Below are 72089 nucleotides of genomic sequence, written 5' to 3'. Positions count from 1 at the left end.
CTTTGTCCGGGAGGCTTCCCCTCGGCCACCACTTACACAGGGAGAGTGCCCACTGGGGAGAGTGTAATGGATCTGCTCCTGCGGCTCCCTCGGCCATGGACCCTCCCCCAGCTCAGGGGCCCACATGCCTTTCCCTGGATTCTGAGGGAAATATCCATAAGTTTCTGGGAGAGAGATCTCAGAAGAGTTTCCATTTTCTTTAGCATCCATCCAGGATTAACAAGCGTGGAAATCCAGAACTACATTACAAATTAAAGTCCTTATTTGCAAAGTGGGCTTCCCAGGTGGGTCAGACGGTAAAGAATCTGCCTGCAACGCAGGAGATGCAGGTTCAATCCCTGGGCCAGGAAGATGCCCTAGGGGAGGAAATGCAACCCACTCCAGTATTCTTGCCTGGAGAACCCCATGGAGAGAGGAGTCTGGTGGGCTATAGTCCTTGGGGTTGCAAAGAGTTAGACACAACTGAGTGACTAACCCTTTACTTCACAATTACTGTCTGGTAGTCTAATCTTCACCCAACACACCTTAACAGGTTTCTAGTTTCCCTAAAGGATATGCTTAAATTGCCTTTTAAAATCAAACGCACAAGACACAAGGCATTTATTTGTATCATACTTTTTTTTCTTTATTAAAAGAGTGAGTTCAGAAGGCCAGGCTGGCTCTAGAGGGCAATAGAAGAAGGCCCCTGGATGGTGAGTTCTGGAAAAATAATTGAACAACGTGCAATTATTAAAGGAATAAAGAAGTTTCTGATGTTTTGTTATGGTGAATTTTTTGTAGAAATATTCCATTTAGAATGTTTTCCGCTTTGGATATTCCACACACATACACTCAGTTACCAGGCAGCTCTGAATCCCACCAGTGTGCCCTGAGGTGTTGAAATCTTTTACACTTGCAGGGAATAACAATAATAGTAGAATATCATTTATAGCAATTTGCCAGTGCCTGAGCTCATAAGGAAGGTGCAACTTGGAGCCAGACTCCAAAGTCCTGTGTGCTAGACCTGTCATTGCCCCCTCAGAAAGCCAATGGCTATAAACAAGTTACTGGAACTCTACCCCTCAACACCCCATCCGTGGGAATGAGATGCTGAGATCTGAGGTACTTATCTCAAAGGGACATCAATGAGATCATGGATGCCCAAGCTGAACAAGACACCAGACACTAAAAACGGCCTGGAAAGGATCTGTCTGACCCCGAAGGTCAGGCTGTCTGTGTGAAACCCCTCTCTCTAGGGCCCTGGGGACGAGGCGATGCACTTGATCACTTCACGGGCTTTGGGGGGTATCAGGAAGGCTCAGCAAGACCGCTGACTGCCAGTTACTAAAGAGCTCCTGCAGCCAGGCAGTGTGGAGGGACCGCGCAGCAGCCGGCGCACGTCTGCGGCGCATCTGCGGCTCTTCGGCTACCCGGCTTCGTGTTGCCCGGACCCGAGCCCACCGGTACCGGACCCGAGCCCGCCCGGGCCGCGCCCGAGACTCGCCATCCTGCGGCGCAACCGCGCAGCTTCCGCACGGCTCGCTCTGGGCAGAGCTGTTTATTTGATCTGAGTCTCTGCAGCCCCTTCCCCCCTTCACACATGCACATACAGAGCCGCTGGGGCCGAGTTTATTTTTCCAGGGGTGGGGACACTCGCGCGGGGTGGTGGTCGGCGCTATCAGGCGGCGGGGCGGCCGGCGCAGGAATGTTAATTGAAATGGAGCTGGAAGCGCGGCCGCAGATAAGAGGCTCAGAGTATCGCCGAGGCTCGGCCCCTGCCTGGAGCTCCCGAATCCTCACCTAAGCCTCCTGGGAGCGGAATGGCCCCGCAGAGTAGCCCCGGCGTGTCCCCATCCCCGCCCTCACCCCGCTCCCCGGCTCTAGGGAACGGTCATTTTTGCTCCCGAGCGGCCGGGAGGAAGCTGAGGGTCCCCGCGCTCTACAGCCGGTCGCCGGGCTTGGTGGGGTTGAGGGGGGCGTCAACCCCTCTTGCTGCACCAGAGGTCTGGCAGCAGGACTATAACTGTGTCCGACACCAAAAGGGGGTTGTGGAGAGATGACGAAGAGAAGTTGAAAAGCTACTTGCTTTTTAAACAATTGATAAATCACTTCCCCCATTCCACTTTTCACTCCACTAACCCTGCGATTTTTGTACATATTTTTCAGAGGTTCGCAGAGGGTGCCTCTGAAAGTCACCGCAGAGGAATCTTTAAATGGTCCCAAAACAGTTGATTGGAAAAAATAATATTAGATCCTCAACCCACACCATACACTGGAATGCACTCCAAGTACATTTAAAAATAAATAAGCAACTGGAACTACACAAATATTAGAAGAAAGCAGGGGTGATTAACCTGGGTGTAGGAGAAGCTTTTCTCACAACGACTCTAATCTAGAGATATTAAAAGAAAAGATTGGGACTTCTCGGTGGTCCAGTGTCTAGACTCCCTGCTCCCAATGCAGGGGACCCCAGGTTCGATCCTTGGTCAGGGAACTAAGATCCCCAATGTCACAAGGAAGGTTGAAGTTTCCCCAAGCTGCAACTAAGACCCAAGAACAGCCAAATAAACAAATATTTTTAAAAAGAAAAGATTAATACACATAACTACATTTTAAAATACCTGACAAAAAGGACTATAAAAGAAGTTAAAGATAACTGACAAACAGGAGGGAATATTTGTAACATTAGCACAGGTGGCCAAAATCATTAACATACATAGAAACTCTTAAAATTAGATAGAAAATGGAAGATGTAACTTAAATGTACGTATACTGGGACTTCCTTGGTGGGTCTGTGGTTAAGATTTCACCCTTCCAAATGAGGGCTGGGAGGTGCAGGTTCCACACCAGGTCAAGGAACTAGGATCCACATGCCCCCTGAGGGGTCAAATAAGCAACAAACATATAAATGTGTATTTGTTTATATACTGGTGTATTTTTATACATGTACATGCATACACACATACATACATATCCCATAAAAAGATGATCCATTTCACTCATAATTAGAGAAATGCACATTAGAACAATACCAAGATACCACTTCTCATTTATCAGATTAGTGAAAATTAAAAGGTATAACACATTCTTTGGACCAGGATACTACAGGGGAGACAGGCACTTTCATACATTGCTGGTGGAAAGCAAGCCTATACAATCATTCCAGACGGCCGCCTGGCAATTGAACATATATTATCTATTCATTTGCTTCTGACCCACAATCCCACTTCTAGAAATGCGCTCTGAAGAAACATCTCCAATGGAACAAAGCCACACGGCAGCAGTGTCACTCACTGCAACACTGTTACTACTTGCAAAATACTGGGAAATCCGAATTCATGCTCGGTCAACGGAGAGTAGTTGGACAAACCCTGTACATTCACACAGTGAAGTACTAGGCAACTGTAAAAAAGAATAAAGTAGGTATTTTTGAACCAATATATTGTTAAGTGAAAAAGAGTAACTTGTGAAAGAGTATCTATTAGTTGGAATGAGTACTGGGGGCAGCCCCAATTCTGGGGAGAGTCCTGTGCCAGCGAGAGGGCCTTAGGCATGTGACTGTAGGTGTGCCTACTCTGTGCAGTATAATAAAGCATGCACCAGTATTAACCACTCTGTTAAATACGGTAATCAGGTCCACATCATAGATGTTGATGATGAAAATATCATTGTAAATAAAAACATTTTCCTTCAGCAGTCAGGTGAAATTAGACACACTAATGCCAGTCTATCAGATAAAGATGTGCTGGTGACATTTACCATAAAAGTTCACCTGTCTTCTTTCTTACTGGATTGCCTACTCCTGGAGGATTCTTGAGAAGGTACTATTTATCTCTGTGTCCTGAGTATTTGCAAAGTACTACCTGGGCTTCCCCAATGGCTCAGCAGTAAAAGAATCCACCTAGAATGTGGGGGACCCGGGTTTGATCCCTGGGTCAGGTCCCTGGAACAGCTGTGGTTTATGCCTGAAATCCATCTAATGAATCCTTCCTTTTTAAGAGTCCTGCTTTAAATGATAGATTATGTGCTTACCTTCCCCATATGTAATGGGCACTCAAAAAATTCTACAGAATTGATTGGAATAATTTGGAAAATATTGGAGCAGTAGTTTCAGCGAAATTTAAAAATATGTAGTGAGTTTTTCTTAGAAACAAGTGTGCTAAGGGTACTGAGCGAAGAACTATGAAGAAACCTAAGAAAAGATGATAACTAAGCAATTATATTAGTCTTTGTGCTATAAAGGAAAGAGCGCCATCCTGAAAATGAGGAGACATAGGTGATTCAGAATAGGTTTTTTCTTTGTATTCTGTCTTGGTTTCTTCCTTTGCAAACTAGAAATAATAACTGCTTTACACAACTCACAGAATTATTTTGAGAATCCATAAATTGAGATGCAAATATGAATTTAAAATAAAAAAGAAAACTGTATAAAAGAGTCCAGTTCTTTTTGTCAAATTGTTCTCAGTTTTTCTTTTTCAAATCTTCCTTTCTTCTCCTGAGGAAATTAAAGTGGGCACAGAGGTGAAGGCTGATGTCTTTGTAACACTGGAATTTGGCAGAAAGGAAATCAGCATTTGTAGTGAGAAAACCTGAATTCTAATTTTCTTCTGGTAGCTGTTTGATTTTGGACCATCTGTGTTATTTATCTATAAAACAGAGACAATTAGGCTAAAAAGAAAACACGAGAAACCATCATTTAAAAGAAACCATTATTTTAAAGAAAAAAAAAGAGAAAACCCATTGAGTTGTTTTGAAAGGATTTACTTTAAAACTACAATAAGGCATTCTGTGAGAATGAGGCTACAAAGACATATGCAATTACAAATAGTGGGAGATGCCCAGTGTTCTGAGTATACTGCTGACATGGAATAGCTTATTTTCAGCAAAGGAGTATGTTAATCACTAAGTCGTGTCCAATGGACTGTAGCCCACCAGGCTCCTCTGTCCATGGAGTTCTCCAGGCAAGAATACTGGAGTGTGTTGCCATTTCCTTCTCCAGGGAAGCAAAGAAGAGGTAGGTAGAAAATGCATAGACATCGTAGATATCATTGTTGCAGCTGTGACATCCTGTGTTATGAAGCAGAGCCATCTACAAGTACCAATCAGAAGCACTGATTGATATTAACACAAAAATCTTAATAAAGGTCATTGCTTTGGAACAAGAAAGAGTCCCCATGTTATGCTACCTTGTCAACTCAGGAAGGAGGAGAAATAGAAAATACATAAATGTAGCTGCTCATTTGCACAAAACAGAGGACAGTGGGGAACCAATGAGATTGGGAGTATATAGGAACCAGGAAAGATAAATGGAATAGAAAGGATACAGGTGGGTGACCACTTCTTTTTGCATAGTTTTGACTTGTATAATTATGTTAATGTTTTGAGACTTCCCTGCCTGTTCCTGTTCAGTGGTTAAGAATTCACCTTCCAAAAAAAAAAAAAGAATTCACCTTCCAATGCAGGGGGTGTGGGTTCAATTCCTGGTCAGAAGCTAAGACCCCACATGCCTTGGGGCCAAAACACAGAAATAATATTGTAACACATTCAATAAAGACTTTAAAAATGGTCCACATAAAGACATTTTTAAGAATTATGTTAACATTTCACATATTCAAAAATAAGCTATTATAATATTTTTGTGCTGTGTGTCCAATTCTCTGTGACCCCATGGACTGTAATCCGCCAGGCTCACCAGTAATTGCCAGGATTCACCAGGCAAGAATACTGGAGTGGGCTGCTATTCCCTTCTCCAGGGGATTTTCCCGACCCAGGGACCAAACCCAGGTCTCCCGCATTGCAAGACGGGTCCTTTACTGTCTGAGCCACCAGGATAATATTTTTAAATGGCCAATATTCTATAATAACTACAACTAGAGTATAACTTTTAAAACTTAAAAATAACTGTGTTGTATACTTGAAACTTACATAACATTATACATCAGCAAAACCTCAGATAGATAAAGCCATCAGTACCACCACAACACTCCCCCCACCAAGAAAACCTCAATTTGCAGCAAAGTCTAAACTCTTACTGTTGAGTTTATATTTTCTAGGATTAATTTAGAATATAAAATATTTAAAAAAAATTTCTAAGACTGTGGGCTAAAGAACCCCATAAAAAACATGGCAAAGTAGAAAGGGCCAGTGTGGGGAGTGGCGATCAGTCTCCCCACTTGCTGCAGTCCAGAGACACCACTGAATCAGCCCTCAGGGTATCTGAGGGACTATCCCCAGGTAAACAAGGTAAGTTCCTTCGTAGAACAAATGTTAATTGAAGAGCTACTGTGCTGGTGACTGGCATGGGAATACAGCTGTGACCACAGACCCAGGGACCCAGTCCGGTCTCATGGGGACTCCCATCAAAGACCTTAGAGACCGTTGATTTCCTGGAAGCCCATGGGCCCCAGCGCCAGCCTGGAAAGTCGCCTGTTGGGTATCGAATTTTAAAGATGGCATCTCTTCATTTTGGGAAAGTCTGAAATAGGGGAACAAAAGAACTTTTGTTAACCACCAATGGGAAAAGTCTCAATAAATATTGTGCATGAATTCCATATGACTATGCCAGTCATCACGCTTTGTGGGAATGGTATAGGAGTTTGTCTCCCTTGAAGGGGACTTCCCAGGCGGCTCTGTGGTTAAGAATCCGTCTGCCAATGCAGGAAACGCAGGATCCATCCCTGTGTCGGGAAGATCCCCTGGAGGAGGCAATGACACTACAATATTCTTGCCTGGAAAATTCCATCGACAGAGGAGCCAGGCGGGCTACAGTCCGTGGGGTCGCAATGAGCCTACACGACTGAGCATGCAGACGTGCTCCCTTGCCAGAATGGGATAAAATTAAAGGGCGAAGACCCCTCATTTCCTCACTATGTTCAGAGCCTGGGCATAACCGGCGCAAGGCAGGCGCTCAAAACACGCCTGAGGACCTAGTACTGTTGGAGCGTTTACTGCGTGCGCGAGTGGAGGAAGGCAGATCCGCCCCGGTCACCACCACTCCCCGCCGCCCAGCACGGTCCGCTCTATCTTAAGTACAGAGATGGTGACAGCTCCACTCGGGCCCAAGGGACACACCACACACACACACACACACACACACACACACACACCACACACACACCACTCACACTCACACACACTGCACCTCCTAATCCACGCTGCTCTGAGTAACAGGCTGCGCGTAAGAGCCGGGACTCCAGGCTTTTCTGCCCACGCTGCGCCTGGTCCCTCCGCTCCCCTCCGGGACTCCCGCGCTCCTGCAAACAGTCGGTGCTCGAGCTCTCTTCCGGCCGCCGGCTGGTCTAGCGCGGCGGCAACAGGTTGACCGGGAAGGGACGAGATCCGCGCATCTGTTGCACTCTCCTGCGCGCGACTCTGAGCGCCCTGGCGCTGAATCCGGAAGAAAGGGTAGGGGTCGGGGAGGCTCGGCCGGTTTGCCGCGATGTCCCGGGAACCGGTGATCGAAGCCGCGGAGGTGACTCTGGAAGCCGAGCCCGGAGCGCTGAGATGCAGGTTCTCCGCCCGCTGCTCTCGCGGCCTCGGTGGCCCAGCGCGCTGTGGTCTCCTCTCTTCGGATTTGCCTGGGGCAGCCTGAGCCCTTTCGGTAAGGAAGGTTTGTGTTTGCACCGCTTGAGAGGGATTGGGAATCCTTCCCATGTCCCAGATCTCAGTTGATCCTTCGCAGCAAACCGGGGACCTGACAGCAGGATTTTAACTCATGGCTGCTGATGCCAATTTCTCTCAAGATGTTCTTTCTTCTATGACTTCCTTGAGGGCGGCAGTCCGCCGAGAGAACTCCACTCTAGAATAACGCGCTGGCAGGTTTGAGGCTTAAAGTTTTTAAACAGGATCCACTCCCAGCCAAGCTTGGAAGGCGAGGACTCAGCCAGACGTGGGAGAGAAGTAGGAGGAGCGCCCACCCCACGTGCTCTGAATGGGAAAGTTCTATCAAGAAATTCTCCATCTTTTGGGTGCCCTGGTGGTGGTTGTAAATATTCATCTACCTATCGCTTGTACCTCTGAAAGGAGGAGGATACCTTAATACTGTTTTTCTAGGAAGTCGTGGAATGTGTTTTAGAGCATCGTATTATTCGATTCATTGTTTATTCTACGTATTTATCCCGAGAAAATAATCCAAAATGTTGACAAGGATGTTCTCTGAAGAATTATTCACAGCGACAGAAAAACAAATCGCTATAATCTAAAATTATAAAGTTTCTTGTGGTTCATTCACTGTTGTTCAGTGGCTAAGTAGTGTCCGATTTTTTGCGACCCCATGAACTGCCTCACATGAGTCTGCTCTTTGAATCAGGTGGCCAGCCATAACATGGACTATTGCATTGCCGTTTAAAAATATAACTGTATAAACTCTATTGAAGCTAGACATGCTTATAATGTAAATTTAAAATATGTGTTTCATCTACCTTATGAGCTCATACCTGCAGAAATATATACTTAAGAGAGCTAAAATATCATCTCTATATGGAACTTATGCTCTTTTCAACTTTTCCTTAGTTTTTCCAAAGTGTGCATGACTTTTATAATCATAAAATAAAAACACTTAAATAAATTTATGGGTCATTGAAAGATTTTGACATCTCTGAGGGCAAAGCCATGTCTCAGGGAGGTGGGAGGATTTTGTTTTAGCAAAACAGAAATCCTGGCTCACCCTGCCATTGTGGAGTTGGGTCACCTCCTGAGTTGCTCAGCTTCTCTGATTTCAATTCCTCAATAAGAAAAGAAAAGAGAAACTGAAAACACTCGGGTCTGTCTTTATGCAAAGATCAAATGATACAGTATATAGAAATCATTTCTTAGAAGAACCATCAAATTTGCATTAATTTTTGCAAGAAATTTTGTGCCCACTAGACTGGGGAGATGTACACAGTTTATCCAGGTTTCAGGAAATAATCATGCCCAGTCAGATCTTAGAATATCCAATTCTCCAAAGAAGGTTTATTTAAGAAACATTTTATCTGAATTTCCAAAAGAAACTCTAATGAGGTCTCATTTGAATTTAAATTTTTTTTATATTTCTTAGATTCTGTGCTCTGACCGTTGACCTCAAATTATGTTTGACCAAACCATGTAGTGTAAGTAGTCACAATCCTTACAGTTTCATACACACACATAATCCCATTTAATCCTCGCAGTCATCCTATATTCTATTATGGGCTTATTCTTATCTCCTTTTTTTTTTTCCATTACGCCTGAGATTGGAAGAGTAAATACTTCGCCCAAAGCCTGCAGATGATACGTTCCAGGGCGAGTCCGGATCCGCGGACTGGACCTACGTGTTCCTAAAGACTACACACCAACGTGCGCGCTCAGTCGCTCAGTCGTGTCCGACTCTTTGCGACCCCACGGACTGTAGCCCACCAGGCTCCTCTGACCGTGGGATTACCAAGGCAAGAGTACTGGAGTTCGTTGCCATTTCCTTCACTGTACACACAGGCTCCCTTTATTCGACGCTGGCTGCGTCCAAGGAGCTTTTCTGAAGATCTGATGCTAGTCAAAACTTCCCACCCTTTCATGGGGCGCCGCGTTCCTACACGCATGCTCACACACTCAAGACAACTTTAGGGAGGGTAAATTAGGGGAGGAGAAAAAGGAACTTATAGTCGAGAAAGGTAAAGTGAGCCCCTGTCTGGCACCTACAGCGGGGAGAGGACGATTCCTTTCCTCCTCTCCACCCACCCGAGAGCCTGCAGAGGCCAGAATCTCCCTCGGCATAGCTCCTAAAGCCTTTCTTAGCTTCAGGGCTGAGAGGTCCCTCCTGGGAAGTGGCAGATCTTTGTTTCCCGCACCCGAGTCGGCTATAAATGAGCCAGTTCCACATCAGTCTTGGCCGTGGAGAGTCAAGACTCGCTCCTCCAGGGTCCAGCTTCTGCTCCCTGGAAGGAGCTCCCAGCCTCTTGGCTCCGACGGGGCGCGCCCTAAGACTCCGGCGTTCGGCTCCAGTCCTGCGCGTGCCCAGAGGTCTCGCTCTAGAGTTTTCCAGCCACGTCGGGAGGGACCGCCTCGGGTTGTAGAGCAAGGGTTCCACCCCCATCTCCGCACACTTTCTAGGAGAGTCCCGAGGGACCCATGGTTGACTTCGGAAGCTCTGGTTTGTAGTGTATTCACATTACATGCGAGCCGCGCGCACTCTCTCTCCCCTTTTCCTTGCTTTTGAGAACCCAAACCTTCCGGAAAGTGGCTGGGGGTTGGTGAGAAATTAGGAGGGCAAGAGAAGAAAGGACTGCGGCGGGTGGGCGGCTGGCGGGCGGGGAAGATGCTAAGTTAACACGTGGATTCCGCAGGAACCAATGGGATTCCGCGGTTTTGTCACTCGGCTCTCAGGGTCAATCGTCTGGCAGGGATGGTCCAGAGGAAGGCGCGATCCGGGACTCTGGGCGTCTGTCGCAGATCTTGGGTCTGCGGGGCCTGCAGCGACAAAACGGAAAGCTCTGGGCGCTCCGCTCTGTGGGGACCAGGGACGCCCCAGCCCCGCCCCCGCCGCCTTTGGGATGTTACTGAACCCCGTCACCTCCACTCCCTTTTCGGTCAATGACATCCTGAGCCTGGAGCGTGAGCATCTCGGTCCGGATGCCTTGCAACTCCAGAGGACACGGGGGAGCCCGGAAAACTTTCAGTACCTGCGAGCCGTCCCAGAACAGCGAGGCTCCAAGGTCCCCAGCATCCGGAGCGCAGACAGCGAAGACAGGAGGCAGGAGGGGTCGGAGCCTTCCGGAGGTCCCTGTGAGTTAGTCACAGAGATGGACGCTGAATCGGTGGGTAAGCCAGGTGAGTACGAGCTGGGGCCTTAGATCCTACAGGGAGACCAAGGAGTGGGGTTGGATCATTACCAATTGGCGTTTTCGGGGGACACTCATCTCCTGGTCTTCCCGGCTCCTAGGGCTAGCCCCATTTTTTTTCACTCGAAGAGTCAGAAGGACTGGACTCTCAGCCCCCTCTACCATCCCCTCCAGACCTCCTAACGAAAATAAGGTCCTGAATCTTGGGGTTTCACGATTTCCACAACCTGTCCTACATGATTCCCAGAAACACATCTCCCCTACTCACTGAGGCAGTTTCCAGAAACTCCAGTTTCTCTTCCTTTTTTAAAATTGATTTTTAATTGGAGGATTATTACTTTACAAGGTTGTGTTGATTTCTGCCATACAACAACAGTGAATCAGTCATAAGTACACATATATCCCCTCTCTCTTGAACTTCCCTCACATCCTACCCCTCTAGGTCATCACAGAGCATAGCTTCTTTCTTACAGCAAAATCCTCTGCAGTATCTTAGCTGTGCTTCATCACCACCAGCTTTCCCTGCCATCTCCTAGTCTCTCTCTACCCTAGACCATCTGCCAAAAGTGTAGCCATGAAAGCAGCGGGGCGCTTTGGGAGAGGAAGCTCTGTTAGACTCTGGGATCAGTCCCAGCCCAGTCTTTTCTTGGGGCTTGCTGAGTGGCCAGCCCAGTCGTTCCTCTGACTGCAGCTCAGTAAGGGCAGCTCAAGTTTTAGCTGCTCTGGGAGACAGACGATTCCAGCAGAGTCATAGCATCTGGTCTCCGAAGGCAAACCTGTACGTTGGCAGACAGACTCAGGGATCTGTGTCCAGCTGCAGGAAGGGAAGAGGTGGACAGGGCTTGTGATGTGTTGGCTCCTGCCATCTGGGAAGCTTTGGCAGGGGAGACTTGACAGTCTGAGGGATGAAAAGTCCACTCTTCCTCTTGCCAAACTCTGCGTCTCAGTTCACAGCCTTCATGCAGGTCTGGGGGCTTCAGGAGGACCCTCACAGGCCCGGTCTCCTCAGCCAGGCTGTCCCACAGCCACTCTCTTTGAGCCTCAAACTGGCCACATGAAGAAAATAAAGATGCTCGTTTGGAGTTAGAAGACTCGAGAGCCCCTTGGACTGCAAGGAGATCAAATCAGTCAATCCTAAAGGAAATCAACCCTGGATATTCATTGGAAGGATTGATGCTGAAGCCGAAATTCCAACACTCTGGCCACCTGATGTGAAGTGTCAACTCATTGGAAAACACCCTGATGCTGGGAAAGATTGAGGGCAGGAGGAGAAGGGGACGACAGAGGATGAGACAGTTGGATGGCATCATGGGTTCAGTGGAGTTGGAGCAAACTCTGAGAGATACTGAAGGACAGAGAAGCCTGGAGTGCTGCAGCCCATGGGGTCGCAAAGAGTGTGACTGAACACAATCCAGCAGCAGCCAGGAGCCTGGAGAACGGTACACTTGGCTGTGTTCTTAAAGAAACCTGTGAGTTTTCTGCAGCTGACTCTAAGCCCTAACCTCCCCCAGTGCTGCTCAGCCAACTGACCTTTGATTTCGGCTTTGCCAAAGAAGGGTCACACTCCCCTGACCATTGCTGTCACCTCGCAGCTGAAGACACTGAAGCGCACTCTCTGCTGCTGTTGGGCCTGGGGCAGTGACAATGAGAAGGGGCCGGGCTCCAGGATCTCAGCCCAGGGCCACGGCAGCCACTGATCACTCGCAGAAGGAACATTCTTGGGGAACTCTGTGCTCCTCCTCCATCCCCACCTTGCTTTCAGGGACACAGGGTGACAGGGACTCCAAACTGTGACTGGGAGGGATTGGGGTGGCCTGAAGCCCCTCAGCCTGAGTGGTCAGCAACTCCCAAGTGGGGTCTCGCTGGCTCCACAGAGTCACTGAAGGCCAGCGGTTACATTTTGATTTGCTAAGAAGACAAACCCTTGTCAATATTTTTCCTCTTTGCTGGGAGAGATGTTCTCAGGTTGTCTGAACACAGGCTTCGCTGGAGGAAGGTCTTGTTTCCTCAATCTGAAATGCCATCCCACAGGAGACTGTGCCAGCTGGCTGTGGATTTGAGTCAGTTCCGAAAGCACTGGGTCTAATTAGAAGCATCCTGCTCTACCTCACCACACACATGCATCACTCCACATTCCGGTTTTCTCCTCTCATGAATTTCATGAAAATTTAGCACTGCCTCCCTGCTTGTTCTTGCTCTGTGACTCAGTTGTGTCTGACTCTTTTCAACCCCATGGACTGTCAGCTGCCAGGCTCCTCTGTCCATGAAATTCTCCAGGCAAGAATACCGGAGTGGTTTGCCATTTCCTTCTCCAGGGGAATCTTCCTGACCCAGGGATAGAAACTGAGTCTCTTTTGTCTCTTGCACTGGCTAGCAATGCAGGCAGATTTTTTACGACTGAGCCACCTGGGAAGCCTTCCTTCTTATCCTTGGGTAAAAATAGAGCTTTGCCAAAATAGGAGAGATGTAGGATAAAAGCAAAGGAAGCTTGCATTTTGGCAGGCTGGGCACAGCTGCCCTGGGGTGACCTTTGGGAGCTCTGCCTCTTCCAAACAAGAAGTCAGGGAGGAGCCAATGCCACCTTCTTGCCAGGGAGGTCCCAAAGAGGAAAAAGCCCACTTAAAAAAAAAAAACAAAGCCAAATGTGGATCTCAAATTTATATACCTGCAAAGACAACCTTAGTTTCTGAGCCAAGAATCAGGAGCCAGAAATTATTTTGTTTTCTTAATTTGGATTACAAAGCATCATGTTCCAGAAACATGGGGTGGGCCCTTGATGACAAAAGAAGCAAGGATGCCAGTAAAGGTGGGTAGCACTGGAGCCCCCGGCACTTGCGTTAGAAGCGGGGACCACAATGGATAACCAGGCTCTCTCTCCTTCTCCACCAAGAGCAATCTAAAGTTAGTCTCTAGCGAATAGACTGGCAGCAAATGTTTCCCCAAACTTACCCACATCTGAGAATTGCAGTCAAAGTGAACAGCCCAGATACAGACAACTAACAAGAAAATGAAGCTTAGAGTCTTGACCAAGAGTCTACCTTTGGGGAAACGGCTGTACACTGAGAAACACAGAGAGTCACAACTTGCATTACGCTTCCGTGGTGGCTCAGTCGGTAAAGAATCCGCCTGCAATGCAGGAGACCTGAATTCAATCCCTGGATCCAGAAGATTCCCTGGAGAAGGAAGTGGCAATCCACTCCAGTATTCTTGCCTGGACGAATCCCATGGACAGAAGAGCTTGATGGGCTACAGTCCATGGGATCCCAAGAGTCAGACACGACTTAGGGACTAAACCACTAGCAGCAATCATCACCACAGGTACAAAAGAGACAACTTGGGGGGAAGGAAGGTTTAGGGCGACCTGGGACGGGGTGAGGGGGTGAGCAGAAGGAGGAGACGACGCGCAAGGTGAAGGCTACCAGGGAGGAGGGGCGTCCTTGGGAAAATCGCTCCGGTGAGCCTTAGGCTGGCGCTGACGGTGTTCCCTCCTGTGCTTTTAGAGCCCGTCCTCAGCGCGGCCTCGTTCCCCGGCGGCGGGACCCGGGTGCCTGAGCGCCGCGTGGGGGACAGCGGCGGCGGCGCGCGCGGGGACGGCGCGGAGCGTCCCGCCGCGCGGCCCCGGCGGAAGCCGCGCGTGCTGTTCTCGCAGGCGCAGGTGCTGGCGCTGGAGCGGCGTTTCAAGCAGCAACGGTACCTGTCGGCCCCGGAACGCGAGCATCTGGCCAGCGCGCTGCAGCTCACGTCGACGCAGGTCAAGATCTGGTTCCAGAACCGACGTTACAAGTGCAAGAGACAGCGCCAGGAGAAGTCCCTGGAACTGGCGGGCCACCCGCTAGCGCCGCGCCGGGTGGCGGTGCCCGTGCTGGTGCGCGACGGCAAGCCCTGCCTGGGACCCAGCGCGCCCGCTTTCCCCGGCCCCTACGGGGCGGCGGCGGCGCCCTATTCCTGCTACGGCCCCTACGCGGGCGCTCCCTACTGTGCGGGCTACGGCGGCGGCTACGCGGGCGCGCCCCCGGGTCCCGCGCCCCCAGTCCCGCAGGCCGGTTCGGGCTTCGGCGCGGGCGGGCCGAGCGCCAGTCCGCAGAGCCCTCTGCCCGCCCCGCTGCAGGGTGTCAGGGCCTGGTGAGGCGTCTTGTCTCGGATGTCACCCTGACCAGAGGCTCAGTCCCGCCTCCCCGCTGTCCGGTCGCGGCCGGGATGAGGGACCGCCGCCGAGGAGGAAGCAGGCGACCCGATGGCACTTCTCTCCCGAGCGGTGCCTGGGACTGCGAATCGCCCCCGAGCAGCCCTCCAGCTGAAGGCCCTGGGGGCGGTCTCCTCCCAAAAGACACAGTGCCAGGTCTCCGCCAGCCGCCCACCCAGCGACACAGGGAAGGGGAGAAGCAGAGCGTGGCTGGCAGTTTCGGGGGTCAGAGTAGTACTAAGGCAGGAGACTTTTCAGGCCTCAAACCCAGGGGCTGCGAGGCTTTTTTATTTGTGTGCGGCAGCCCCAGAGGATGGCGAGATGACGGGGTTGCTGACCCCTCAATTAAAGCAACAGGCGGGGAAAGAGGGAGAAAATGAGATGAGCTGGGGGAGAGGGATGAAGAGCCTGGAAGAGGACAATCGATCGGGGAGCAAAGACATGGGCGAGACACGCTCCTGTGGGCGCTAGTCTGCGCCGCCCACCCGCTTCCAGGGCTCACTCCCTGGGACTCGGTGTTACTCTAGGCCAGCGCTTTTTCCCGGAGCCAGTTGTTCTCTACAAGGTATCCACCACTCTCTAGTTCTTCCCTCACTGTAAGTGCATCTTTTCTCCCGTTTTCAGCTCAGCATAAATGTGTGTGTGTGTGTGTGTGTGTGTGGGTGGGTGTGTGTGTTGCGTATATGCCATTAGAATTTATCCGCTCCTCGATTCTGCTGAAGAGCTTAGAATTAAAGTAAAAATGAAACCCAGAAGTTCTAGTCTTCAGTACACAGCGAATTCCCTAGAGAAACAAAACTTGCATTCAGCTCTTGGACGGGTTACCTCTCTCCACCCGCTTCCCAGCCTGCTCCTCTAGATGTTCTTTCAGAAGGTAGCAGGCTTCTATATTTCCCATCAGGTAAGGAGCTTCCAGTTGTCCTGACATATGGGCAGGAAACCCGAACTTTAGGGGAAAGTATAAGTCCCCCAGGCACAAGTATGTTTGAAACCATGCTCACTGAAGACGGAAAACAAACTCATTTTATTAAAGGGGACACGGGTATCAAATAAGTTGTCTTTAGTAGGTATTAATAGGAAAATCAGACTCATTTCTTGTTTTCTTGGATATCTTTTTTTTTTCCCCTAAGACAATGAAAAAGTATGCATTTTCATCCCCTGGACCACTAACTTGTCAAAAGTTAACTTCTATTATTTAATAAATTCTAATATTTAAATTGTACCAGCCCTGCATTTTCTCATTTCTGAATTTGCCCTAGCTTTTGTGTGTGTTTGTGTGTGTGTTTTACCAATGTGGAAAACGAGGACTGCTTAGTCCTATGTAAACTATGCCTGACTATTGACAGCTTGTATCTCTTAAAGTTTATGTGTAAGTTAAAAACAAGTGTAATTACTCATATTTCTGTTTACTAGAATTTCCTTACATTCTCTTCTTTTTGCTTCCATCCCTTTTCTCTTTTATTTCTCCATAAAAATCTGTTAATAAAAGTGTGTTTAGAAATCACCCTGTGGTGTCTTCCAATTATAGTCAGTCTTATATGCCTGGGATTAAAAAGTATGGTCTGTGTATTTTAAATTAGGAACTCTCAGTAAGTACTCCTTGGTCAATTAAGCTAAGACTAGGAGAGAGACTACAATTAAAATCACCATTATGAGAAATCTGTCAGGGTGTTGTCATTCTTCTTTCACTTTGGGGGCAGGAGTTATTCCTTACAGGAGGAAAAGTTACTCTTGGACACTGGCCTTAGATTTATGACAGTTGAGTTAAATTCAGTATTGCCACTGAGCACCCATCTCTCTAGCCTTCAGTTGTTCAACAAGTTGTATTAAATTTCCCTGAGATCAGATTCTAGACTACTATATGTTAATTTTTAAGACTCTTTTGTTGTTCTTCTTTGGTTCTTCTAAGTTCTTACCTAGAAATATAAGTCATCCTTGTATGGATCTAGCAAAGTACTTAGTACAGAGTAGAAAATTAATAAATGCTATTCTCTTCACCCTCCACTCTCTTGCAACCCAAGGAGTGGTTACCAACCACAAAGTGGTTGTCCTTTTCATTTCTTTCTTTTTTGGAATACAGTTGATGTATTAGGTTGACCAAAAAGTGTGTAAGAGTGTTTGGGAATTTTTGGCCAACCCAATACAATGTTGCATTAGTTTCCAGTGTACAACAGTGTTGTTCTGAATAGACCTTGCCTCCCCAGCTCCCTCCAGGCTTTGTGCCACATGGAAACGCCCAGAGGGAGAGCGATGGCTGTGGTCAGGTCTGCAAGTGAAGAGGACGGGAGCTTAGTTTAATCATTAGTATCTCACTCATCACTGAACATGGAACACAAGAGAAAATAAGACCTGGCTGCTGCCCTTAAGAAATTTATTATCTAATTGCATGCCAGAGACTAACATGAACAAGGCATCTAAAAATACAAGGTGGGATATGCTGCATGTCAAGGGCAGACAGACAGTAAGCTCTCTAGAAAGAATGAAAATTCCGTGTGAGCTGGGATGCCTAGAGAAGGTGCTTAGAGGAGGTGGATTTGCCTGGTGATTGGGGGAAAGACACTACTTACTGAGGAAGGTCTAGGACTTAGGGATGATGAAAAGTAAACGGGCACATGCCAAAACTTGACTCGTATTTTCTAGCAGTAGGAGATGCAGTTCAAGGCCAGCTTCTGGGACTTTGTAAACTGCATTCAGTTGGCTGAGGGAGTGCGGGAAGCAGGAGTGGGTCTTGTTTTCACAGACACCCAAGATATTCCATTGACCTGGGACATTTTCTGTTTTGCTGTCTGGATTGCTGTAGCAAGCATATTCACTGGCCCCCAAGCAAACAAGCAAAACCCATAACAAAACCTTGTCCATGTGCAACCCATGTGATTTTTCCCTTAAATAAGAGCTTGGAAATTTGAGATTCACAGGACACTAAGATTTCTTTCCAAAAGGAAAGGAGAGCAAAGGAAAACTCTCTGTTCCCATCTCCCCACTTTAAGTGATCCTGTCAGGATCACTTTAAAACACATCCGTCACTCAGCTCATCAAGCCCACCCCCATCAGCTGCCCATCTTCCATCCTGTAATCTCTCCTTCACACTGAAAGCTGCCTCTTTTTGTGTGTCTTGCCCGAGAGCAGCTTATCCAAGGCAGGCTTTCACCAGGGAGCCGCTCTGTAAGCTCTCATTCTCTTATCTGCATCGTTCAGTCCCGTCACTCCAGTCACGTCTTAATGTTCACAAGTTTCCCAAATGGGAAGTAATTGACCTCTAAACAAAACAAAAAAGCTCTCAGAGAGATAGCAGAGGTTCCTTTCCTGACTGTCCCAGGGCTAGGGTCTCACCTAGGCCAGGTGGGTAAGTCAATAAAATTGCAGACTTCCTGGCTCCCTGTCCTTCCTCCCCCACCCCCGACCCTGGCCCCTTGAAGCCAGCTTCATTTGATACTATCTGCAAATCCAATGGAGCATGAGTCAACTGTAGACCTCAGGGTGGCCAGAGATTTCTGGTACTTTTTTCCCATAATTTCGTCATTATGAAGATAAAACATGGAGAAGAGAAGTGAAGGCACTCAGTCGTGTCCGACTCTTTGTGACCCCATGGACTGCAGCCTGCCAGGCTCCTCCATCCATGGGATTTTCCAGGCAAGAGTACTGACTGGGTTGTCATTTCCTTCTCCAAAAACATGGAGGGGCATATTTAAAGCTTTAAAGATTACATTTGGAAGTGTTTATAATTACTCAGCCATAAAAAGGAATGAAACTGGGTCATTTGTAGAGATGTGGATGGAGCTAATTCTGTCACACAGAATGAATTAGGTCAGAAAGAAAAAAAACAAATATTGTATATTAACACATATATATGGAATCTAGAAAAGTGGTATAGATGATCCTATCTGGAAAGCAGAAATAGAGACACAGACATAAAGAACAAATGTATGGATGCCAAGGGGGAAGAGGGTGGGATGAACTGGGAGATTGGAATTGATATGTATACAGGATTGATTCTGCATATAAAATAGGTAACTAGTGAGAACCTACTCACAGCACAGGGAACTCTACTCAGTGCTGTGTGACCTCAGTGGGAAGGAAAAAACAAGAGGGGATAGAGAGAGAGAGGTGTGTAGCTGACTCAGGTTTATGTGCAGCAGAAACTAACACAGCCTTGTAAAGCAGCCATATCCCAAGACAAAATTTAATGTAAAAAAGGAATGTCCATACTTGTTTGAAAATGTTATTAAAATACTGATGCTTCTTACAACTACATATCTATATGAACACAGATTTTTTTCACATACTTATTAAAGCAATGTATTGCCACAGACCAAGTTCAGTTCAGTTCAGTTCAGTCACTCAGTTGTGTCCGACTCTTTGCGACCCCATGAATCGCAGCACGCCAGGCCTCCCTTGTCCATCACAAACTCCCGGAGTTTACTCAAACTCATGTCCATCGAGTCGGTGATGCCATTCAGCCATCTCATCCTCTGTCGTCCCCTTCTCCTCCTGCCCCCAATCCCTCCCAGCATCAGGGTCTTTTCCAATGAGTCAACTCTTCACATGAGGTGGCCAAAGTATTGGAGTTTCAGCTTCAGCATCAATCCTTCCAATCAACACCCAGGACTTATCTCCTTCAGGATGGACTGGTTGGATCTCCTTGCAGTCCAAGGGACTCTCAAGAGTCTTCTCCAACACCACAGTTCAAAAGCATCAATTTTTCGGCGCTCAGCTTTCTTCACAGTCCAACTCTCATACCCATACATGACCACAGGAAAAAACATAGCCTTGACCAGACGGACCTTTGTTGACAAAGTACTGTCTCTGCTTTTTAGTATGCTGTCTAGGTTGGTAATAACCTTCCTTCCAAGGGGTAAGCGTCTTTTAATTTCATGGCTGCAGTCACCATCTGCAGTGATTTTGGAGCCCCCAAAAATAAAGTCTGACACTATTTCCACTGTCTCCCCATCTATTTCCGATGAGGTGATGGGACCAGATGCCTTGATCTCAGTTTTCTGAACGTTGAGCTTTAAGCCAACTTTTCCACTCTCCTCTTTCACTTTCATCAAGAGGCTTTTTAGTTCTTCTTCACTTTCTGCCATAAGAGTGGTGTCATCTGCATATCTGAGGTTATTGATATTTCTCCCAGCAATCTTGATTCCAGCTTGTGCTTCTTCCAGACCAGCGTTTCTCATGATGTACTCTACATAGAAGTTAAATAAGCAGGGTGACAATATACAGCCTTGCCGCACTCCTTTTCCTATTTGGAACCAGTCTGTTGTTCCATGTCCAGTTCTAACTGTTGCTTCCTGACCTGCATACAGGTCTCTCAAGAGGCAGGTCAGGTGGTCTGGTATTCCCATCTCCTTCACAATTTTCCACAGTTTATTGTGATCCACACAGTCAAAGGCTTTGGCATAGTCAATAAAGCAGAAATAGATGTTTTTCTGGAACTCTCTTGCTTTTTCGATGATCCAGCGGATATTGGCAATTTGATCTCTGGTTCCTCTGCCTTTTCTAAAACCAGCTTGAACATCTGGAAGTTCTCGGTTCACATATTGCTGAAACCTGGCTTGGAGAATTTTGAGCATTACTTTACTAGAGTGTGAGATGAGTGCAATTGTGCAGTAGTTTGAGCATTCTTTGGGATTGCCTTTCTTAGGGATTGGAATGAAAACTGACCTTTTCCAGTCCTGTGGCCACTGCTGAGTTTTCCAAATTTGCTGGCATATTGAGTGCAGCATTTTCACAGCATCATCTTTCAGGATTTGAAATAGTTCAACTGGAATTCCATCACATCCACTAGCTTTGTTCGTAGTGATGCTTTCTAAGGTCCACTTGACTTCACATTCCAGGATGTCTGGCTCTAGGTGAGTGATCACACCATTGTGATTATCTGGGTCATGAAGACATTTTTTGTACAGTTCTTCTGTGTATTCACAGAGATATGAAAATCTAGCCATCTTCTATTAAACCAAATTTTGAAGAAATTTGCAAAAATGTGAAACAATGCCACTCTTAACTGTTTTGTTTGTTTGTTTGTTTGGGATAATATAATTATATTAGCATGTATTGTGTTTAACAGGTTTAAATTAATAAATAAATATGTTAATCCTTTAAAAGAGTGTTTGTACTCATCAGAGTTTATACTAGGTCTTCACCATATCAGTCCACTAACTTGCTCTTTTCCTTTTTCACAAAACAAGGGAACTAACTCCCAGGCATAATAGCTGTGCTCCCAAATCCCACCATCCAGAAAGTGACCTCTTCAGAGACGGAGGATGATGGAGGATCCGGGTAAGGAGTTGTTGGACTTCATTCTTCTGCAGTGTGACTAGGTGTGTCTTCTGCAGACCCGCTAGGTGAACTTGAGCAAGCCTTGTATCCTTTATGGGCTTCAGCCTCTTTACAAAATCAAGGAGGTAGACCTCTGAAGTTATTATTCTAATTTGTAGTGGTTCCTTATTGATTCAAATGCTTTTTATTGTTTTTTTAATTTGTAGGTTAGATCATATATCCAGAAGACTATATATAACATACACATACAATATAATTGTTGCAAAACAAACACAAGTGTAAACCTCCCAAGTCAAGAAATACGGGGTGCCAGCTCCCAGAAGCCCTTCTCACCAAAGCCCTCCAAGAATTCAGACTCTTCCCTCCTTCCTTCCCCAAAGCAGATACCAGCTATTCTGACTTCTGTGATAATAATTCACAGGCTTCTCTTTATGGATTTACTCATCTGGAAACATCCCTCAACAATATGGCTTAATTTTGCCTGGTTGTAGGTATTGCATAAATAGACTCATAATACATGTATTATTTCGTTTGACTGGGGCATTGTTGATTTACAGTGTTGTGTTGGCTTTTATATTCACTATAAAATATATTGGCTTATATATTTTATATTCTTTATATATCCACTATATAAGGAAGTGAATCAGCTATATGTATATATACATCCCATCCCTCTAGGGCCTCCATCCCACCCCTCCCAGTCATCACAGAGAATGGAGCTGAGGTCCCTGCACTATACTGCAGAGTCCCACTAGCTAGATGTTTTACACATGATATATACATCAATCCCAATCTCTCAATTCATCCTACCCTCCTCCACCCTCCCATTCACACATCCATTCCCTGCATCTGCATCTGTTTCTGCCCTGCAAATAGGTTCATCTGTACCATTTTTCTAAGACATACCTAGGTTTCCAGGTGGCGCTAGTGGTAAGGAACCCACCTGCCAATGCAGGAGATGAAAGAGACAGGATCAGGAAGATCCCCTGGAGAAGGGCATTGCAATCCACTCTGGTATTCTTGCCTGGAGAATCCCACGGACAGAGGAGCCTGGTGGGCTATGGTCCATAGGACTGTACAGAGTTGGACATGACTGAAAAGACTTAGCACATATGTACCATTTTTCTGGATTTCACCTATATGCGTTGATATATATTTATTTTCTCTTTCTGACTTACTTCACTCTGTGTGACAGACTCTAGGTCCATCCATTCCTTTTAATAGCATAGTAATATTCCATCATACATATGAACCACATCTTCTTTATCCATTCCTCTGTTGAAGGACATTCAGGTTGCTTCCATGTCCTGGCTATTGTAAATAGTGCTGCAATGAAACATTGGGTGCATGTCTTTTTGAATTATGGTTTTCTCAGTGTGTGTGCCCAGTAATGGGATTACCAGGTCATATAGTCGTTCTGTTTTTAGTTAGCATGGTTCTTCAGTGACTTGCTTCTTTTTTTCAACTTGATGTTTGTGAGATTTATCTGTGAGGTTGAGTGGAATTTAAGTGTGCTCATTCTCATTCCTACATTATATCCCCATTGAATGTATGTGCCTCAATATATTATTTACTGAAAATGCAACCAGTTGGTTGCTATAAACACAGGACACTGCTGGCAGTCTTTACTCACAGGTATAGCTGCTGTGTTCTCTAGTTGGAATTGGTCCTGGCTTCTAAGAACTATTATGCTTCACAAAGCAAGGATCCCTCTTCATACAGATTTGTGTGTGTGTGTGTGTGTGTGTGTGTGTTCAGTCGCTCAGTCGTGTCTGGCTCTTTCCAGCCCCATGGGCAGCCGCCCGCCAGTCCCTGCTGTTCATAGTATTTTTCAGGCAAGAACCCTGGAGCCAGTCGCCATTTCTCTCTCCAGGGGATCTTCCCAACCCGGGGACTGAAGTGGCATCTCTTGAGTCTCCTCCACTCCAGTGGATTCTTCACCACTGTGCCACCTGGGAAGCCCTTCTACCCAAATAACAACAGCCTTTTACCTTTTGCATGAGTTCACTGTGTACGCACCACCTCCATCCGAGGCAGATCATCTTGCTGTTCCCATTTGCAGAGAAAGAGTCTGAGGGTCAGAGAGATGACAGCCACCCTTCAAGTTAGTGAAAGAACTGGGACTAGACCCCAGACCCCTCCCCCGGTCCTGGGTTACTTTCACTGAGTACTCAACAAGGAGTTCACGTCCTCACCCAAATCAGGTGATGGTTTTAGGTGACACTGTTTTCTTTATTTCCTGAAAATAAATATGCTTAAAAGGGATGATTTGTAAAGCATCCAGAGGGGATAAATATGAAGTAAGAGAGGTGGGCTGTGGATGGAGAGACATAACTGCCTTTTTGGCACCTGTGAGCAAAAAGAATGCTGGCTTTCCAGGTGGTGCTAGTGGTAAAGACCCCACCTGCTGATTCAGGGGAGATAAGAGATGCAGGTTCAATTCCTAGGTCAGGAAGATCCCCTGGAGGAGGAAATAGCAACCCACTCCAATATTCTTGCCTGGGAAATCCCATTTTCCAAATCCCCTGTTTTCAAATCCTTCTGTAAACAGAGGAGCCTGGCGGGCTACAGTCCATGAGGGTCTCAAAGAATCGGACAAAACTGATGTGACTTGAGTACGCAAAAAAACACAAGATGCCAGAGAGGTGGGAGGTGGATGGACAGATATAACTGCCTTTTCAGGCACTTGTGAGCAGACAGCATATTTGAGTGCTCTGACTGTGCCACCCTTTGCCTGCATTTGTCTGCATTTTCCTCTGACTCTGTGCCCCCAGAGAGGCTGATCTGTGTTTTCAGTGGCCAGCTCCTGAGAACAGAGAGAATTCAGACCGAGCTGTTTCTCCTCATTCCCACCTCCCCCCACCTGGGGAGAGAAAGCTCCGTGGGAAGTCCCTCTGCCTTGCTTTTCCTCTGTTTAGACTCTGGCAAGCGCTCCGTACCCCCCACCCCAGTCATCCTGATAGAAGAATGCGGTCTTAGTGACACAGTCCAGATTCCACTGGAGGAAAAGCTGATATTCCCGCAGTCCGGCCACAGACCTCAGAGCGCTTTCTGACTTAGCCCCTCTGGGGCCGTCCTCATAAGCTGATCTCAGTCAGACCTGCTTCCCTCCCACGCAGACATCAGGAGCTTCTGCTGCCTCCTGTCACAGGCCCAGCTTAATTGCCTGAAACCCTAGGGCCCAGGAAGCTGGAATCCAAAATTAGGACTTCAGTGGGCCAAAGGTGAGTCTTTCTTTCTTTCTTTCTCCTTTTTTTTTTCTTTCATTTACTTTAATCAGAGGATAATCACTTTACAATATTGTGATAGTTTTCACCATACATCAACATGAATCAGCCATAGGCATACACATGCAGGGCAGCAAAGGAGACAGACACAAAGAACAGACTTTTGGACTCAGTGGGAGAAGGAGAGGGTGGGATGATTTGAGAGCCTTTCTTTTGGTGGCCTCTGCTTCCTACCCTTTGCTGGGCCCTCTGGCACCTACCCTGGACATGCTCTGTAGCTCAAGTCCCCCAGGACCTGCTCCTCGGGCATCCTGGACCTCCCCGTCATAATGCATTTACTCTCGGTCTCTTGTCCCGTCTAAACAATCAGCCCCGTGTCTGCCTCAGACCCTCGTGTGCTCCTAATACAGCCTGTGCCTATCACGGAGAAGGGGCTCAAAACTGTTTGTTGATTGAACAAATGAGGGAATGGTAGTTGTCTGGCTCCCTTGCATGGCCCCACAAAATCTGCATTAAAGAGTTGGGCTCTCTATGGCTGATTCATGTCAATGTATGACAAAACCCACTGAAATGTTGTGAAGTGATTGGCCTCCAACTAATAAAATAATATTAAAAAAAAAAAAAAAAAAAAAAGAGTTGGGCTCTGACCTGGCTCCTTGGGAGTGAGAACATTCTGGAAGAAAGTCCCCCTATATGTGGATAGAAATCTGACTCCTGGCAGGGATCATCTAATCTCTGACATCAGGGACCCTAAGAATTTCTGTCAGCCAGGGGATATGGTCATGGTGAAAAAGAATCCCTGTGTTTAATCCTAGCCACTCTCCTGTAGGTCAACATAATTTTAATTAATAAGTATTAAGGAGGATTAGGGGCTAATCTGGTGGCTCAGATAGTAAAGTATCTGCCAGCAATGTGCGAGATGCAGGTTCGATCACTGGGTAGGGAAGATCCCTTGAAGAAGGGAATGGCTACCCACTCCAGTATTCTTGCCTGGAGAATCCCATGGACAGAGGAACCTGGTGGCCTACAGTCCATGGGGTTGCAAAGAGTCAGACACAACCGAGCAACTAACTAACAAGGGAGATTAGGTTGAACACTGTAGGGGGACGTACAACCAGTGTCGTTTTTCAAAATACATACAAAATCAGAGGAATTCAAGGATGCAGAAAACAGAGTCCTTATCTTCAAGATTATAAAACTATGGGTAAGACAAGTACCTATTCAGCCAAATATACTATAGGAAAAACTAGAAAAGGTACATTATAAACATATAAATCATTCAATTCACTGAACATGCTGTAGAGGCTTCTAGATACCATCCAATATATGTTTCCTCCTTTGTTCTTTAGTAATAGAATCCCAGAGTTTAGTTAAGCACAAAACTTTTTAACTAAAGATTATATTTCCCAGGGTCCTCTAGCTAGGGGTTGCCAAGTAGCTAAGTTCCGGTTAAATGGATGTAGGTCTTGGTGGCTCAGCAGTGAAGAATCCACCTGCAACACAGGAGACTTGCTGGAGACAAACTCTCAATCCCTGGGTCATGAAGATCCCCTGAGTAGGAAATGGCAATCCACTCCAGTATTCTTGCCTGGGAAATCCCAAGGACAGAGGAGCCTGGTGGGCTGTGGTCCATGAGGTTGCAGAGAGCTGGACTTGACTGAGTAAGTAAACAACAACAAAAGAGAGATAAGCAGAAGTGATGTATGCAACATTTAAAGACATAGCCTTAAATGGAAGGGACCTTCCCTCCACTTCCTTTTCCTTCTGCCTCCTGGCTGGAATACAGATTAAATGGTAGGAGCAGTAGCAGCTATCTTAGAGTATGATAGAGCAACAAGATGGAAGAGGCCTAGGTCCCCAGCACTATGAAACCACCTTATCAGCTTGGATCTGCTTACACCCCATCTATTATATGAGAGAAAAACAAACATTTGTCTCATGTAAGCCACTGTTATTTTGACCTTTGTTATAGCAGCTGAATGTGTATCTTAACTGATAGAAGACACAAGGAGGTAATTAGAAGATTGGCTGATACTAATGCAGTAAATGTTTAGAGAAGAAATAAATCGAGGCAAAAGAAGGTACTGTCAAAGAGACAGAGCTTGAAACAAGCCCCACATTTGGAAGGCTGGAGGAAAAATATGGGAAATCTCTGTAGACAGATGCAGAGAGGACTATGGGTGCTAAAACGCATGAGAGTCAAGGATTCTGTGAGATGACATTGAAGGCTGGACGTGTCTATAGTCATGGTGTTTGGCTTGTCTGAAGGTTACCTACCATTTCTCCCAAATCCCACATCTACAGCTGCAGCCCCACCCTCCATCCTGAATTCCAGATCCAAATTATCCAGTACTCCCTCGACAGCTTCATTTGAACATTTCCCAGACAGCTCAATTGAAAACCAAACCCATCTCTCTCTACCTTTCTCCTGCCAAACCTCCTCCATTTTCCTGAGCGGGTTTAAGAAACTTACCCAAACCACCACAACGAAAGATAGAAGTAGAAGCTGAGCCTCCAGAGTTCATTTACTTTGCATTATATTCTGTTGCTGCTTCATACACGTTCAGTTCAGTTCAGTTCAGTTGCTCAGTCGTGTCCGACTCTTTGCAACCCATGAACTGCAGCACACTAGGCCTCCCTGTCCATCACCAACTCCCAGAGTTTACCCAAATTCATCTCCATTAAGTCGGTGATGCCATCCAACCACCTCATCCTTTGTCGTCCCCTCCTCCTCCTGCCCTCAATCTTTCCCAGCATCAGGATCTTTTCCAGTGAGTCAGCTCTTTGCATCATTGGAGTTTCAGCTTCAACATCAGTCCCTCCAATGAACACCCAGGACTGATCTCCTTTAGGATGGGCTGGTTAGATCTCCTTGCAGTCCAAGGGACTCTCAAGAGTCTTCTCTAACACCACAGTTCAAAAGCATCAATTCTTCAGCTTTTTTTATAGTCCAACTCTCACATCCATACATGACCACTGGAAAAACCATAGCCTTGACTAGATGGACGTTTGTTGACAAAATAATGCCTCAGCTTTCCAATATGCTGTCTAGGTTAGTCATAATTTTCCTTCCAAGGAGTAAGCATCTCTTAATTTCATGGCTGCAATCATCTTCTGCAGTGATTTTGGAGCCAAGAAAAATAAAGTCAGCCACTATTTCCACTGTTTCCCCATCCATTTCCCATGAAGTGATGGGACCAGATGCCATGGTGTTAGTTTTCTGTCGAGCTTTAAGCCAACTTTTTCACTTTCCTCTTTCACTTTCATCAAGAGGTTCTTTAGTTCTTCTTCACTTTCTGCCATAAGAGTGGTGTCATCTGCATATCTGAGGTTATTGATATTTCTCCCAGCAATCTTGATTCCAGCTTGTGCTTCTTCCAGACCAGCGTTTCTCATGATGTACTCTACATAGAAGTTAAATAAGCAGGGTGACAATATACAGCCTTGCCACACTCCTTTTCCTATTTGGAACCAGTCTGTTGTTCCATGTCCAGTTCTAACTGTTGCTTCCTGACCTGCATACAGGTTTCTCAAGAAGCAGGTCAGGTGGCCTGGTATTCCCATCTCTTTCAGAATTTTCTACAGTTTATTGTGATCCACACAGTCAAAGGCTTTGGCATAGTCAATAAAGCAGAAATAGATGTTTTTCAAGAACTCTTTTCCAACTAACAAAAATAAGTGAAAAAAAAAGTAAAGTAATTAGTCTCCAATTAATAAAAATAAATAAAACAAGTAAAGTAATAAGCCTCCAACTAATAAAAATAAATGAAAAAAAAGAACTCTCTTGCTTTTTTGATGATCCAACAGATGCTAGCAATTTGATTTCTGGTTCCTCTGCCTTTTCTAAAACCGGCTTGAACATCTGGAAGTTCATGGTTCACATATTGCTTAAGCCTGGTTTGGAGAATTTTGAGCATTACTTTACTAGCGTGTGAGATGAGTGCAATTGTGCTGTAGTTTGAGCATTCTTTGGCATTGCCTTTCTTTGGGATTGGAATGAAAACTGACCTTTTCCAGTCCTGTGGCCACTGCTGAGTTTTCCAAATTTGCTGGCATATTGAGTGCAGCACTTACACAGCATCATCTTTTAGGATTTGAATTAGCTCAACTGGAATTTCATCACCTCCACTAGCTTTGCTCATAGTGATGCTTCCTAAGGCCCACTTGACTTCACATTCCAGGATGTCTGGCTCTAGGTGAGTGATCACACCATCGTGATTATCTAGGTCATGAAGATCTCTTTTGTACAGTTCTTCTGTGTATTCTTGCCACCTCTTCTTAATATCTTCTGCTTCTGCTAGGTTCATAACATTTCTCTCCTTTATTGTACCCATCTTTGCATAAAATATTCCCTTGATATCTCCAATTTTCTTGAAGAGATCTCTAGTCTTTCCCATTCTGTTGTTTTCCTCTATTTCTTTGCAATGATCATTGAGGAAGGCTTTCTTATCTCTCCTTGCTATTCTTTGGAACTCTGCATTCAAATGGGAATATCTTTCCTTTTCGCTTCCCTTATTTTCACAGCTATTTGTAAGGCCTCCTCAGACAGTCATTTTGCTTTTTTGCATTTCTTTTTCTTGGGGATGTTTTTTATTCCTGTCTCCTTACAATATCACGAACCTCCATCCATAGTTCATCAGGTACTCTGTCTATCAGATCTAGTCCCTTAAATCTATTTCTCACTTCCACTGTATAATCATAAGGGTCATACCTTATGATTTAGGTCATACCTAAATCATACCAATCATTTAGGTCATGAATGGTCTAGTGGCTTTCCCCACTTTCTTCAATTTAAGCCTGAATTTTAAGTCAATTTTTACAGCTTTGTCTAACTCAATGAAACTAAGCCATGCCGTGTGGGGCCACCCAAGATGGTAATCCAAGTCATGGTGGAGAGTTCTGACAAAATGTGGTCCACTGGAGAAGGGAATGGCAAACCACTTCAGTATTCTTGCCTTGAGAACCCCATGAACAGTATGAAAAGGCAAAAAAATAGAACACTGAAAGATGAACTCCCCAGGTCAGTAGGTGCCCAATATGCTACTGGAGATCAGTGGAGAAATAACTCCAGAAAGAATGAAGTGATGGAGACAAAACAGAAACAACATCCAGTTGTGGATGGGACTGGTGATAGAAGCAAGGTCTAATACTGCAAAGAGCAATATTGCATAGGAACCTGGAATGTTAGGTCCATGAATCAAGGCAAATTAAAAGTGGTCAAATAGGAGATGCCAAGAGTGAACATCGACATTCTAGGAATCAGTGAACTAAGATGGACTGGAATGGGTGAATTTAACTCAGATGACCATTATATCTACTACTGTGGGCAAGAATCCCTTAGAAGAAATGGAGTAGCCATCATGGTCAACAAAAGAGTCTGAAATGCAGTACTTGGATTCAATCTCAAAAATAACAGAATGATCTCTGTTCGTTTCCAAGGCAAACCATTCAATATCACGGTAATCCAAGTCTATGCCCCAACCAGTAATGCTGAAGAAGTTGAAGTTGAACAGTTCCATGAAGACCTACAAGACCTTTTAGAACTAACACCCAAAAAAGATGTCCTTTTAATTCTAGTGGACTGGAATGCAAAAGTAGGAAGTCAAGAAACACCTGAAGTAACAGGCAAATTTGGCCTTGCATTACATAATGAAGCAGGGTAAAGGTTAATAGAGTTTTGCCAAGAGAACGCACTGGTCATAGCAAACACCTTCTTTCAAAACACAAGGGAAGACTCTACACAAGGACATCACCAGATGGACAACACCAAAATCAGATTGATTATTTTCTTTGCAGCCAAAGGTGGAGAAGCTCTATACAGTCAGCAAAAACAAGACTGGGAGCTGATTGTGGATGAGATCATGAACTCCTTATTGCCAAATTCAGATTTAAATTGAAGAAAGTGGGGAAAACCACTAGACCATTTCGTACATTTTACAGACTACTTACTGCTATTCGACTAGCTAAACATACAGTTGTGTTTGCTAGCGAATGAGCATGCAACACATGCTCTCTAACTGACTGTGATTCTTCTTTTTTAATCTTAAACTTTAAATTTTGTTTTGGGATATAGCCAATTAACAATGTTGTGATAGTTTCAGGTGAAAAGAGAAGGGGCTCAACCATACACATACACGTGTCCATTCTCCCCCAGATTCCTCCCCAACTGGGGCTGCTCTGTGGCCCTGCGCAACTGTGCTTCTTTCTGATCCTGATATTTGCATCCCAGCCTCAGGGAGAGTGCTGAGAGGGAGAAGGTCTGGCCTGAGGAGCCCATTCAGATGTTCGGGATGTAAGAGATCACAGATACTCCCACGGGGCACTGCTGTGTGCCAGGGACATCTGCATTTAGGATCAATCCTGCAGACATATTACAGAGAATATTGCATGTAACCCAGTGAAGGACAGGGAAGCCTGGCGCACTGCAACCCATGGGGTCACAAAGAGTCGGACGCAACCTAGTGACTGAACAACAACAAAAATCCAAGAACATGTGTGTGAGAGGTAACAGCATAAATTGGCTTCCTTGGTGGCTCAGATAGTAAAGAATCTGCCTGCATTGCGGGAGACCTGGGTTCGATCCTTGCATTGGGAAGATCCCTTGCAAGAGGGCATGGCAATTCATTCCAGTATTCTTGCCTGAAGAATCCCCATGGATGGAGCAGCCTGCTGGGCTATAGTCCATGGAGTCACAAAGAGTTGGACACAACTGAGGGAAACAATGGAAACACTGACAGACTTTATTTTCTGGGCTCCAAAATCACTGTAGATGGTGACTGCAGCCATGAAAAAAAAAGACACTTGCTCCTTGGAAGAAAAGCTATGACCAACCTAGACAGCATATTAAAAAGCAGAGACATTACTTTGCCAACAAAGGCCCGTCTAGTCAAAGCTATGGTTTTTCCAGTGGTCATGTATGGATGCGAGAGTTGGACTATAAAGAAAGCTGAGCGCCGAAGAATTGAAACTTTTGAACTGTGGTGTTGGAGAAGACCTTTGGGAGCTCGTTGAACTGCAAAGATATCCAACCAGTCCATCCTAAAGGAAATCAGTCCTGAATGTTCATTGGAAGGACTGATGCTGAAGCTGAAACTCCAATACTTTGGCCACCTGATGCGAAGAGCTGAGTCATTGGAAAAGACCCTGATGCTGGGAAAGATTGAAGGTGGGAGGAGAAGGGGACGACAGAGGATGAGATGATAGGATGGCATCACCGACTCGATGAACAGGAGTTTGAGTACGCTCTGGGAGTTGGTGATGGACAGGGAGGCCTGTCATGCTGCTGTTCGCGGGGTCGCAAAGAGTCAGACACGACTGAGGGACTGAACTGAACTGAACTGAGCGAGTAAGCGCCGCGCACAGTAGCACCGAGGAAGCAACCCTCGGCCTCCGGTTGCGGCGCTTAAACTGCCCACTAGGGGACACTCTTGCCTCCAGTTTCCCCGCTATGGGAGTGGGGAATGCGAATTCCCCAAATTCCTTGGGCCTCCATCTAAAGCCTTTGCTTCCAAGGCAGCGTTTCAGATTTCCTTTTCACGGCAACCCCTTTGTCTTCCGGTTTGGATGTTGACAGTTGGGAGTGGACAGAAGGAGACAGTGAATCAAGGATTAAGGGCTCCGTAGACACCAGCTGTTGGCCGTGGTTTCAATGTGACAAAGATGCCTAACATTATGATAGCATTATGATACTTGTGGCTGCAAGATCTGTGGGGTGCTTTCCAGGGCTCAGATGTCCTCCGTATAAACGGCCTCATTTATTAGTCATATGCGGAAGCATTATGCTCACATAAAGGAAACCAGGGAAAGTGAGGGAATTACCCAAGGTCATATAGTTTGTAATTTGAGTCTGAATATAAACCCACTGATTCTATTTACAACTGCCCAGGGAACTTGGGTATCTATAATAAAATACAACTGTCTGGGTGTGGAATACTAGCTCTGAAGGGCTGATAAAGCAAATATCACTAGATTAGCCTGCAACCTTGTCTTCCTTTTCACTTTTCTCCCCAGGCTCCAGACACCCTGGGAGGAATCTAGTCTGATTGGCTCTTTTCATATTGAACTGTTTTCTTGTTTTTAAACACAGAAAACACTTTGTATTGGGCTATAGCTCATTAACAGTGTTGTGGTAGTGAGCAGTAAAGGGACTCAGCCATTCATATACATCCAACAAAGTCCCAACGTGTAGCACAGGGAACTCTGCTCAACGTTACACACCAGGCTGAATGGGAGAGTGGTTTGGGGGGAGAACGGATACGTATATACACTGAACAGTTCTTGACTCACAGCAGAGTTTCCTGACTCCGAGTTGATGACTGCTTTAAGGATTCATGTCATTAAATCTACTGGATCTTTCTTGGCTTTGCCACTGATCCACTCAGCTAGGGAAGGCAAATTACTTGGTTACCTGATCTCTTTCTTCCAGCTTCAACTTCATCTTGGATGAAATGGAGTTAGTTAAAACGGTGGTGATCTGTGACTCTCTGGGTTGTAAGTGATAAGAACCCAACTCACACCAGCCTGAGCAAAAAAAAAAATATTCAAGACAATTTCTTGACCCCCAGAGTTGAGTGGCAGGAAGGCTTACAGTGAAACTGGCTAAAAGCAAGGATTGGAGTTCATCAGTCTTTCCTCAGCCACTTCTCATTTCCATTTCTCTCTACCTGGTCAATTTCATTATCTTGGACCGGCTGAAATTATGGCCAAGCACATGGCCCCTGGCAGCTCAGGTTCACATCCTCACAGCTGTATAGCCAGAGACAAAATGGCCTTTTCCTTCCAACTCCAGGTTGAAAGACCAAGCCAGCTCCTCTTCATCACAGGACATAGTGAGTACCAGGCAAGATAACAAATATGGGAGGGCATTGGGAGGTCTGCCTCAGCTGCAGAATCCCTTCTTCTTGAGGGCTATCCTGCCCCAGGGCAATTCACTTGCCTATAACCATCATTTCGATGGTTCCTTGTGAGAGCAGATCTTACAGGGGAAGGAGATGAGTGGCAGGGCAGCACATTTGGTGGGGTTGGGTTGGGCTGGGTTTACAGCCTTGGTGTAAGGAGGTGCTTCCACGTGTCTGTTGTTTTTCAGTCCCTAAGTCATGTCTGATTCATTATGACCCTGTGGACTGCAGCACACCAGGCTTCCCTGTCCTTCACCATCTCCCAGAGTTTGCTCAAACTCAGGTCCATTGAATCGATGATGCCATCCGGCCATCTCATCCTCTGTCGCTCCCTTCTCCTCCTAACCTCAATCTTTCCCAGCATCAGGGTCTTTTCCAATGAGTGGGCTCTTCACATCAGGTGGCCAAAGTATTGGAGCTTCAGTTTCAGCATTCGTCCTTCCAATGAATATTCAGGATTGATTTTCTTTAGGATTGATCTGGCTTGATCTTCTTGCTGCCTAAGAGACTTCCCATAAACCCAAAGAGAATGATCCAGATTCTCAGAATGACGTGAATGACTTTGCATCCTTTCAGTCTGTCTCTGGGGTTCACAATATCATCCGTGAAGCAACAAAGAGAAAACAGGGGACAGTGAAAACATCCTCGTGGCCAAAGACCTGCCACTAATGCCACCTTCATGTTCCTCCATCTCTCTGGGAAAAGTGGATTTTGTCTCTTATCAGCATCTTCCCCATCCTTGGGTCTTGTAACCTGCCATCCTCTCATGGAATCCTGGTAATCACAGCCCTTTAACAGCAGCATCCCTTATCTGAGAGGTGAAGAAATGAGGCAGTACAACTCTTGGGCCCTTCATATGCTCCTACCTAATAGTGTGAGATCCTCATGATGTAAAACTAGCCTGACTACAGAGAAGGCCCAAGGCTCCAGGGTGGGCCAGGCTGTGATGCTGCTATAAGCTTGCCCCTAGGCTGCAGGCAGTAGCAATAGGGCAGTGATGTAGAGGGACCATGAGGGGATCAGAAGAACGTGGCTCCTCCCAAGGATCAAAATTGTCTGAGGGTGATATGCATGAACAGCAGCATGGCTTACCGGCTTAAGCCATAACTCCCCCGGCTACAGTGTATACACACATCCACCGTCCCCAGGGTAACTGGACACACCCTGAGGCACCCACACCACCCTCTGGGTCTTCAGTGTTGTCTGCTGACTGTCTTAGTATTGATTTTGTACAAGTGGTGGTGAGGGAACACCTAGACCAGGACTTGGTCCATCTCCCCCACCTACAGAAGTCGACTAAAACACAAATCTGACAGTGTCACTTCTCTCTGCTCCAGACTCTCCAGGCCCCTAGTGGCTGTGGGTGTAAACTCAGCGTGGTGGTCGAGGTTGCTACCCTTCCCAGGCAGGCCCTTCCTCCTGTGCTCTACCTACTCCACTCTTCTTGATGTGCCTGCTCCTTAAAAGGCCCACCTCCTCCATGAAGCCTTCCATCCTGAAGCTGCCAGTCTCTGAGAGTCGGTTGAATAGGCCCCTGGTCGAGTGGTTTTCCAAGCAGCTTCTGAAACACCACGAGGGTTCCCGGGCCAGCCCTGGGACAGACAGATGGATCTGAGTGTGTCTGGAGGGGAGGGGTCACCGGCCTCTGCTCAGTGGCTCCAGGTTTGCCTTTATCTGTCATATATTTGGCATCCAAGTAAAATTTCATCTATTCAGGGACTTCCTGGTGGTCCAGTGGTTAAGAATCTGCCTTCCAATGCAGAGGACACGGGTTCGACTCTTGGTCTGGGAACTGAGATCCCAGGAGCCTCAGAGGACCTGAGCCCGTGCATCACAGCTAGAGAACTCTAAGCCACAATGAAAGGTCCAGAGTGCTGTAACTAAAACCCAATGCATCTAGGAATATATAAACAAATATTTTAAATAAAATAGTGTCTATTCAGAGGATTGTTGTGATGACTAATAAGAAAAATACAATACTTGGAGGGCTTCCCAGGTGGTAGAGAATCCACTCCATGCAGGAGACATAAGAGATGAGGGTTCAGTCCCTGGGTTGGGAATATCCCCTGGTGGAGGGCATGGCCACCCGCTGCAGTATTCTTGCCTGGAGAATTCCATGGACAGAGGAGCCTGGCGGGCTACAATTCATAGGTTGGCAAAGAGTCGGACACAACTGAAGCCATTTAGCATGCATGCACAGTACTTAGACCAGCACATTTTAAATGTCAGGTAACTTTTAGCTACTACTGTTTTAGTGCCAGGTCAATGATTTCTGTATCATTGAGTCTCCCTGGTCCAGAAAGCTCTTACATGCCATCTGCATGAAATGCTGGGTGGTCCTATCACAGCTAGACATTGGATGGGCCAATCTCCCCATTCAGTGCTGAGCCTTCATTGGAGGAGGTGGGTAAGTCTGTTCACCAAGACAAGCATCTTACCCGGCCTTCTTCTCCATCCTCAGCCACTCTCTCCGCACTTTTTCTCCTGCTCGGAACACGGATGGCACCAGTGGCTTCTGTCTGTGTTTGAGGGAGAGCACCATCAGGGACGCGCCGGGCCCACCATGCCCACAGGGCTTAGTTTCTGAGGGGCCTTGAGCCAAGCTCAGCAACAAGAGGTCAGCAGCCTCCACCCCCAGCCTCATCTCTCAGACCACCTGGTTAGCCTGGCCTTCTGCTGCTACCCCACTCTCCCACCCCAGCCCGCCCCCTCCCTCATCTCCCCAGGTGGAGTCCATCCAGAGTCTGCAGGAAGAAGCAATGTCATGCTTGAATTGACCCATCAGTTTTTCTACTTATCAATCAGCTACCTGCTTGCACTGCCAATAGGATCCATGAATAGTTGTTGTTTGTTTTTTTTTTTTAAAGGTCTTACCATCCATTGGTATGTCATAGAAATAAAATCCTGGCAAGGGGACTTTGGTTGTGTCTATAACTTTTTATTTCTCAAAAAAAAAAAAAAAAAAAAATGCCTGCCATAAGTTACATGATCGCAATTATCTCTGCATGTTTTGATCCCTTAAAACATCTTATAATAGAAATTACATGTTTTAAGAGATAGAAATAAAACTGACCCAAGATTGAGAGACATGGGTTAAAGTTTTCTGACTTTGTCGCTAACATGATTTTGCATGAGTCATTTTGATTCTCTGAACCTCAGTTTCCACTCTTATAAAATGACTCCTTGCGTCTCTCAACACCCAATTCTGTGAATTTTAAATAGGAATGCAACATTGACATGTATACACTACCACGTGGAAAATAGCTGGTGGTGAGCTTCTATATGGCGCAGGGAGCTCAGGTCGGTGCTCTGTGACGACCTAGAGGGGTGGGATGGGGGCGTGGGAGGGGGCTCCCGAGGGAGGGGACACATGTGTTCTTACGGCTGATTCATGTTGTTGTACAACAGGAACTAACGCAACATTGTAAAGCAATTACCCTCCAATCAAAGATAAATAGATAGGAATGCCAGATGCGTCCTGGTCCTGAACATTTCCCTCTAGCACGTCCTGCCTCCATGCCTTCCAGCTCATCTTCTGTCTCCTCTCTTTCCCCTCCCTGAGCCCCGTCAGAGGAAATGGAAACTTGGATAAATATATGCACAGGATGAAAGCCTTCGCCGATGCCTAAAGCATTTCCAGCATCAGGGCACCGCAGGGTGGTCTAGAAGTGCTTCCCCATCCTTCCCTCTGTGCCTGGGTGGTCATTTCCCTTATGAACTGTGAAAACAGCATGACCATCTTGCTTGTATTGGGCAAGACTTGTCTCAGGCCAAATACGAACCCCTGGCTGAGTGACTTTTTTCTTGATCAGTGGGTCTCTGGCTGTGTTGTCCTGAATGATTTTGAGAAAAACGTCTGTCAGAGCAGCCGCATGTGGTAGTTCTGGAAGAAGGGAGTTTTCGTTGTGGGCTAGTCGCCCGTGTCCCTGCACAGTCAAGGGGCTCAGCAGAACCCTCCGGAGAGCCAAGCACAGTCTTAGCCTCCAGTCCCTCACTCTAGGGGGGATGTGCACCCCACTGCACCCTCAGAAATTGGTTTTGCCCCTTCTCAGATGATGTGTGCATACATGCGTATGAAGTCGTGTCAGACTCTTTTGCAACCCCATGGACTGTAGCCCACCAGGCTTCACTGTCCATGGGATTCTCCAGGCAACAAAGCTGAAGCAGGTTGTCATTTCCTTCTCCAGGGAATCTTCCTGACCCAGGGATCAAACCCAAGTCTCCTGCATCTCCTGCATTGGCAGGTAGATTCTTTACCTCTGCATCTCCCATTGGACACCATCATTCTGATGCACCATCTATGATGGCCTGCCCATTTTATGGGGAAGGGGGTGCTGAGAGCTGGGAGTGGGAGAGAGTCAGTCTCAAATTGCCTCTGGCAGCCGGAGCGCTGTGAGAAGGTCACAGCCTCCTTCCCTAGACAAACAGCCCCCGGTGCCTGTCCCTGTTGGGGCCTTTGTTAAGCTGTCGAGCAGACCAAGTGCAGAGGGATGACGGCCACCCAGTTAGAGCCCGTGGAAGCTTCTGCAGACCCCCCTCCTCGCCTTGGGCTCCCCAGAAGCAAGCAGGCATGGAGGGGGCAGGGAGCAGGTGACCAGGGGCACCGTTAGCAAAATACTCTTGGGTTCCTATTGCCCAATAAATCCTCCCTACTGGCTTTTCTTGGTTGATCAGCACTCATGGGAGCAGAGCAAAGCTGAGTCACTCTCTGTTACCAAACTTTCCCTCAGACCCAAATCCTTTTTGCCATATACAGAGGTCTGCAAAGAAAGCTGGCAGAAATAGGTACAGAGCTGGAGGAACAGATCTTTTATTTTTCCCCTAAATTTGGCTGGCTTTGTCGAGTCTTAGTTGCCCCATGGCATGTGGGACCTTAGTTCCCTGGCCAGGGATCAAACCCGTGTCCTCTGCCTTAGAAGGCAGATTCTTGACCATTGGACCATCAGGAAGTACCAGCAGACCTTTTCAAAGGGTCTTGGGGTGGAGGGAGAGAGAGGTCTTCTGGCAAGTATGGCATCTGAAACATGAATGGGCTTCAAAGTGCAGAGACAGGGCACCAGCACGTGTCAGGTCAGAAGTTCCTGCGAAAGTGGCGGAGTGGATTCTGTGGGGCTACAGTGGCCTCCACGCCCTCTGCACCGCGTCATCTATGCCCCATACTGCTCCCGGAGCCCTCAGGTCCTCATTACTGGTGGCGGTGGGCAGGAGGCAGGTTCTTGGACTGGGAGCAGGTGCATCACTTGTTAGAGCTGTTAGAAATCAGACTCTCAGGGTCCACCCAGACCTAAATCAGAGTGCCTTTCAACAAGATACCTGTATAATCTCTCTACATCCTGAAAGTCCGAGAAGCACAGGTCCAGCCGCCCTGGGGGTACTATCCCCACCCCCACCGCCTCCAAGGCTGGTTTTTCTGGGCCCTGCACTGGCCTTCTTGCCGTCTGTTCTCATGCTACATCCTTCATATCCTGCAGTTATGCACTCTGCCAACCAACAAGTGGAAAACAAAAGTCTGATTAAATCATGCCTTTGGGTAACTGAGGGTAGCTTACACTGTCAGACTCACAGAGCATCTTCATATTTACACGTAAGAATCACCTCTCTCTTTGGTTTGTTTATTTGGCTGCACTGGGTCTTTGTCACTATGCACCGGCCTTCTCTAGTGCAGTGAGCAGGGGCTCCTCTTTATTGCGGTGCCCAGTTTTCTCATTTGGGCGGCTTCTTGTTGCAGAGCACCAGCTCTAGGCGTGCAAGCTCCGTAGTTGTGGCCCAAAAACTTAGTCTCTCCATGGTATGTGGGATTTTCCCAGACCAAGGATTGAAACTGTGTCTCCTGCATTGGTAGAAAGACTCTTAACCACTGGATCACCAGTGACATCCCCAGGAAAATAATTTTAACCTAAATGCCATAGGGGAAAAAAATGTACTACTGGAGTGATATCCATGGGATAGAAAATGCCTTTGAACCGCAGCGGGGCAGTGCCTCTGATCCAGGCTAACTATGTGGAGGGTGGTTTAATTCATCCTCTTGTCCCTCTTTCTGGTGGCGCTATCATGCTCCCATGGGAGAAGAGAGAAAGAAGCAAGGAGACAGGGCAGACAAAGCCAGGGACTCTGTAAGAAGCCATGGAAGACCCCACGGTGACCTGCACATAGACGTCTATGGATCGTGCTAGGTGCCTCTTGCTGTCATGGCAACCCCTTGGCCTGTAGCCCTCCGAGCTCCTCTGTCCATGGGATTCTCTCTGCAAGAATACTGGAATGGGGTACTAGCTCCTCTTCCAGTGGATCTTCCTGACCCAGGGATCGAACCCGCATTTCTTATGTGTCTTGCCATAGCAGGTGAATTCTTTTCCACTAGCGCCACTGGGAAGCTCGGCTCTGTGCCCATCGTGTGGCTTATGGGGAAGACATTGGCTTTGGAGCCTGAACAGCCTGGGCTAGCTGTGAGAACCTGAATGTGCTATCTTCAATTCTCTCAGCTTGTATCTACTAATTGGTCAAAAATGATCCCCAGTGGGTTGCAGGGCAAATGAAACATCCATAGTGAGCCAGTTCAGGGTGGGCACTCAAAGCGTGTGAATTCTCTCCCCTGTCCTTGCCGGGAGCAGCACAAGGAGAGCTGACAGACAGCCCCGACCTTCAGGAAGGCCAACCACACAATGGAGAAGCAGAAAATGATGAAATCCTCCAAGGCCCTGGAGGATCAAATGCGCCAATGAGCAGCAGAGCCAGCGATGGAGTCTGGAGAAGTCTCCAAAGTCTCTGGGTGGACGCGGAACTGGTGACGATGAACGAGAGACTGTAAGTGAACACACAGCGGGCACAGAGGCCTGGAGGGGGGACTGGGCGGGATGCCAGGGGAACCATGATGGAAGAGTCAGTCAAGGCAGGGACCACGTTGGCGAGGAAGGAACGGGGGAAGGAAGGCATGGAGGCTGAGGCCTGTGCGTGGGAGGCCTTGAAAAACCGAGATGAAGACTTGGGATATTGGGTTTTGTTTCGGCCTTTTTTTGCTTTGTTTTTTAACTGATGGATAATTGTTTTACAATATTGTTGGTTTCTGCCATACGTCAGCGTGAATCAGCCATAGTTTTTTTTTAAACAAAATTTCTGAAGTTTTGTTCCATTTAATTGGATCAATTTGTTTTAAACAATTTTATTTACTTATTTTTTTAAAAAAAGTTTATTTGGCTGTACCTGGACTTAGTTGTGGCATGAAGGATCTTTAGTTGTGGCATATGGGGTCTAGTTCCCCAACCGGCGATCGAATCCCAGCCCCCTGCATTGGGAATGTGGAGTCTTAGCCATTGGGCCACAAGGGGGATCCGGGAATACTGGGTTTTTATGATATAGACACCTCAAGAGTGTTTGTTTATTAATCATACTCTCCTCCCCAGTTTTACTAGGGGCTTCCCCGGTGGCTCAGACGGTAAAGAATCTGCCTGCAATGCAGGAGACCCAGGTTTGATTCCTGGGTCTGAAAGATCCCCTGCAGAAGGAAATGGCCACCCACTCCAGTAGTCTTGCCTGAAGAATCCCATGGATGGAGGAGCCTTGGGGTCACAAACAGTGACCGACCGACTGATGGACTAACACAGACACATCTAGATTCAGAGCTCCTGTTTGTCAGGAGTGTGCAGTGCGCCTGGAAAGAGCAGATTTGATTTACTGTAGGGACTTTCCTGGGGATCCAGTGGTTACGAATCGCCCTTGAGATGCAGAAGATGCAGGTTTGGTCCCTGGTCAGGGAACTGAGATCCCATATGCTGCAGAGCAACTAAGCCTATGGGCTGTAACTACTGAGCCCATGCACTCTGGAGCCTGCATGGAGCCCCGAGGAAGGATCCTACATGACACAAGGAAGAGTCCACGGGCTGCAACTAAGACCTGACTGATACAGCCAAATAAGTAAACAAGTGAATAAACAAAATAAAAGCTTAAAAAAATGGTTTACTGTGCAGATGGGTCTAGAACCTTACCCTACTGATAGAAACGACCCATTTCTGGGCACTCTCCACATATCAGCAGCTGAGGTTCTCTATTGTGAAAGGCCTCACCTTTCCTTTCAATAAACCCTGGGAAAGGGTTTATCTGTCAGTCTTGTCCAACTCTTTGTGACCCCATGGACTGTAGCCCCCAGGCTCCTCTGTCCATGGGATTTCCCAGGCAAGAATACTGGAGTGGGCTGCATTTCTTCCTCCAGGGGATCTTTTCAATCATGATCAAACCTGGGTCTCCTGCATTGAAGGCAGATTCCTTACTGTTTCAGCCACCAGGGAAGACAATTGTTTTTGTGCCTATTTTGCATGAGGAAACCGAGGCATGCTCAGAGAGGCTAAGTAACTTACCCCAGGTTGCACATCCAGAGCGCCTCTACTAGCCACTGTCCTCTTTTCAAAAAAGCAACTCTGCCTCTCACCTCCCGGAGGGCTTAGGGTTCTCAGACACACTGCTTCCAAACCATTCTTTTCCCACACGGGCTAGAAAATCTTTGGTTTTACTGAAGGGAGGACATGAAGGTGGGCAAACAAACTCCTGGCCTATTTCAGCCCACATTCCTTGGCTCACATACCCCCTGCCTTCCGTTGCAAAGTCAGCAAAGGCCAGTTGGGTTTTTCTCACTTCCCATCACTCTAACCTTGCTTCAGCGTCACCTCTCCTCCTTGACTCTGACTCTCTTCCCTCCTTCTTTCACTTATAAAAGCCCAGTGATCACAGGATCACAGATAATCCAGAATAATCTTCCCATCTCAAGGTTAGATGGCTAGCAACATGAATGCCATCTGCAACTTAACTCACCCGTGCCATTTGCAGGTGTTGCAATCAAGGCATCTTGGAAGGGGGGTGCTTCTTCTTCTCCAAAACTCCATTCCATCGAAAGAAGCCTGCAACAGCGCCTTGTGCCTTCCTAGGCCTGTCATTTTCACTCAGTTTAAGCTGCATCGACAGCAAGGAGGGGATTTCCCAGACCAGAATACTGGCGCGAGTAGCCGTTTCCTTCTCCAGGGGATCTTCCTGCCCCAGGGACTGAACTCACGTCTCCTGCATTGGCAGGCAGATTCTTTACCACTGCACCACCAGGGAAGTTCCTGCCTCCTTGTTGGGGAATCGAACCTCAGTCTCCTGGGGGACAGGCAGGGACACTCATCACTATACAAACAAGGAAAACATCTGAAATACTAAGCACCAAAGGGGCACATGTGAAGCGATGTAAAAGAAAGTGCTGGGGCTGTGTCCCCATCCTGAAGGGACACCTGATATCTGAGGAAGAGGTGATGGAAGAAAGGAGCCCAAGCTCAGTTCTGGCTCTCAGTTTTTAATTTTAAAAATTATTATCAGTACAAGGAAATGCACTCTGTTCTACTCCTCTTCTTCCAATCTGCTATCTCCATCTCACTGACCAGAGGAAACTGAAACTGCTTTATTGAGATATTTATACTCTTCCAGAATTTTCTGAATGTTAAAATGCTCAGATGTAAAACATTCTATGGATAACCGGTGACTTTTTTTTTTTTTTTTTTTTTACACAATGAGTTCAGTTTATAACTTTTTTTCGAGTTGAATCTCACACTGACCAAATTAAGGACACATTTCCAAGTCAGTATGTTGTGCATTTGTAGATTTTTAGGGTAAATCTTGGGCTTTCCTGGTGGCTCAGATAGTAAAGAATCTGCCTGCAGTGCAGGAGACCTGGGTTCCGTCTCTGTATTGGGAAGATCCCCTGGAGGAGAGCATGCCAACCTTCTCCAGTATTCTCGCCTGGAGAATCCCTGTGGACAGAGGAGCCTGGCGGGCTACAGTCTGTGGGGTTGCAAAGAGCTGGACATGACTGAGCGACTAAGCCCAGCCCCGCACAGCACAGGGTAAATCTCAAAGCATGAAATATCTGTGTCACAGGATACACCCAGTTTTAATTCTGACAGATTTTGCCAAGCTGATATCCAAATATACAAAGCTGACTTACTCTTCAACAGTATGGGAGCAACTCTTCCTCATATACCCACAAACACTAGACATCATCCATCTTTCTAATCTCTATTGATCTGATAGGTGGAAAGAAGGTATCTAAATGTGGTTTTGATTTGTATATCCAAAATGATGAGTGTGGTTAAACTATTTTTTTTCCTGTGCCTGTTTGTTTTAAATCTTTGAGCCATCTAGGGTTTATTTTGTTATAAGAATAGAACTTTATTTTTTCGAAGTGGCAGTACTGGTTATTAAATAATTTACATTTCCCCACACTGATTTGGAATGCCACCCCACTCTAAATTTTAAAAGTGGAAAGAGGCCACTCAACCTAAATATCATATCATATGCAAAAAATAAGTCAAATGAATCGTGAATTTAAAAGTAAAACCTAAAACTTCTAAACAATAACACAGGAGTGAATCTTTAGACTTAGGAATAAGCAAAGAGTTCTTAGGCTTTGTTCTTAGACTTACAATAAAAGTTCTTAGGCTTACAATAACAAAATTTGTAAAATAAAAATTCACCAAAATAAAGAACTTTTGTTCTATGAAATATCCTGTTGAAAAGGTGGAAAGATAAGCTACAGACTAGGAGAAAATAATTGTAATCATATATTCAACAAAGACATACAAAGAATACATTAAAAAAAAACTATCAAAAGTCAGCAACAACTCCCCCCAAATTTAATTACAACACGTGTAAGGAGTTGAACAGGTATTTCACCAAAGGGGAGATATGTAAGGCAAAGTACAAGAAAAGATTTTCAACATCACTAGCCATTTGGGAAATACAAATTAAAAATTAAAATCCCAATGGGTTATTACTACACACTTATTCAGTTCAGTTCAGTCCCTCAGTCAGGTCCAACTCTGCGACCCCATGGACTGCAGCACGCCAGGCCTCCCTATCACCAACCCCAGAGATGACTCAAACTCATGTCCATCAAGTCAGTGATGCCATCCAGCCACCTTATCTTCTGTCATCCCCTTCTGCCTTCAATCTTTCCCAGCATCAGATTCTTTTCTAATGAGTTAGTTCCTAGCATCAAGTGGCTAAAGTATTGGGCTTTCAGCTTCAGTATCAGTCCTTCCAATGAATAGTCAGTACTGATTTCCTTTAGCATTGTCCTGGTTTGATCTCCTTGCAGTCCAAGGGACTCTCAAGAGTCTTCTCCAACACCACATATCAAAAGCATCAATTCTTCGGTGCTCAGCTTTCTTTTTTATTAGAATGGCTAAAATAAGAAATAACAATAACACCAAATGTTGATGAGGATGTGGAGAAAGTGGAATTCATACATTGCTGGTGGAAATCAAAAAATGGTACAACCACTCTGAAAGATAGTTTGGCAGTTTTTACGAAACTAAACATGTAATTACCATATGGCCCAGCAATTGCATTCCTGAACATTTATCTGAGAGAAATGAAAAATCAGGTTTATACAAAAATCTGTACATGAATGTCTACACCACTTTCATTCAAAATAGCAAAACAGAGCAAAACAAAACAAAAAATACCCTGGACACAAATCATTTGTCTTTCAGTGAGTGGATGATTAACAAACTGGCAGATCCATACTGAATAGAACACTATTCAGCAATTTTAAAAAGCATTGACTATTAATACATGCAGGAGTCTGAGTGGCCTCAGAGGCATCATCCTCAGCAAAAAATCCCCAATTCCATAAGGTAACATGCTGTATGACATTTGATTCCACTTATAGAATATTCTCCTGGTAGTAAAATAATACAGAGTAGATTAGTGTTACCAGAGGTGCCTTATGGAGAGAAGGGGTTTGGGTACACAAAAGCAAAGAGATAGCACAGGGAGTACTTTTGTGGTGATGGAACAATTCTATATCTTTTTTTTTTTTTTTTACTTTTATCATGTACTTAAAGACAAACGCCATTTACAAAGTTGCACCATTTACAAAGATATGCAGATAATAAAGCCAAAATAGAATTTTGAGTATGACAGAAAAAGACAAAATGAATATTTAATGTAAAAGAGGATGTATAAGTAATAGTGTTGGTAAAATTCTAAATCTCAGTGGTTTTGTGTGCGTGTATGGTGGTGTTTTTTGGAAAAATACAATCTGTATCTTGGTTTTGGCTTTACAAGAATCTATTCATATGATAAAATTGCATAGAGCTACACACACACAGACACAAACACACACACCCATGAATGCAGGCTTTTTAAATGGTGAAAATAAAATAAGGTCTGTAGTCTAGTTAATGGTGTGTATCAGTGTCAATTTCCTGTTTTTTAATATTATACTACAGTTATATAATATGTCACCACTGGGGGAAGTTAGGAGTGCTAATTGTGAAGCTTCCTAGGAATTTATAACTATTTCAAAAGAAAACGTAACAGTTTTTTAAATGAAAAAATGAGAGAAGAAAACTCTTTGCCAAAGATTTGCCAAAGACCTTCCTATTGTAGAGTGTGGTTCTCTTTAGCAGTTGCTTTATCCACGATAACCTGCTTCCTTTCCCTCCTTCCCAGATACACAACATATGATCTTGAAAAGTTTTCAGTTGAATGAAAGGTGTCTTAGACTAGGACCCACAGAAAAGTTGCTTATATAAAAATAGTTCAAAAGAACATCGATATAGCCTTTCTCTGGATCCATCAATTAATATTTTTAAACCATTCACTTTATCATATAGAATTTATCTGTATCATTGGTTCCGAACCAATTGATGGTAAGTTACATACATTATGGGTCTTTGCCCCTACATACTTTAGTGATTATTTCCCAAAAATATTCTTTGATACAATCACAGTACTATTAGTAATTTCAGTAAATGTAACACTGATTCAGCACTTTAAGCCATTGGTCTTATTACCACTTTCATCGACTGTCCCAAAAAAGTGCAAGAGAGAATTCAGCCAGGGGTCAGGTCCTGCACTTAGCTGTCATGTCTCTTTGACAGCCTTAGATTTAGTAGATGTCTCCTTGTTGACCGGCACCCAGAATTCTCACCTGTAAGGTGGGATGAAGGAAACTGCCCCATCTACTTCTTTGTGAGTAAAGGCACCCTGGACTTCCCTGTTAGCTCAGCTGGTGAAGAATCCGCCAGCAATGCAGGACACTCCGGTTCGATTCCTGGGTGGGGAAGATTCCCTGGAGAAGGGATAGGCTACCCACTCCAGTATTCTTGGGCTTCCCTAGTGGCTCAGATGGTAAAGATTCCACCTGCGATGCGGGAGACCTGGGCTGCATCCCTGAGTTGAGAAGATTCCCTGGAAGAAGATATGGCAACCCACTCCAGTATTCCTCCCTGGAGAATCCTCGTGGACAGAGGAGCCTGGCGGGCTGCAGTCCATGGGGTCACGAAGAGTCGGACACGACTGCACGACTCTGCACGCACGCAAAGGCACTTTAACAATCTCTAAGAGCTAAATAGAGTATTTCTCTTCTGCATCATGATTCCCCAGAAGCAGCTAAACATATTGTGGGTTGGAGCAAAGGAGATCCGCTTTGGTTTTCTCTCCCAGCCTGGTAAAACGAGCCGGGATCCTGAAAAAGAAGGAACTTGTGAAAGAAATCCTTTATGGTAAAGACCGGACCGAGACTGTGCGAGGGACTTCCCTTTTCGTTCACCTGGAGGGCCGGGCGGCCAATCAGCTGCGCGGTTCGGGCGCGCGACCAATGGGAAGGCGGCGCGGCGCGCCCCAAGGGCTATAAGTGCGCGGGGCCGCGGAAAGTGAAAGTGGTGCGGGAGCGGCGGGCGCAGCTTCGGCGCTGCATCTGGGGCCTGAGGGCGGGCGCCGGCGCCAAGACGCTGGGATGCTCCGGACTCCCGAGCCATGGCCGGGGAACGCGGGGGCCGCGGGCTGCAGCCCCCCGGCTGTGCCGCCCACCCAGACCAAGCCACTCACCTCCTTCCTCATCCAGGACATCCTTCGGGACGGCGCTGACCGGCGCGGAGGTCACGCGGGCAGCCCACAGCCGCAGCCTTCGCGTCAGCAGTACCCGAGGCGAGACCCGAAGCCGGAGTCCGAGGGAGGAAGAGGCGGCGCCAGGGCGCAGGAGGACCAGCAGAGCGACCAGCCCCGCGCCGGGAGCGAGGAGGCCGAGAAGCCGGTGGAGACCGAACCAGGTGAGCAGGCGAGGCTGGAGAGGCCGGGCTGGGCCGGGTTGGGTCCCCCCAGGAAAAATGGGCAGGCCCACGGGCTGCAGCCGCGTGAGGGCGGGTGCTAGGCGGACCTCCCGGAGCTCCGGCGGCAGGGTTGCGGGGCACCGCGGCGACAGGCGGAGGGACTTCACGGCCTCTGCCACGGGCGAGCCTCGGAGCTTAACCCTGAGCCCCGGCATCAGGGCTGCGCAGGATTTAGACATGAACTTGATTCGCCCCGCAGGGTGCCCCGCGCAGCGGGTTCTTGGTGCCCAGGGCTAAAAGGTGAGCACGCACACAGCGCCCACCGCGCTCCAGTCCCAGATGGAAACCCCGACACCAATCCCAGCCACCGCTCGACCCTTGATCCTCGCCAGCCCCAGTTATCTCTTGGCGATTACAATAACTAACATATAACGAGTTATTGGTAAATAATATATTAATAAGTCAGGGTTTGATCAGCAAAGATACGCTTTGCTTCCCAGTCCCACGGGCGATAAAACACAGTAAGTCTTGGAGACTTCCCTGGGGGTCCAGTTAGGACTTCATCTTCCAACGCAGGGGGTGCAGGTTCCATCCCTGGTAGAGGGGCTAAGATCACAGTCAAAAAACCAAGACATAAACAGAAACAATATTGTAACAATTCCAATGAAGACTTCAAAAATGGTCCACGTAAGCCCCCTCCCCCACCAAAAATAAAACAAACTAGTAAGACAAGGAGCCCCTCTGGTCTCCAGGAGCTATATAACCTCATGGGAACATTTAGAGTAGACTTATTTTTTTCCCATCAGTTATTTTTAATTGAGGTAAAATTGGTACATAATATGTTATTAGTTTCAGATGTACAACATAATAATTTGATCTTTGTATACACTACAAGGTAATCACCACAATAAGTCTAGGTATCCATCACCATACAGTAGGCACCCTTCCTATGAGGTAAGGCCTTGGCTCACTGCAAATCCCACTGGACAGAGGAGCCTGACTACAGTCTATGGGGTTGCAAAGAGTTTGGACATGACTGCAGAGAGACAGAGAGAGAGAGAGAAACGGTTCATTGAGGGAAAGTGAAGGGAAAGTCAATCAGTCGTGCCCAACTCTTTGTGACCCCATGGACTATACAGTCCATGGAATTCTCCAGGCCAGAATACTGGAGTGGAAAGCCTTTCCCTTCTCCAGGGGATCTTCCCAACCCAGGGATTGAACCCAGGTCTCCCACATTGCAGGTGGATTCTTTACCAGCTGAGACACATGGGAAGCAAAAGGGGATTAAAGCCAGAGAATGAACTCTCCTACCACACTAGGACTCTCATGTCACCTAAATGTTAATGGATGCCCCTCTGGATGCCTTGGGCGCCCTACTTTACTGGTATCTTATTTCTCAGTCTTTCTTGCCTCCGGTCTCCCATTCCTCCAGACAGATACAGAATCCCTATTTAATTCTACAGGGCAATAGGGCAGGAAGTTCTAACACTAGCCTCTCCTACTTTGGAGACTTGATGACTATTAAGAAACTAACACGTAATCTACATGACTGGCCAGCAGCCCCACTCAGGGAGCTCCTTACTCCTAAGGAGTTCTTAGGAGTTAGAACTCTTCAGTTCAGTTCAGTCGCTCAGTCCTGTCCGCTCTTTGCAACTCCATGAACTGCAGCACGCCAGGCCTCCCTGTCCACCACCAACTCCCAGAGTTCACCCAAACTCATCTCCATTGAGTCGGTGATGCCATTTAACCATCTCACCCTCTGTCGTCCCCTTCTCCTCCTGCCCTCAATCTTTCCCAGCATCAGGCTCTTTTCAAATGAGTCAGCTCTTCACATGAGATGGCCAAAATACTGGAGTTTCAGCTTCAACATCAGTCCTTCCAATGAACACCCAGGACTGATTTCCTTTAGGATGGACTGGTTGGATCTCCTTGCAGTCCAAGGGACTCTCAAGAGTCTTCTCCAACACCACAGTTCAAAAGCATCAATTCTTCTGCACTCAGCTTTCTTTGTAGTCCAACTGTCATATCCGTACATGACTACGGGAAAAACCATAGCCTTGACTAGAGAGACCTTTGTTGACAAAGTAATGTCTCCGCTTTTTAATATGCTGTCTAGGTTGATCATAAGAACTAAGGAGTTCCTTAGTGCAATGTATCCAAACTGACAGTGGGCTGTTTGTTCACTCAGAGGAGATGAGGGTAGATAGAATTCTGTTCTCTTTGCTGCTACCATGTAACGTTTCCTTCCCCTCCCGGCTTCTCCCCTCTCCTTTCCAGCTGGGCACTTAGAGGCTTATCTGCTGGACTGTGAAAACCCTCCCAGCGCCTTACAGAGCCTCCCCCCAGCCACCAAGCAGCCTCAGAAGCGCTCCCGGGCTGCCTTCTCCCACACTCAGGTCATTGAGCTGGAGAGGAAGTTCAGCCATCAGAAGTACCTGTCGGCCCCTGAAAGGGCTCACCTGGCCAAGAACCTCAAGCTCACAGAGACCCAAGTGAAAATATGGTTCCAGAACAGACGCTATAAGACCAAGCGGAAGCAGCTCACCTCGGACCTGGGCAACCTGGAGAAGCACTCTTCCTTGCCAGCTCTTAAAGAGGAGGGCTTCCCACAGGGCTCCCTCATCTCCGTGCACAATACCTACCCTTACTACCCCTACGTTTACTGCCTGGGTGGCTGGAGCCCAGCTTTCTGGTAACACCAGCTCTGACATCCACGCTAGATCAAGAACTGTCTTCTCTAGGTGCCCCTCTGGAAGGCGGAAGGGCCCCAGGGTCAAGAAGGACTGGGCAGTGAGAGACAGACAGACTAGAACACGTGGAGGTTTGTGTGGAGATCCCAGATTCTTCACTGGGGGCCAATGAAAGATCTGGAACAGGGAATAATTTCATACCCAAATTGTTCCCCCAACATAGAAGGGGGAATCGTTTTTGCTTTTAGACCCCTGCTTGAAGTGGGGAGGGATAGAGCCAAGTGTTCTTTCTAGCACTTGGGGTGACTTTTCAGGATCTGTCCACATCACTTCTGAGGATTCTGTTCCTCCAACTCCATCCTCTTGTGTAACTGAGCATCCACTCAGTTACACAAGGGGAGGGGGTGGATGGCTCAGGATGTCACCTACTGAAATAAACTGAAGGTCAAGAGCCTCTCAGTGGCCTTGGACCACAGCCAAGGTTTCTCTTTGTCTCTGGAACAGACGGAAACAGAGGACCTCACAGAGAAACCTTTCGTGCCCAGCACAAGTTGGCACAAGGTATGGAGAAGGGAAGGAGGAGATGAAAATAGAAGCTTCTGATTATTTCTTTTAAAATAATATGCCAACTTAAGTATTTACAGAGTGGCCCATGCAGAACAAGAAGCACTCACTGTGACCTTGAGACAAGCTGTAAAAATGAAACTCTATTGCAGGAGGTGAGCCCAGGCCAGGAGAATCTCCGCATATCCAAGACAGTGGTCTAAAGAGGAGTCCTTAGCAAAAGGTAAAAAAAAAAAAAAAAAAAAATTTTTTTCTTCTGGGCTTGAGAGTTCAGAATAAGAAGGTTCCTGGAGTTTGGGGGCTATAATTTATACTACAATGGGACAGATCACATAATTCTTTAAGTTCCTTCCTTCCCTCCTGCTTTTATTTTTTGTTCCTTTTCCATGGCAGTCACCCACTGAAGCACTTTTTTTCAGCCCAGACTTTTATGACTGCACCTAACTAACATAACACCTTCCTTATTTAGCCTCGAGATCTGGTCTCCCCCACCCGCACCCCCACCCCCCACCAAAGCTTTATCTCTTCCTGGGTTTAAAAAAAAAGTAGTGGGGGAGCAGATTCTGAATTGGGTAAAAGACATGCATTTTAAAAAAAACCCTAACAATTCTTATGTCTTTCCTTTAAAAATATACAGCATTAAATCCCAAATCTATTTAAAGACATGACAGCTGCAGAAGGTCACTGCTGCTTTTATAGGACTTTCTGGTGGCTCTGCTGTTACAATTCAAAGCCAAAACCCTCTGGGATCCCTGCAGGCAGAGGAGGTAAAAGGTAGTGAGCTTTCACACGTAAGGAAGAACACCGCAGAGTGAAGGGTCAGGTGCCATGGAGCTGTCTGGTGGGAATCCAGGGCTGAGGGGTGGGGTGTGGAGGAAGGGGCGTGGCCTTAGGAAGCCCCGCCCACGAGCATGCTGCCGGGCTTGATGGCACTTTGATGGAAGAGGCTAAGAAAAGAAGGAAACCGTCTTCAGAACACATTATAGTAGCTTTCATCACCAAGCAATGAAACTGTCCAGATGTTTCAGGAGCTGTGTTTAATGCTTATCAAAAAAGTGGAGGTTCCCCCCAAGTGAGTTACCTGGTGGCCTCAAAGAGAATGAGAAGAGGGCACAGGAAAACTCTGGCCACGCTTCTCTTTTTATTCTGTTATCTCAGCTGACCTGGGAGAGGGGCAACATCAGCATGAAAAAAAAGCCAGTTACTAATGAGGTACCCCAGGCCCTGGAAATCTCTTGATCCCGCTACTTAATTTTGTTCAGTGAGAAACCTTTCAATTTCCTCCTATTAGAAAGGTCCAATTTACTATTTGTGGCAAAACTGCCAAAATTGATAGAAGGTTGGTTTATTTCACCCCATTTTATATCGTTTGAGCTCCACACTATAATACTGTCCAATGCCATGTTGCTGCACAGAAATGGAAGCCCAGAGGCAGGGCTTTCTCCTGCTTACATGTCCTAAGATAAGCATTCAGTGCTCGCTCTCTGGTCAGAACCCTTTCTGTGCCTCCCTCTGCATTGAATTCTTTCAGCCCCCAAACCTGCAAGTGTTAAACATTGTACTTGATGTACACTGTGTTGCAAAAAGGAAAAAGAAAAAAGTCTTTCTTTAGAATGATTTGGTTTGGTGAATCCATCTTGTTTTTCCCCCATCATCACTCAGCCATAGCCAAACTGGTAGAACAACATTTGAAGAGCTAATAGATCCGTTCCTGATGGGTACACTGGAGGGTGCACCCTGGACCCAGACCTGTGTCTATCCTATTTAATAAAAGAGTTTATGTTCTCCATGTGTATAATGAACTCTGCTCCAGTCTGTCAATACACAAATCCGTGAGTCAAAGTTTAGCCAAATACCCCAATCAAACTTTATTTTTCTATGTATTTTTTTGTAACACCTGAGTGTTTTTAAAATAAAGTACTGTGTCATTTTTAGACATATCTCTGTGTGATTTTCTGCTTCCTAAAAACTGCATGCTACTGAGTTTTTGTCTTTCTCATTACCATGTTCTCCCACCCTCCACCTGCCTGACTAATCTATGGAGAATAAATAGTGGAAATTAGTAGTTTAGTGAATAGCAGAGGATGGTCATTCTTTTATAAATGTTTTACCCTCCATCACAGGCTTTCCTGGTGGCTCACTGGTAAAGAATCCATCTGCCAATGCAAGAGATGTGGATTTGATCCCTGAGTTGGGAGGATCCCCTGGAGGAGGAAATGGCAACCCACTCCAGTATTCTTGCCTGGGAAATCTCATGGACAGAGGAACCCGGGGGTCTACAGTCCATGGGGTCGCAAAAGAGTTGGACACAGCTTAGCAACTAAACAGCAACAATAACAACACTCTGTTATTGGTTAATCATCTGGAAGGGAAAGAAATGTCTGCGTCATTTTAATAATCACCTCCTTTAGCCCAGGGATACCTTTGGAAAAATTGAGAATGTTGAGTATTTACTTGTATTTCTTGAAGATCCTGAATGGAACATGGGGGCCACTTCCAAAGAAGCAACACTTCTTTTGAAATTCATTGGCATATATATGCTCGTATGTATCTGATTGGCCTCCCCGATTTAATGGACATGAGTTTGAGCACACTTGGGGAAATAGTAAAGGACAGGGAAGCCTGGCATGCTGCAGTCCACGGAGTCACAAAGAGTTGGACAATACTAAGTGGCTGAACAACAACAACAAATGTATAAAGTAGTGAACTAGTGAGAACCTACCGGATAGCACAGGGAACTCTCCCCAGTGCTCTGTGGTGACCTAAATGGAAAGGAAATCCAAAAAGGAGGGGGCGTATGTATACGTATATCTGGGTCACTCTGCTATGCATCTGAGACTAACACGGCATCTTTGGGGGTGGGGGCTGTGCTGGGTCTGTCTTGGTCCTCAGGCTTTTCTCCAGTTGCAGCAAGGAAGGGCCACTTTCTAGTTACAGTGTCTGAGGTTCTCACCGTGCTGGCTTCTCCTGCTGGGAAGCACAGGCTCTCGGGCGAGCAGGCTTCAGTAGCTGCAGCACATGGGCTCAGTAGGCGTGGCTCCCGGGCAATAGAGATGTGTGGTGCTCCACAGCCTGTGGGATCTTCCCACACCAGGGATCGAACCAGTGTCTCCTAAAGGGGATTCTTTACCACCGAGCCACCAGGGAAGTCCCTAACACATTTTAAAGCAACTATATTCCAGTTAAAAGAAAAAGGTTTTAAATTTCACATTAAAAAAGAACACATGGAGTTTTAACCCAAGACAGAAAAAATAAAAAATTCCCCTTTCTACCCCCACTAGCCCCTTAGACGACAAGTGCTTCCCTGGCCCCCTGGCCTCTGTATTGCCCTGAAAATGTCGTCTTCATTCAGGGCACAGGCAGGCAACACCTTGAAACTGGAATCACAAGTACTGAAAATAGATTTAAAATAAAATATATCAATAATGCATCTTTTATCCACCTGCACTTAAATCTTCATTAAATCCCACAAGCAGAGAGTCTTATGCACCTGAGTACCTGAGAGAATTCATGGTTTTCTTTCCTCCCACCTCCTTCAAGGAAATAGCAGCTTAAAGAGTAAGGTACTTGCTCCAGGTAAAACATATCATAATTCCAAAGTTTGCTCTAATCCTTTAAGTACATTGTACACACAGGTGGGGCCTCCCATTGCGTGCTCATGTCATGAGATTTAACCCTATAAATCCACAGCCATCCTCCCCTCTCCTGAAAGGCTCTCAAATTACAAGAACTCTTGCAGTAAATGAACAGATGTGGATTTTTTTTTTTGACCATTAAGAGTAATCCAGGAAATTAGAGAAAAATCTCTCCCCTCTATAGTTCTCCACGTCCCCTTGCCTGTCACTTTCCTAACTTTCCTTCAAAACTCTGCTAATCTCACACCTGTCTTCCAGCATCTCACCTTAGTGAGTCTGTGGAATTTGGAATTCCTTTTCAATCTGTCTTTCAAGTTACTTTATGTACAGATTCTTAGAGTCACTGGAACGTCGTCCCTGGAGGTCGCACGGGCCCTCCCCAGGCCTCTGTAGAAAAGCTATAGTTTCCAGTGCGGGCGCACTCAGTCCTCCAGCTCTGTGCGACCCCCTGACTGTAGCCCGCCAGGCTCCTCTGTCCATGGGATTCTCCAGGAGAGAATGCTGGAGTGGGTTGCCATGCCCTCCTCCAGGGGATCTTCCCGACCCAGGGGTCAAACCCACATCTCTTGCGTCTCCTGCATCAGCAGGCAGATTACCACTCAGCCACCCAGGAAGCCCTATAGCTTCCAGAAAGGGAAATAAATATCAAAGATATACATCTGAAAAAAAATTTTCCTTCTAACTACAAAATGAGTCATTTTTCTGGGGTGATGTTCATACAATGTCTTTTTTTAGTTCCTTGTAAAATTTCTAAATTGGATAATAATTGCTTGACAATGTTGCCCTGGTCTCTTCTGTACAACAGGAATCAGCTACATAGACGGGTACAGCCCCTCCCTCGGGAGCCTCCCTACCACCCTCCTGGAAAGCCACTTAGTCTGAGTGCCCTGGGTGGGAGAGCTGCAGGCAGTAGTTTTGTTGAGGCGAACGCAGGACATTCTCCTGCCTGTGAGGAAGTGAGTATGACCTGGTTGAGGAGTGGGAGAAGCTGACCCCCAAGGCAGGTATGACTGAGTCCTCACTTGATACTTTAAGAAGCCCCAAAGCCCGCGTGTCCCAGGTTAAGAAAAGGATGGGCACTCGCATCCCAGCATCAGCCACCTCCTGAAAGTGGCAGTAACCTTGGGTGATCCAGTGCCTTTCCGGGAGAGGGGCTGACCCCTGAGGGACAAGCTGTGAGTCATCACCATTGATATTCCTGGCAGCTGTGGGGCTGCGTCTCCCCTGTATCGGAGCCTTGGTGGAGACCCACAGGATTCACTGTAAGACATCTGACCCCGGCCCCGGTCGCTCTCAGGGCCACAGCCACCACCATCTTTGCAACGAGGAAATAGGAGTCGAGAGGGTGAGACTAGGCTCAGAGCACCAGGCTCTGCTTGGAGACACCCAGACTCTGCCCCACCCACAGCCATCACCAATGTGTCACCAGGGCTGGTTTGTCAAAGCCAAGAGTTATTTACTGTCCAAGAAAAGGGTCAGGAATGATAGTCCTGGAACGTGAGGAGCTCCGAGTTTAGCCATAGACTTGGCCTTCGTGCAAACTTTCCCAGACAGTCTAGCTTGTCAGAAGTCAGCAAGGGAAAGGAAAACCCTGGTCTCCCCGTCATGTGTCTTTTTCTGACCTGCACAAAGGCTCCAGACACAGGCTGGACTTACTCCCTGAGCTTACTTGGGGCCTGATGCGGGGTTTAAGAGAGATCTAGGATACAGATCTGGGTTGGGAGCCCTGTGCAGCCTCTTCTAACTGGACCATCTTCACCTGTTTCCAGCCAATTCAGTTATGGGCACAGTCCTCGACACGGAGGTGTTGGGGCAGAGAGGAAGGGGTGTCAGCCAGAGGAAAGGTCTATTTTCTCCTTGGAATGATCAGAGGATGGTCGTAGATTGTTTTAAGCCTAAAAATCCATGTTGGTAAACAATAAATGCTGGAGAAGGTGTGGAGAAAAGGGAACCCTCTTGCACTGTTAGTGGGAATACACATTGGCACAGTCACTATGGAGAACAGTGTGGAGATTCCTTAAAAACCTAGGGCCAAAATGACCGTATGACACAACCACTCCAGTTCTGGGCATGTGCCCTGAGGAAATCATAATTGAAAAAGACACATGTACTCAAATGTTCATTGCAGCACATTTCCGTCTCACAGGTGCCAGGACAAGAGAGAGCTACCTGGAAAAGCCAGCCAGGAAGGGAGGAGTTAGGGGTGGGGCTTGATCAGTTTTGTTTGTTTTGTTTGCTTATTCTTTTTACAGAAAATAGATGTTCAGTTTTTCTTACACTCTTCTCAAGCCTCCTCCTCTTAAAACTTCTGACATCTTCACAAGGCTCTCTGGGGACTTCCCTGGTAATTCGGTGGTTACGACTCTGAGCTTCCATTGCAGGGGGCACGTGTTCGATCCTCTCTTGGGCAAGTTCCATGTGCCCCACAGTGCAGCCAAAAAGAAAGGAAAAAACCCTCGAGAGAGTAAGTCCCCTACATATGAACGAGTTCCATTCTGAGAGCAAGTTTGTGAGTCCAATTTATTTCTAAGTCCAACAACGTTAGATAGGTATCCAATGAACACAATGGGCTCTATAGTACAGTACTGTAATAGGTTTTTATAATACTTTTCAAACAAATAATGCATAAAAACATACACAAAAAATAAAGAAAATATAGTTAATCATACAGTACTATATACCTTGAAAACTACAGTAATACCAGATATGTCACCACTGCTTTTCCACTTGCTTCCAGATATCCTGGGCTTGAAATAAAGACACTATCTGACTGTACTCTGGATAGTATTGTAAGTACGAAGTACAGAAACACAGTCACTCGAACACCAGACGCTCGAACTAACTTAGGTGATTGGACATGCTAACATGTGTTCACATCTTTGAAAGTTTACCACTTGAAGATTCATATATACGGGACTTACAGTAATCCAGGAAAACCCAGATCATTCTATTTAATCTCTTGCTCAAAACTGAAAGGATCCAGAACTTCTCTAGGGGTCCAGTGGCTAAGAATTTGCTGCCAATGCAGGGGGACATGGGTTCAAGCCCTCGACGGGAAGATCCCACATACTGCAGAGCAACAAAACCCATACACCACAACTACTGATCCCGAGCTCTAGAGCCCACGAGCCGCAACAACCGAGACCACGTGCCCGAGAGCCTGTGCTCCACGAGAGAAGCCTGTGCACCCCACTCGAGAGTAGCCTCTGCTCGCCGCCACCAGGGAAAACCCACACGGCAACAGACACAGTGCAGCCAAAATTAATTCTAGAAAATCCTGAAAGGACTCAAATTTTCTGGATGTTTGGCTAACCTGGTAATCCAGAAGCCTTTATTACCCCCCTCTCCAACTCAGAAGAGACTGACAACACACTCTGACTACTGTGGAAGACAGGAAAGACTCCTCCTCCCCCCACTCCTGGGGAGTAGTTTTCACCTGGAAATACCTAGTTTGTGCACCGCTGGGAACAGTGGGTGTCATTTAACATCTGTCAGTTACTGTCATGCTTCCGTGACAACACATTTTTCAGGACTAAATCCTGTCTTAACACTGACATAATTTTTACACCTCCTCCTGCCAAATCAGTAACATTAAACTTTTTTACAAAAGTGTGTGTGCAGAGATGGATAAGGTAGGTAAGATTCACAGGGTGAGGAAGGCACTATGCCTCGTGACAGCACAATTTAAAAAACTTTTTAACTTCATATTGGATTATAGTTGATTAATGGGCTTCTCTGTTAGCTCAGCTGGTAAAGAATTCGCCTGCAATTCAGGACCCAGTTCGATTCCTGGGTTGGGAAGTTCCCCTGGAGAAGGGATAGGCTACCCACTCCAGTATTCTTGGGCTTCCCGGGTGGTTCAGATGGTAAAGAATCCGCCTGCAGTGTGGGAGACCTGGGTTCAATCCCTGGGTTGGGAAGATTCCCTGGAGGAGGGCATGACAACCCACATCAGTAATCCTGCTTGGAGAATCCCCATGGATAGAGGAGCCTGGCGGACTAGAGTCCATGGGGTCACAAAGAGTCAGACACGACTGAGTGACACAACTAAGTCACAGCGCATGTCGATTAATAATGCTGTGTCCATTTCAGGTGTACGGCAAAGTGAATCAGTTACACATATACACATTGTTGTTGTTTAGTTCCTCAGTCTTGTTTGACTCTTTGTGACCCCATAGACTGCAGACCCCCAGGCTCCTCTGTCCAAGGGATTTCCCAGGCAAGAATACTGGACTAGGTTGCCATTTACCTTCTCCAGGGGATCTTCCCAACTTAGGGATCAAACTTCATCTCCTGCATTGGCAGGTGGATTCTTTACCACTGAACCACCTGGGGAGCCCATACCTATATCTATCCTTTTCTGAAATCTTTTTCAATTTAGGTTGTTACATAGTACTGAGCAGAGTTCCCTGAGCTGTATGGTAGGTCTTTGTTGGTTGCAAAGACTTGGCGTCAAAACTCCAACTCAAAACTAGAAAGGTTTAAACTTGATCTAAATGACAACTGAAAACAAAAGTGAAAGAAATGATTTGGCTCTGCTGAGTTCTTTTATGGAAAAGATGCAGGGAATATTCATAGCACGAACTTGGAAGATGGGGAAGAAATGTCTCTCTCTCATGGAAAAGTTTGGAATATCCCCCTCAATCCATGCTGAAAGCTTGTTGGTACTGAGATTCTTGACAACCTCCCTGCCCTTCAAGGAAGATCTGACTCATCAGAGGTGAATACATGCAGGCCCCATGCCTTGCACAGTGAGGCGAGGAACGGGTACTGGGAGGCTTGCCACAGCACGTGCACACGAGGAAATGTTGATTTTGCTTTAGCAGAGACGCAGTTAGAAGGTCCACACCTCCTTCCTGCGACAAGAACCGACAAAACAAAGGTACAAGAGGGAGAAGCTTCTGAATTGAAGAAGGGAGGTGCTTCTGGAGGGTGCAGGCTTTTCTCTTGAAAAGCTCTTTCTGTTCATGAAATGTACAAACTGAAAGAGCGAATTGATGATGGAAGCATAGGACAACAGTCCCAGGGTCCTCGGCATTGTTGTGTAACTGCTAAGCTGTGTTCAACTCTTTGCAACCCCATGGGCTGTAGCACGCCAGGCTCCCCTGGCCTTCACCATCTCTAGGAGTTTGCTCAAACTCATGTCCGTTGAGTCAATGATGCTAGAGATAGATATTAACATTTCTTCGAAATGTATATAAATCCTTTTGAAGACTAGACAGGCTTTTTGTCAATATTATGACTCAGAAATGTCTTTGTCAAGAACCTGGTAGCCATCTCTTTGAAACAGAAGTATGAAGGATCCAGCACTCCTATCTCCAAGTGTGTGTCGCTGGGTAAGAACCTCATTCTAAGCTGCAGAACTACCTCCTGTCATAAAGATAGGAGACGCTTGTTATTCCTCTTGCAACAGGTAGGAAGGGGAAGGGCATGACCATTAAAAGCAGTTCATGGGGTCAAATGATTTATTTCTCTGGAATTTGAATCTTGCTTATCTGATTAATGGGTAGACAAGACCCTCCATAAATGTGGAAACAGCATCAAGAGATTCCACTGAAAGGAGCTCTTTCGATAGAGAAGGGGAAAACAGCAGGGCAAGGAGGGATGGTATGAGTCAGGAAATACACAAGCGAGGTAGGATAGTACAGATGGCAAAGCTCTGCAGTCTCCTGTTTCCAGAATCGTGGCTCCAGAGATGCTATTTAGACCTTGACTTAAATCATGTCCTCTGTTACTGGGCCGTTGCCTATTTTCGCTTGGAATCAGTTCAAGTGCATGTGACAAGCAATGGCAGGGAAGGAGGGGTAACAGAGTGGGAAGCCACGGGAGAGGGACTGGATGGGTCATTTTCCACAGCCTGCAGAAGCATCTGCATGTACACGTGAGTATGGCTCCTGATTGACCTCTGAGTGAAGAGATGGCTCCCGGTCCTGGCGACTAGGTTTTATTACACAGATTGGAGATATGTCAACTATGGCATCAGGAAGGAAAAAAAAGCTGGACTGGGATCTGAGGAAAGGTGTTTTCATTACAATCCAAATGGGTTTTATAAAAGTTTGTGTAGGCATACGCCCCAGAGTTGCAGGCTGGGTTTTCATACAAATAGGGGATGTTTCCCACACAGAGGAACAGCGTGGCAGAGACTGAGGCACACGCTGCAACAAGAGGCCATGGGAAAGAACTTAGGAGAGCTAGCTGACCATAAACCCTTAAAACCAGAGTGAATGTGATCTTGGATAGCAACCAAAACCATATCCTGCCCTGAATAATGGGGTGAAGCATCCTTCTTTACTCTGTGCTGAGTTGAGTGAAGTTTAGCACTGATCAAACGGATGTCTGTTGAATGAAGGTCTGAATGAATGAGTCCAGACCTCACCTGCAGCACTAGGTTTGGTTCTGAGCACCATATTTTGAGGTAAACTGTAGCAAGTTTAGAGAAGCACAATTGGGATAAGGCAAGGATTTGAAACAGAGAGGTGAGAGAAGAGAAGAGATGTTTTAGACTTTTCCTGTGTCATCCTAGTGGAGTCATCAAGGTGGAATAGTACTCAGAACAGCAATGTCTGAAAAGTCGTTGGGCTGATGGAGGTTCCCTGTCCCTGGGGGAGGTGACAAATATTTGGTGAGGAGGTCTTAAGGAGGATAGACATGCATGTTGCAACTTGAAATCTTTGCCAGCCCTCTGGTTCTATAATTCTATCCAGTCATGTCTGACTCTTTGCGACCCCCATGGACTGTAGCCTGCCAGGCTCCTCTGTCCATGGGATTCTCCAGGCAAGAATACTGGAGTGGGTTGCATGCCCTCCTCCAGGAGATTTTCCCAATCAGGGATTGAACTCTTGTCTCTAAAGTCTCCTGCATTGGCCAGTAGGTTCTTTACCACTAGTGCCTCCTGGGAAGCCCCATAGGAAGAGGCATTGGGTTCTAACCCATTTATCACCTACAAACTGTGAGATGCGGGGAAATCTCTCCTCAGAGTTTCAGCTACTCCTCTGTCAAATAGATCAATTAACCCTTGAGGTGGTGAACTGAATCAATTCACCTTTCCAGGTCCCATGTCTGATTCATAAGGGAAACCAACAAGTTTGCAATTTCAGGAGCAATGGAGGCCTGTTGATCAATTGATACCTGCTGACTGATATCTGAAATCCCACCCTTAGAGATTCATTCTTAAACCCTGAGTTCCATCTCCAGCTAAAATATAAATAATGTTAGGAAAATAAGTGAATTAAACTGCAATCAATTATCTCCTGATATTAATGTTTATTTTTAAAAATATACTGACTTGCTTAATAACTCAAATTTAATACCAAGCCAAACTTAAAGAACCCAAAAGGTAGCTCTAGAACCTTCTTCACTCTTGCTAGAGTCAACCTATTATTCAAAACTTATGATGCATGCCTCTCACTCATTAGGGTAGCTGGTAGGATCTATGTGCATGCATGCTAAGTTGATTCAGTCGTGCCTAACTGTGACCCTAAGGACCATAGCCTGCCAGGTTCCTCTGTCCATGGGGATTCTCCAGGCAAGAATACTGGAGTGGGTTGCCATGCCCTTCTCCAGGGGATCTTCCTGATCCAGGGATCAAGCCCACATATCTCATGTCTCTTGCATTGGCAGGTGGGTTCTTTATCACTAGTGTTACCTGGGAAGCCCAGTGGGATCTATAGCAGCTTCTAAAAACAAATTATCTTCAGGGAACCACTCAGAAGTCTGGAATAAGTTTATTAATTTCAATAGAGACAGCTTGTGATACTGAAAATGGATCATTATAAAAGAGAGGGGAAAGAATGCTGAAGATTTAAAAAGAAAAAAAAATTCTGTTTCTAAATTGCGTCTAAGTTTAGTCCTGACCATACTGATTGCTTTATTGCTCTGTCTTATGTTTAGGGCTTAAATGATTGCATTCTTTTCATAGAAGCCTTTTGACTTTAGACCTCAGAGCCTGTATATTGTTGCCTGGGAAATGGATGTCCAGAGAGGGGTAACAGTAAAAAGACGGAGGGATGATTTCCCTCCATGGTACCATTCATGTTTCCTTGCCTCACTCAGAAATCAGTTACTCAGTGAATACAGAGAGCAAAAATACCTTTGTATTTATTTTAATTTTAATTATTAACCAAAAAATGTCATAATTCTAAGCTCTTTACTTAAATCAATAATTGGTTGGGTTTCTCTCAGTGCAGCATGGCATAGTAAAAACAGCATGGATTTTAACTTTAGGACTGACCTGGAACACTGGTTGTATCTTTATATTAGCTGTCTGACCTTTGACAAGTTATTTGACCTTGTTGAGACTCGGATTCTTCATCTTTAAATGGAGGCAATAATACCTTTTTACAGGGTTATTCTAAGCATTAAGTGAGATAACTCAGCATATATTAGGTCATCAAGAATTATTAGCTCAGGGACTTCCCACATGGTCTGGTGGTTAAGACTTTGCCTTCCAGTTCAGGGATGTGAGTTCAAACCCTGGTTGGGAAGTTAAGATCCCACATGTCCCAAAAAACTAAAATATAAAACAGAAAAATATTATAACAAATTCAATAAAGACTTTTTAAAAAAGATTTGTCAGCTCACTTTCTTGAGAAAATTGCCCAAATTTTACCCAAATGTATAAATAAAATTTGCATACTATAATTATATACAATGGTCACTTGACATATCTTACATATGCTTTTCCATGAAGTGACACAGCAAATACTATTTGCCTTTTCATTTTTGTAGCCCTTTTTAAAAATAATTTTAAAAATTTATTTACTTTATTTTTGGCTGTGCTGGGTCTTCATTGCTGCTCAGGCTTTCTCTAGCTGCAGTGCACAGGTTTCTCATTGCAGTGGTTTCTCTTGTGAGGGAGCACATGGGCTTAGCTCTTCCATGACACGTGGGATCTTTCCAGATCAGGGATCAAACAAGTGTCCCCTACACTGGCAGGCAGTGGGTCAGATGGTAAAGGATCCACCTGCAATGCAGGAGACCTGGGTTTGATCCCTGGGTTGAGAAGATCCCCAGGAGAAGGAAACAGCTACCCACTCCAAGTATTCTTGCCTGGAGAATCCCATTGACAGAGAAGCCTGGCAGGCTGCAGTCCATGGGGTCCATGGGGTCCATGGAGTCCATGGAGTCGGACACGAACGACTGAGTGACTTTCACTTCAATGTATAACCACTGTATTATTGGACATTGGAGTTACAGATAGAGAGATTGAAAGATAGAGAGATATGTAGATAGGCAGATAAGATTTCAAAACAGGCATGGAGAGAAGCAGACCAAAGTTACCACAAAGGGAGCTAAAGATGATTCTCCAACATGTAGCAATTTCTCCTGGGCTGAGCTATAACTCTATGGGATTCCAAATGGGGCCTTTCCCACAGGAGAGAGAGTGTGTTCCCTGAGTTTACATCATTTGAGGTAAAGGTCTAGTGCCCAGGGCTGCTTGCTTCCGTGCCCAAAGCTGGACTACACAAATACAGACAAAGAAAATAAATCAACAAAAATAGCTAAGAGGCATTTCTAAACATATCCAGCTGCAAAAATTTATGGCTATTAGCTCTTGGAAAAGGTCATTTCAGATAAGACAACTATTTATACAGAAAACAAAAGTGAAACATATATTGATTGGTTTTCAGTTGATTATCTTCAGTCCTGGGAGATACAGTAAATGGGAAAAAGCCTACGTAACTACCTCACTACCTGCCGGCACCTCATTCACCAATATCCTCCAAAATCTGGACTCAGCTCTTATCCCTTCTCTCTTGAGCCTTCCCTCAGTCCCCATCCTCCAGTATTATTTTATGAAATAGAGGCAAGAATCTAAAGATATAAACATTCTTGACTTGGTCAAGTTCTCATCTAATGCCAAGTTAGGATCTTTAAGTACTATATGGAGGTGGTCCCCTGTAGAAATTCCTGTAGCAGAGAAAATAAGACTTTCTCTTCAAATTGATCCAGTAAACCTACTGCTCAAAAGTTGTGTGACTGCAGGAAAGCTATTCATTCCCTTTTCTTTAACTTCTTCATCTGTAAGATATTCCCTAACTTTTCTTCCAGTTCTGTCAGTCTACATTCAATGACTTCTCTTCCATTTTTGAAGCTCTTAGGCCTTTCTTATTACCATATGTTTGAATGCATTAAAACATAAAAATCCAGCTTGCATATAACATGTCATGGACTTCCCTGGTGGCTCAAATGGTGAAGAATCCACCTGCAATGCAGAAGACCTGGGTTTGATCTCTGGGTCAGGAAGATCCCCTGGAGGAGGGAATGGCCACCCACTCCAGTATTCTTGCCCAGAGAAGTCCATGGACAGAGGAGTGTGGCAGACTGGGCCTACAGTTCAAAGAGTCAGACAGGACTGAGCCACTAACACTCTCACTTAATTTTCATAGGATGTCATGCAAGCAGATTCTCAGCAATTTATCACAATGTCCAGTTTAATGTAGGTTGAGTTAAATTTATACAATCTAAAGAAAAGATTTCTTTTACATGATTGTTGATGGAGTCAAAGAAAAAATACTATTAGAGTAGTTTGAGAATTGTAAAGGAATCCTTACTGTAATATGTATAATGTCGATGCTAGCTTAGCTGGGCTCTCTGGCCCCTTGAGAGCCGCATAGGCTTAGCTTAAATCTCCATTCCTGCCCCATCAAAATCCTAACATTCAGTAAGATGGTTACCAATTTCTAAGTGGATTCATCTTATTTTCAATTTCCACATTTGCTATCTCTGTTCTTCACTGCAGAAGCAAAACTTAAATTCTTGAATTCCTAAAACAAAATGGAGCTTTTCACCCAAAGCATTCATAAGTGTGGTCAACTTCACTGAAAATGAGGTGATGAGAAACAAAAGTAGGTGTTACACCATAGCAGCGTGAAGATTTTCAAATTACCCCATGGACTATACAGTCCATAGAATTCTCCAGGCCAGTATACTGGAGTGGGTAGCCTATCCCTTCTTCAGCAGATCTTCCCAACCCAGGGATCAAACCCAGGTCTCCTGCATTGCAAGTGACTTCTTCACCAGCTGAGCTACAGGGAAGCCCAATTTAACACTGAAAGTCCCTAATCTTAAATTGCGGGATTTATGCTGCTTGTTTCATTGAATGTGGACCCCCCTTTAAACTGCTAATTTCTTTTTCCTTTCTCTTTCTTTCCCTCTTTCTGGACCCTCTCCCTGAGAACGGAGTGAGTTCTCCCCCTGTTTCAACCTCAGAACATGGTCACCACTTCTGTTGTCTTGTCTCATGCCTTCATATATTTTCCCAAACAACGCACATTTTTCTCTAAGAATAATTCTGGTGCCTAGTACTAATAATAATCCATTTGCATTACATACAAAATTTATAGTGTTGAGAAAGTCTCAGAAGGAAAATTTAAGACAACTTAAAAAAAAGAAAAGAATCTTTTCAAGCAATATTAAAATGGCTTTAGCTGTATCCTGGGGTAGACAAACTGAACGATAAACTTAGAACTTGTGATTATTTAAGGCTCTGAGCTAGGATGCAAGGAGTCAAAGAGGCCTGAAACACAACAGGAAGGCAAAATACCCAGAACGGCCAACACAATACTGATCAAGAGCAAAACTGAAGGACTGACTCTACTTGGTGGTGATGGTTTAGTCCTTAAGTCATGGCCAGCTGTTTTGACCCCATGGGCTGCAGCCTGCCAGGCACCACTGTCCATGAGATTTCCCAGGCGAGAATATTGGAGTGGGTTGCCACTTCCTTCTCCAGGGGATCCTCTCAATACACAGAAGGAACCTGAGACTCTTGCGTCTTCTGCATTGCAGGTGGATTCTTTACCGCTGAACCACCAGGGAAGCCTAGAAATAAATCCCCACAAAGACAACCAAGTAATCTTTGACAAAGAAGCATCAAAGGAAATTCAGTGTCAGAAAGGACAGTCTTTTCAAAAATGATGCTGCAGCAATTAGACATCCATATGAAAAATAAAACGACAGCATCTAGGCACAGACTTACACTTTTCAGGAAAAATTAACTCAAAATTGATCATAGACCTAAGTATAAAACGCAATACTAACAACTTCCAAAGAAGCATAGGAGAAAAGCTATATGACCTTGGGTTTGCAATAAGATATTCTTTTATTTTTCTAAGAATGATTCCTTTGCTTTATTTTATTTATTTTTATAATGTATTTTTTGGCTGTGCTGGGTCCTTTTTCATTGTGTGGGCCTTTCCCTAGCAGCACTGGACGGGGGCTACTCTTTGTTGTGGTCCGTGGGCTTCTCACTGCAGTGGCTTCTCTTACAGAGCATGCACTCTCGGCACTCAGCCTTCAGGAGCTGTGGTTCCCAGGTTCAAGAGCTGGGAACTCAGGTTCAGTAGTTGTGGCACCTGGGCTTAGCTGCTCCACAGCATGTGGGATCTTCCCAGATCAGGGATCAAACCCAGGTCTTCACCACTGGCAGGGAGATTCTTTACCACTGAGCCACCAGGGAAACCCTAAAATCAATTTTTATTGCTGTCATTCTAAGATTCTCTAGTGGATTTGCTTTCATTCACTGACTGAGCAAACATAGATTAAATATCTTCTACTGGTTGGGTGCCGTGTTAGACATTTAATCTGCATTCATTCATCCATGACATTTTACCAGGTTTGAGGTCGTGGGTGTAGCCCATGGCCATGGAACAGCACGAAGCTAAGTGGACCACAAGGAAAAGGACCGGCGCTTCGTCCTTGTCACTGTGATTCCACCCAGCTGTGCCAGCCAGGCAGAACCAGGAGATTCTGGAAGTACTTCAGCCATATACACTCTGAAGGGTTCTCACGGGACTCGCAGTATTTGGGAAAGAAAACCAAGCAATCATCTCTGGTTTGGTCCTTAAACCAGGACAGAACAGCAAACGAAGGTGGGAGCCATGGGCTCCCAGGAAATGTTATATTTACAAGGCCCCAGCACCTCCCACGGACTCAGAGATGCCCATTACCCCATCAGAGCAAAGTAGCAAAGAATAGACAATGCAATCTGTCATCCCTGGCAAAGGACCTTGGCAGGGCTGTGCTCCACTTTCAACACACTTCTGCCTCCTTTGAAAAAGTGCAGCGCCTGTTAAGAGCTCTAAGCTCCCACGCACCCAGGTCCTTTTAATGCTGGACTGTTCTCCAGCTTGACTGGACAGCAACAGAGTAACAAACACAACTGCTAACCTCTGCTCTTCAGGAGAGCAAGGGTTCCAGCTGACAGCATCAATCCAGCAACTGCTACTGTTTTGCTATTTTCAAACCAGCTCCTGCTGCAGATGGTCAACCAGAAGGGCTCTCTGCTGCCCTCTTCTCCCCTAAGAAGTAATTTCCCAGGACAGGGAACCTCCCCTGGGCACTGGGAAAGAAGCATGGGCTCTCTGCATGGTTCACATCTGATTTCCTCTGCTCTTGCGTTCAGAACACAGCAACTGAAAGGGGGAAACCAAGGGATGCTGATCCTGTCTGGGAGATTTTAGCTCAAATATTTTCATGGCCCTACATGCCCAAGGTCTAAATTGAATAGGAGCCCATGGCCAAAAGGAAAAGGGGACAGTAGAGGATGAGATGGTTAAATGACATCACCGACATAATGGGCATGAATTTGAGCAAACTCTGGGAGATGGCGAAGGACAGGGAGGCCTGGCGTGCTGCAGTCCATGGGGTCGCAAAGAGTTAGACACGACTGAACGACTGAACAACAACCATGGGCACTTAGATTTGAGATTTAAATATAGAGAGACAGGCAGGAAAGGAAGATGTGAGAAACAAATTTGGAGGTTTATGGTTTGCTTGGGGAAATACAAATATTCTAAGAGCTCTTACTTTCCCTTCAGAGCAAATGCAACACGAAGTCCTCAGATGCAGAAGAACCAGGAAAACAAAGCTACATGCCCTAGGAGGAAAGGGTTGGCTCCTCCACCCTTTGTCAGCTTCTTCTTGATAAGGTCAGTACAAGGAGAAATCAGCTACTGAATACAAGGCAACAACCTACAAACCTGGTCTTCCAAACCACTCTCTGTTAGTGTCAGAATTGTATTTGTAATCTTCCTTCCAGACTTGAAATGCAGCAGCCCAAACAATGTGGCCACTGGGAGTGCTTCGTGACATGGTTTCTTTGTAGTAACGTTGCCACATCCTAGGCGTGGAGGAGGTGCCATGGGAGTTTCATAGAAGAGCTCTGTCCTGGAGTGGAGTCTGGGGTGTTCCACACTACTCCCTTATTATTAAGTTCTTCAGCCAACACCCATTCGCCTTACTTAGGTTTCAACTCCAACCCAAGTACCTATGGAACTTTTCATCTACACCAACAGAAAACAAATTCCTGGGCTCTGCTCTTCTGAAATTTTAAGGAATTGATGTGAATATTGAGTGCCTAGCTTTTAAAGACATTAATCCCAAGATAGCCTGCTACTATTAATTAGAATTTAGAAGATCATTTTATATTATTTGTCTTCATATAAGTCACTCTTTTCAGCCTCCCAGTTTCTATGAAAATGTCACTTCCAACGTGGCACTAGTGGTTAAGAAACTGCCTGGCAATGCAGGAGGTATAACAGATGAAGGTTCGATCCCTGGGTCAGGAAGATCCCTTGGAGGAGGAACTGGCAACCCACTCCAGTATTCTTGCCTGGAGAATCCCATGGACAGAGGAGCCTGGTGGGCTATGATCCATGGGCTTGCAAAGAGTCGGACATGACTGAAGCAACTGAGCACGCATGTATATACTTAATGAGATGGTATTATCATCATCATTATTATCATTATTATTGCTATTTAACAGAGAGAGAAACTGAGGCTTAGTGGAGCTGAGACTTGGCTAGAGTTACACAGCAAATCAAGGTTGAGGCCAAGCCTGAAATTCTGAGTTTCTGACTCTGAGTATATCAAGTAACTATATACAGAAAACCCAACCTGCGCCTTTGTGAAATGATACCAAAGCTTTATAACAGAATGCCCTTTGCTCCTTTTCCAAAATATCTGCTTTCTTAACTAAGTGTATTCCAAGCTGATGACCATGTGTTAGGGATACTGTAAGGAGATTCCTGCATTGGGCAGCATACAGCTTAAGCGATTACGTCTCCTCTAACTATAGGACTCTGCAGCAGCATGCAAGCTGACAGGCAGGACAAAGTAAGGCATTGAGCGCTCCCCGTTATTAGGAACACATCGGCTATTTGAGAAGTGGTTCTGAACTTGTGCTTACAGGATTGAGATTTACAGCAGCATTCAGAGCAACCAAGAGTCCACTGTTGTGAACCAACCAGTCTGCACGCTGAAGAAATAATGTTTCCTGACTATGTGGATGACATTGCTATTAATGGGCTTCCTGGTGGCTCAGAAGGTAAAGAATTTGCCTGCAATGCAAGAGACTTGGGTTTGATTCCTGGGTGGGGAAGACCCCCCAGAGAAGGGAATGGCAATCCACTCCAGTATACTTACCTGGAGAATTCCAGGGACCGAAGAGCTTGTCAGGCTACATTGTGAACCAATCAGCCTGTACACTGAAGAAATAATTTTTCTTGATCATGTAGATGTCATTGTTATTACTAATACAATTTATTAAAAATTTGAGAGAAAAACAAAAAATCACATGAACATCTTAATAAATGCAGAAAAGGCATTTTTTAAAAATCAACACCGCTTCATGATAAAAACACTGAACAACTAGGAATAGAAGGGAACTTCCTCAACCTGATAAGAAGCATGAGCAAAAAACACAGAGCTAAGACCACACTTATGGTGAAAGAGTGAATGCTTTTCCGTTAAGATCAAGAATAAGACAAAGATATCTGTTCTCAGTATTTCTCTTCAACATTGCATTGGGGGTCCCACACAGGACAACAAGATAAGAAAAAGAAATAAAAGTTGTCCAGTTTGGAAAATAAGTATTAATATAACTACCTCTCTTGTGAATAATATTATCTTATACATAGAAAAGTCTAAGGAATACACTAAAAAATATTAAAACTAATAAATTCAACGATGTTGCAGGAAACAAAATCAATATATAAAAATCAATTGTATTTCTAAATACTTACAATGAACAATCCAAAAAATAAAATTTCAGAGACAATTCCATTACAATAACATGAAAAAGAATTAAAATGCTAAGGAATAAATTTAACAAAGGAAGTGTAAATTTATACTCTGAAAACTTTAAAACATTGTTGAAAGAAATTAAAGGAAATTTAAATAAATAGAGAAACATCCCATGCTCACAGATCAGAAGATTTAACATTGTTAGGATGGCAATGCTTCCCAAATTAATCTACAGATTTAAAGCAATCCCTATAAGAATCCTATTTGACTCTTTGTAGAAAATGGCAGGCTGATTCCAAAATTCATATGGAATTGCAAGAGACCATCAAGAGTCAAAACAGTCTTAGAAAAAAAGAACAAAGTAGGAAGACTCACACTTCTCAATTTCAAAACTCACTACAAAGCAATGTAATCAAGACAATATGGTACTGGCACGAAAATAGACACATAGATCAATAGAACGGAATTGAGAGTCCAGAAATCAATCCATACATCTCTGCTCCACTGATTTTTGACAAGGGTACCAAGACCATTCAATGAGCAAAGAACAGTCTTTTCAACAATTAGTGCTGGACAACTGAGTAGCCACATGCAAAAGAATGAGATCAGACCCTTAATCATAAACATAATTAACACAAAATGGAGCAAAAATATAATGTAAGAACTAAAACTATAAAATTCTTAAAAGAAAACCTAAGGGGAAATCTTCATGACCTTGCATTTAGCATGGAGTTCTTAGACATGACACACGAAAAACACAAGCAACAAAGAAAAAAGTAGATACATTGGGCCTCATCAAAAATAAAAGCTATTGTGCTTCACCTTCACCAAGAAGGTGAAAAGGCAATTCACATAATAGGAGAAAATATTTGAAAATATATGTCATATATATAAAAGACTTTTATCCAGACAATTAAAGAATTCTTATGATTCAGTAATAAAAAGACGAAACCCTAATTTTTTAAGTAGGCAAAAGATCTATTAACAAATAGACTTGTCAATGGAAGGTATAAAACCAGCCAATAAACCAAGAGATGCTTGACCTCCTTAGTCATCAGGAGAATATAAATCGAAACTTCAATGGAATCTCTTCGTATCCACTCTGTATGTCTGTTAGTCGCTCAGTCTCGTCCAACTCTTTGTGCTCCCATGGACTATAACCCCCCAGGCTCCTCTGTCCATGGGATTTCCCAGGCAAGAATACTGAAGTGGATTGCCATTTCCTCCTCCAGGAATCTTCCCGACCCAGGGGTCAACCTGCATCTCCTGCATTGGCAGGTGGAGTCTTTACCACTGAGCTGCCTGGGAGGGCCTCAGATAATAATAAATGTTGACAAAAATGTGGAAAAACCAGAACCCTCACTCACTGCTGGTGGGAAACTAAAATGGTGCAGACACTTTCTATAGCAATCTGACAGTTCCTCAAATGATTAAACACAACATTACCATATGATCCAACAATTCTATTCCTAGTTGTATACCCAAGAGAAATGAAGGCAAATGTCCAAACAAAAACTTATTCACAAATGTTTAGAGAGGTATTGTTAATAATAGCCAAAATATGGAAACAGCCCAAATGTCCATCAGCTGATGAAAGCAAAAACAAAGTGTGATGTATCCATCAATGCACCATCCTTATACAACCGTGAAAAGGGAAGGAAGCGCTGATACATGCTATAGCATGGATGAGCATTAAAGATGTGTGAAAGAAACCAATCACAAGTTATCTGTTATATTATTCTAC

The 72089-nt window shown here is 45.6% G+C and overlaps 2 protein-coding genes across 2 annotated transcripts; both read left to right on the top strand.

The window, feature by feature from the left end:
- The first annotated feature begins 10484 nt into the window (after window positions 1-10484).
- On the top strand, window positions 10485-14898 carry NKX2-6 (NK2 homeobox 6). Its single transcript, XM_065946691.1, has 2 exons — window positions 10485-10761; window positions 14273-14898. The coding sequence occupies exons 1-2, from the start codon at window positions 10485-10487 to the stop codon at window positions 14896-14898; spliced, it is 903 nt and encodes a 300-aa protein (XP_065802763.1).
- Window positions 14899-47065: 32167 nt separating this feature from the next.
- On the top strand, window positions 47066-52579 carry NKX3-1 (NK3 homeobox 1). The gene is made up of 2 exons (XM_065947067.1): window positions 47066-47433; window positions 49711-52579. The coding sequence occupies exons 1-2, from the start codon at window positions 47121-47123 to the stop codon at window positions 50127-50129; spliced, it is 732 nt and encodes a 243-aa protein (XP_065803139.1). The 5' UTR covers window positions 47066-47120; the 3' UTR covers window positions 50130-52579.
- The last annotated feature ends 19510 nt before the right edge of the window (window positions 52580-72089 follow it).

The sequence above is a fragment of the Muntiacus reevesi genome, chromosome 10, assembly GCF_963930625.1.
Source record: "Muntiacus reevesi chromosome 10, mMunRee1.1, whole genome shotgun sequence".
Taxonomy (NCBI): domain Eukaryota; kingdom Metazoa; phylum Chordata; class Mammalia; order Artiodactyla; family Cervidae; genus Muntiacus; species Muntiacus reevesi.
Note: the sequence above shows the minus strand (reverse complement) of the source record. Positions and strands in the feature narration are given on the sequence as shown.

Excerpts from the sequence above, each read along its gene's own strand:
- NKX2-6 (XM_065946691.1), top strand. The coding sequence starts at position 10,485 with ATGTTACTGAACCCCGTCACCTCCACTCCCTTTTCGGTCAATGACATC. Across the intron at positions 10,762-14,272 it reads TGAATCGGTGGGTAAGCCAG|AGCCCGTCCTCAGCGCGGCC; the intron begins GTGAGTACGAGC and ends CTGTGCTTTTAG.
- NKX3-1 (XM_065947067.1), top strand. The coding sequence starts at position 47,121 with ATGCTCCGGACTCCCGAGCCATGGCCGGGGAACGCGGGGGCCGCGGGC. Across the intron at positions 47,434-49,710 it reads GCCGGTGGAGACCGAACCAG|CTGGGCACTTAGAGGCTTAT; the intron begins GTGAGCAGGCGA and ends TCTCCTTTCCAG.